Genomic DNA, 72089 nt, shown 5'->3' with positions numbered 1-72089 from the left:
ATTGTGACATGGGCTTCTGAAAAGGTACTTTCAACTGCTTCAATGGATAAAAATGAAAGTGGACCATTGACCTCAATTTGATGTAATTTTACATAAGTAAAAAGATCCTCCCATTATTGAAACAAATTCATGATAGTTAAGGCTGCTTCCTTGTGAGGTGCAGACTCTGTTTTATTAATATAACATTATAGATAGGTGTTACAATATTAGAAGACTGGAACACAGGTAATAAAGCAGATGCTGTGGTGGCTTTTTTGACACCCAAGAAAACATATCTGATTTATGTGTCATTCATTATCTCTCTTCCCTCTCTTTTTCCAAAATTTTAAATCAGAATAATTATGTCCATCTCATGGTAGGTGAGTCATTGACAGTCCTACAGAAAATTAAACATGATAGATATTATTGTAGTATTATTTGGTTGTAAATAGTGTGTTTTTACTTGCTAATAACTAAGTTACTGAAACATCATGATACATGAGGTTATCAATCTGATCTTTTTTCCTGTTGATTTGAAATTACATTTAAAAAATAATTTACTTTTCTCAATTTTTTTCTTTTACTAATTATCAAACTTCATGCGATCATTAAATATCAATTGCTTCATAAATACTCAGAATTTTACCTAAATTATTTTACAATACAATTGTCCATCCAAATTTGAAATAACTGAAGTTCATTTAAAAGTTTTGGCTTTACATTAAGGTAAAGATATATATAGTGAAATTTTTCAACCATTTTTAAGTGCATAATTTTGTCCTATTAAGAGCATTCACATTGATGTATGACCATCCCTGCCATGCATCTTCAGAGGTTTTTAATCTGTCCAAAGTAAAACTCATGAAACACTCTCTCCCCTTCCCTTAGTCCCAGGCAACTTTCACTCCAATTCCTGTCGCTAGTTCATGATTGGCTTCTGTCATGAAGTATAATCTCTTCAATGTTCATTGTTATTGTGGCCTATGTCTCTGTGTACATTTTTGTCTCCACAGTTTATCATTGTGTATATCTATCACATTTTGTCATTCACCTCAGAATGGATGTGGCACACAGATAGCTGTTTTACCTTTATTTATTTATTATTACTATTTGTGTGTGTGTGTATGTGTGTACGCACCCCACTGGTGAAAATACTGGATTATTTATTAAGTCAAGGATTATTGTTTTGAGGAATCACTGTACTGCTTAACACATTGGCATCACTATTTCAAATTTCCAAAAAACCCAGCAAAGTTTCAAGTTCTACACACATTTTGTCATTTATTTTTGAATAAATTTTTTTCTTGTGGATGTGAAATGGTTTCTCATTGTGAATTTGATCCTCATTTCACTGATGAGTACAGGTGCAGGACATGTTTTAATGTGTTTATTATCCATTTGGATATCCTCTTTGGAGAAATTTAGTCTTCAAGTTCTTTGTTCATTTTCTAGTTGGTCTTTCTCCTTCATATGTGCACACATAATCCCACTTGTGTGGATCTTAATGTTTCATGATGTGAGCTTTCCTCAAGTCTAGGGAACTTTGGCTTTAATATAATATATAAGCCTAAAAAGCACAGAATTATTGGTGGTACTTCTCAAAATTGTCCAATGATGAGCTTCATCAAGACTGGAATCTTCTATACTCTTGTGATCTGCATATTGTCAGGATGACAGCTCCTCCTTCCACTTTCACAAGATCCAAATGACAGACGTTGTGTTCAAATTCATTTTTGAAGAGTTCATAAAGCTATGAGTTTGGTGCATAAGCATCCCAGAAGCACAGAGACATACCACAAATGCTATTTGTGAAGAGCTTCAGCACAGCTGGGAAGCTGCAGTGAACATAGGCATAGATGTCAGATATGGAAATGACATTTTACTGAACTCTGAAGATTGGATGAAAACCAAAAAGAGACTGGGTGGAAGTGAACAGTGAAAATTCAGAGTATGAATTTCTGTGACTTCGTATGTGAGGTCTTGGCAATAAGAATTCACTGTGAATTTTAGAACAGAGAAAAAATGATGTTTCCTGACTTAAGATATGCCACACCTGGGAATGTTGTACAAAGAATATTAAAGAAGATAAAAACATTTTCTTACATTACATAATAAAACAAAGAAATTTTTGAAGTAAGCCTTAAAAATAAATAAAGAAGAAAGAAATGATGTTGTGATGATTTTAAAACATTTTGTAATATGGACCTCTATTGGATGAATTTAAATGAAGTTTGTATGCCTATATCCTGGAAAAATAATTCCTTATACTAATTTGTAAATGCATTAGTGGATACAAGACATTCATATCCTACTGAAGTTGTAACAAATGTTATGGTTCACTAAATTTCCAAGTTTCTTAGAAAACATTTTGGTCATAATTAGTCTCAGAAAATATTAATTTTTAAAGAAGAACATGAGATTTCTTTTTGACAAATACAAAAAAAGCCCTGGTATTTAATTTAAGATGCACATATTTAATGAATAACATACATCCTGATTGCAGAAAGAAATTTTCCAAATTGACTTAATAATCATTACTCAACACACTGATTCTTGTTTCTCATACCAAGGTGAACCCTAACAAAGCTCTGTGGCAAATTATGATGAAGTGTCCATTGATTTTATCTTGTTGGAATTGTTTCCATCATAGAGAGTTAGTCTTGTTGGGCACAGTGTCACACACTTAGAACTCCAGTGGACCAGGAGGCTGAGGGAGGAGGATGACAAAGTTTTGCTCATCACCTTAGTGAGGCCTTAAACAACATAGCAGGACCCAGTGTCAAAATAAAAATTAAAAGGTCTGCCAATATTGCTCAGTGGTTTTGCACCCCCGGACTTAATCCCCAGTACCAAATAATAAAAATATAAAAATGGATTTAGTCTTTCCTCTTCATTTGCATTGCTCTCATCTTCCTAATGGCTCTAATTGACAACCTATGCATGATCCTTCTCACCCTCCTGGATGTCCTCCTCCACACGTTCCTCTATTCCCTGCTTAGTTGGCTGTCCATCATTGATGTAAGTTACATTTCCACACATGTCCCTAAGATGGCGTTTGCTTTCCTAGTTCAGTGAATGTGAAATTCAGAGTTTCTCCTTTCTTTGTTTAATAAGTAGAGATACACTATCCCTTATATCTGTGTTATTTGTTCATTTGTTTGTTTTGGTACTGGGGATTGAATTCAGGGGCACTTGTCCACTGAGCCATATCCCCAGCCCAATTTTATATTTTAGTGAGAGACAGAGTCTCACTGAGTTTCTAAGTGCCTCACTTTTGCCAAGGCTGGCTGTGAACTTGTGATACTGCTGTCTCAGCCTCTTTAGGGATTACCGGCATGTACCATGGTGCCCTGTGATAATAGTTCTTTAAAAAGGGCTTTATCCACTCCTGTGCTCCCATCACATATACACTCCATATCTATCTTTTAGTGCTGATTTAGGGCCATCAATCATTTTTTTCTGCTATGTCTCCAGCATTTTGGCCCTTGTTTGTATGAACATCTGGGTCCAGGAGATCACAGTGTTTGTGAGCATCACCTTTACCTTATGTTTGCATTAACTGGAATCATTTCTTGTGGTCAAGTCTTTGTTGCTCTGTGTTGTATGCCCTCAGGGTCGAGCAAAAGGCCTACTCCACCTGCAGCACCCCAATTCACTAGGCACCCTTTGCTTACACTTACCCACAGCCAAGATCCCTCTGGTCTTCAGCAGAGGACAAGGTTCTTGCTGTCTTTTCTACCACCTCAACCCAATGCTCAACTCCATCTTCTACAACCTTAGGAACAAAGAGAGGTTGGGGCCCTGAGCAGATGGACCAAGAGGGTTTGGTGTGTGTAATGTAGATAAACTTTCTGCCCCTTTCCCCGGGACTTAGCTACAAGTCCATTCAACAATGCAGAGTAACTGAAAATATTACTTCACACCAAGAATGTAGAGACAAAAACAATCTAGAATATAAATACACTTTTCAGGTCTGTACAAAATTGTCTGATAAACATGTGTAATTTGAAATAAGACTTTAATTGTGTATTGTCCACTACATATAAATGTGTGTATTTTCTGCTAATGTACTATGATAGAGGAGATTTTTTTTGTTGCTCTTGCTGAAACAAGATTGGAAATTGTCTACCTGGATTGGCATTCAGCATAACAATTTCAATATAATCAATTTGTCTTCTAATATTGTTAATTTATTATTTATGTACATCCAAAACACGAAAAGAAACTTAGTTGAGTAATGGATCTAATCAATAGCAGTAAGTTTTGTGTTTTCTTCCCCACATTGTATAATTTAACCATTATCAATTATCTTTCTTTCAATTTAGAGAAATCATTACAGAATTCAGCAGAGAACTCATTAGAAATATTGAACTCTTCATTTTTGATGTCACATTTCAAACTAATGCTTTTTTGTGAAGGCTGAATGCTAAGTGAATGAACATCAAGGAGGACTCAGAGTTGCCAGCAGAGGTCAAGGGTGAGGGCAGGTATGATATAATACGGACAGGCCAGGGTTCAGTCTGATGAGCCACATTAGATACACGGAGGGCCTACTACCATCCTTCCCATGCTCAGCACACAATCCAGTAAGATTCCGCATAGCCACTGCTCCTTGTGTATCCACACTGTATGTCAAATGATGCTTTACATTCTACATGCCACTTCCCATATTTTTACTGAAATGAGTGAGGGAAAGTGAACACTTATACACTAAGATTTTCAGTCACACTTAGCACACATTACAAGATGATCTTAAAAATATTTAATTTGAGAAAAAATAGATTATTTTACCAAGGTTTTCTAGAATATTTCTAACTGGAAAAGGTTTGGTATAAATTTCTGATGAATCATTGAAAAATAAAAATTTTATTATGCAAAATTCACAATTCTCCAAAAGTAATTCATGTTCTAATAACATGTAATTCTTACTATAAATGAAATTTATATCTTCCAGGTTTTTAAACTTCAAAAAGAAGCAACACGCACACACATATTGATATTTGGCAGTATTGAGTATCCAAACCACAGATGTGCACCTAAGAGGCAAATTTTTCACCTCTAAGTTATACTCTTGGATGTAAATTTAAATACAAACTCATAAACAGCATTCAAAGATCCTCACAGAGAAGTGTTCAGGAACAAGAGAGAAAACCAGCTTCTCACAAGTCTGTTCTCACCTCTTGCACTGTTTTACACCCAAGAGAAGACCTTCCCAAATAAAACCAGACAATGGCTCACATTTACCAGTAAGACCTTTAAGGATTTCTGTGCAGAGTGGAATATTAAACATACCACTAGTATTCCTTACAGCCCTCAGCAGCAAGGAATAGTGAAAAGAGTCCACAAAGAGCTGAAGGTTGCCATTTGAAAACAAAAGGAGGGAGACAGCACCTCCTCACCGTCTCCCCATGGTATTCTTAAGACTATCCTCTTTACTCTGAATTTATTAACAGTGCCTAAAGGTGATGAATGCACACCTAGCTTCAAACATTGGCCCCTTGATTGGGCTTTCTCATTAACACTTAGTACAATATAAAGACTCCTTTACCAATCAGTGGTAGGAGCCTTCACCACTCCTCATGAAGTTAGATATGGGGTTTTCTTGTGTCTTCTCAGAAAAAAATCCACAGCAAATCTGGGCCCCAGCCTGGCATGTCTGACCCTAGATGCCTACCAACATGATGGCCTGCTGCACAATATAAGAAGAGAGGAAGCAAAAATGCAAAAGGGCATGAGGACCCCAGAAAGAGAACTGTCACAGGATCACATGGGCGGATATAAAAGGACTAATTCACCAGGCCAAAAATATTGGAGAAAGCTGGGGTCGTGGTTCTAATTCTCCTGGGCAAGTCTTTTTTCTACTTTTATGCAGAGCTCTAACCTTCGAGAGTGCCATGGCCCAGGTAAATTGGGCCCTGCTCAGTAGACCACCCCTTTTTGCTGTGGCTAATTGGGAAGGGGCTTTACCTAAGCTCTTTTTCTAAAAACTCCAACCTCATTGACTCTGAGTTATCCATCCAGGAGGTGACTGTCACCTGGAATACCAGCATTTCCAAACGTACTCTGCCCATTTGTATCTCTGTAGTAGACAAAGAAACCTATAATCCAAACAGAAGGGCTAAATCATCACAGTGAGGAAATATTCAAAAACACAAACTACAATCAGAAAAAAAGTGAAAATAGAAGAAAAATTGATAAAGATGATTGAACACTGAACAATAATATTAGTAGAAAACAGAGGAAATAAAGTATTAATGGAATCAGTTCAAAGTGTTTACCATGTTTAATCAGGCATGACAACATTAAAGGAGTTCTGAGACCATGGCAAGGTTGTCAAGATATTTTACTATTCATAATATGCAAGGAAAGACAATTTTTTCATGAGATTGTTGAGAGGCAAAAGGACCAGAGGTACTGTGGATTTCAGGTTCTCACCAATATACTGGAAGGATCAGGGAATTTTCAAAATAGAATATGGAAGCTAACTAGAATGTCATTTACACAGAGCCTAAAATAAATATTTTTAAAGCCTCCATGTTTAAGTTCCCAGCACATTTTAAAAAATTATTTATTCATTCTGCTTTGTTATATATCACAGCAGAATGTATTTCAGTTCCTAGTACACATAGAGTACAATTTTTTATGACTCTGGTTGTACATAAATTAGTGTCACACCATTTGTATCTTTATACATGTCCTTAGGGTAATGATGCCCATCTCATTTCACCATCTTTCATACCCCCATACCCCATTCCTTTCCATGTATCCCCTTTGCCCTATCTAATGTTCTGCCATTCCTCCCATGCTCTCCACCAGGAATCCCCATTGTGCATCAGCATCCTTATATAATAAAAAAAAAATCTGACTTTTGTTTTTTTGGGAAATTGGCTTACTTCATTTAGCCTAATATTCTCCATCTGCACCCATCTATCTGCAAATGTCCTAATTTTATTCTCTTTTTATCCTGAATAATATTCCATTGTGTATATATACCACAGTTTCTTAATCCACTCATCTATTGAAGAGCATCTAACCTGGTTTCACAAATTAGCTCTTATAAATTTTGCTGCTATAAACATTGATAGGGCTGTGTCACTCTAATATAATGCTTTAAAATCTCTTGTGTATAAACCCAGGAGTGGGTTTAGCTGGGTCAAATGGTGGCTCCATTCCCAGTTTGACAAGGAATCTCCATAGAGTTATCCATATTGGTTGCACCAACCTGCTCTCCCTCCAGCAATATATGAGTGTCTGATTTTCCCCAGATCCTTGCCAGCACATAATGTGTTTTGTGTTTTTAAAAGTTGCCATTTTGACTGGAGTGAAAGAAAATTTTAAACTAATTTTGATCTCAAGAATCTTTATAAAATAAGCTGTGTTTCTCTAGAAAGAGAATAGTGAAGGAAGAAGATGTGAGCTAAAGGGACTCGGGGTCGACCAGGAGCCAGACAGGGCTGGGATCTGATTGGCTGTGCCTTTTATGTGGAGGGGCTCCAGGGCAGAGCAGGCTTCTCAGACAGACATCATTCCAGGCTAGGGTCCATCCTGATGGGTGGCTTTTCCTTTCTGAGGTGTAGATCATCAGGCAGTAGCTGCTCTCTGGATGTCACACTCTCAGGTCTCATTGTAGTGAAATGTGTCTCTGTGGGATCTAATTGGAGGCCACATTCTCTCTGCTCTGTAGAAGAACACCCACACATGGGCCACCGCCCCTAGTTCTGTTCACTTCCTGATGACAGGTGGCTGACTCCCGCTGTTGTCCTAAGTCATCCCTCTATGATCCTTATCTCTCCTGTGGAACATGCATTTCCTGACCCTGATCTTTGAGCCAGAGGGCGCCTGAGCCTGCCAAGGGGGAGGGGTCTGCTGTGGTTTGAGGTCCAGTGGTCCAGCTTGACCCGCATTTGCTCTTTTTTTTTTTAAAGGGAGAGAAACAGAGAGAGAGAGAGAGAGAGAGAGAGAGAGAGAGAGAGAGAGAGAGAATCTTTTAAATATTTATTTTTCAGTTATCAGCGGACACAACATCTTTGTTTGTATGTGGTGCTGAGGATGGATCCTGGCCGCACGCATGCCAGGCGAGCACGTTACGGCTTGAGCCACATCCCCAACCCCCGCCTTTGCTGTTTGTTGTCTGAAGAGTCCCCTGGGAGACCCTCATACTTACAACCAATTCAGAGCCCTGGTTCCACAAGGTGATGGGCAGAGGTCAGTAGGCCATGGAGGAGCATCAGTGGTTGCTGAGCCCCTTCCCCAGTAGCTGGGCATCCTGCAGAACCTGTGGCAGACATGGCTGCAGCCTTGCCATGGCCCTTTTACCCTGTGCTGGTGGGACACAGAAGACCAAGGGCAGTGACCAACTGTGTGGAAAGAGCTGGAGCTTGGTCCAAACAGCTCCTTACTCTGTCCTCAGGCATTCTTTGCATGATGACCAGTGATTCCCCACATCAGCACTTAAAGTCACAATGCACAAACCACACTGAATAAAATGCACCCTCAGGGGCCACTCTGAACACCCAGCAAAGAGACCAGAACTTCCTGCAATTAGAGGCTGAGACAGAAGACTCTGATCAAGCTTGGAGGAGACCACTCTGCAAACAGATGGTGCTTCCAAATTGCACAGACTTGAAGGTGTAGAAGAGGAAAGCCCAACAGCACAAATCTGATTCTAATAAGACATGGCATGTGACAAGGCATTGAATCTCTCTTTATGGCTTTCAGAAACAACAAAGGCTCCACCCTCAGGACCCCATCCCCTCCCCAAAGCCCTTAATTCTTAACACCATCACCTTTGGGGTAAAGATTTCCATATAAGAATTTTGGGGGGACTCCCATACTCAGGTCATTGCAGTGGTCAGAGGGCTGGTGTGTCACTGTATTAGTCTTCCTAGACTGCTGTAACTAAACAGCCAGGCCGGGGTTTGTAGACCACAGAACCTGACTGCTTATCGATGACCTCACGTCAGTCACCACCTGTAGCCACCTCCACCTTTGCCTGATGGCCAAATCCAACTTCAATTCAGTGAATCTTGGGATAAGAAGAGAAATGGCTGCTGGTCAACCCTAGGAGCCCTACTTCCTTACCAACTCCCATGCTTTGTGGAACAGAAAGCCAGCATATTGGGCCAGCTCTTTTCCCTGCACCAGCCTACCTCATCACCTCTGAGATCTTCAGCATCCTCTGGGCTGGGTAATCCCCTCCAGGCCCAACCACACACTTGACACTGTTGGCTTTTTAGCCCAAGTCCCCACAGAGGCTCCAAGTTCTTACCCCATAAGGGTCAAGCTATCAATTCTGCAAATGTCTCAACAAAATTATATATTTTATTATTATTATTATTATTATTATTATTATTATTATTATTATTAACAGAGGTAGTAGTACCAGGGATTGAACCAAGGGTGCTTTAGCATTGAGCTGCATACCCATTTTTAGATTTTAGTTTGAGACAGACTCTAAGTTGTTTAGGGCCTTGCTAAGTTGCTGAGCCTGACTCCCAAGTTGCAATCCACTTTCCTCAGCCTCCTGAGTCATTAGAATTATCGGTGTGCACCACTACAGCTGACTTCAACATGATTATTGACATTGTGCATTAAAATAGGCTGGAAATCATAATGTAGAGCTTATGTTTTATTGCATTATGATTTAACTGTTATTAGATAACAATGTTCTCTGTTATGTGCTGTTTTGAAATTTCTCACCTTCTCCTATCTAAGCAAAGTCCCTTAAATACCTCTCCACAGGGAAGCAGCTCCCTCTGACTCTAGAGCATTTGTAACCCAGGATCATGCTCAGAACATTTGATAGTCTACCTAGCAGCACCCAACATACTTATTTTCTGAGGTTCTATGACATCTCTGCTCAGAGGACCCAAGATCTCCTTAGTAAACATAGTCTTATCTGCTGCAGTGGTGTAGGTCTATAATCCGAACTGCTTGGGAGGCTGTGACAGGCAGATTGCAATTTGGAGGCCAGTCTCAGCAATTTAGTGAGGCTCTGAGCAACTCAGCAAAACCTTGTCTCTATGTACAATATTGAAAAGGCTGGGCATGTTACTCAGTGGTTTAGCACACTGAGTTGAATCTCTAGTACCAAAAAAACACAAATAAATTTTAAAAAATTAAATAAAAATGAAGTGGAAACAACCCATACAATGCACTGGGCTGTTAATCTAGGATATTCCCAGGTGAGATTTGTGAAATGCATTCTGAAAGAACAGTATTTGGGATTTCTGGATGTAACCCCATCTGTAAGTGCAGAGCCTATGGAAACATGAATATTCAAATTTCCAAATTAAAACAAAGACCTTTTCTCCACCTCCAGCACCCTCTGGTGATTCCAACTCTGACTTGAGGGGGGTGAGGCTCCTGCATGCATTTTCAATCAATACTCACTCCCCAAGGATTTAGGGGAGAACTGATTTGGAATAGTGAAAACAGATTATCTGTCGCAGCAGAAGAACCAGGGTCATGCCGAGAGCACCATCACACAGGTCCCCAGTAAGAAGACACTTGGCCTCAGGTTTCTTTGGCTTAGCATGCAGATACCCCAGGCCCTGAGTGCATCCATGCAGCCTGGAGTCCAGCACCCTACAGATTCCAAAGGCGGAGCCTGGTGGAGCTGAACACTCACTGATTCTCTGGGGCGGGTTATGCTATCCCAAGACTCTTGGTGGTGAGAAAGTGATGTGACTCCATTTTTAAAAAAATAGCCTCTACCTCATAGCAGGAAGTGTCCAAGGGAGGGGTGACACTTGATCTTGGAAAATCCACAGAGCATCCCTAGGCAGGGAGCGAGCTATGTGCTGAGTTGTTTGTCTATAAAAACAGGAGAGATCTGCAGTGCCAGGTGTCTCTGACTCAGCAACGCTGCTTCCTGGAAAGTCCAAACCATGTTTGTGGCCTACACCTTGACCCTGAAACCCATAGCAACCCACTAGCAACCACCAATCAGCAAAAGACAGGGAAAATAACTGGAATGCCAGGTGACCTCCCTCCCCCAGGAGTCTCAGTGATCCATAACATGTAAGGAAACCATGTAGTTTGGTGCTGCACACTCTTGCAACTCCTCTTGGCCCCATGTCTTGAACTCACCAATCCCCCCTACCCAACTTGTTCCCACCAGGGAATGTGGTAATCAATGTTAAGAGTTGTTGTTTGATTTTCCCATGGTGTGAAATTCTCTGTGTGTGATGTTGTGACATGTAGAGTATCTCCCCCCAAACCCATAAAATCTCACTGAACAAAAAACCAGGACTCACTCCCTGGGACGGCTGTCTTGGAAATGGTTGTGAGTCCAGGCTGGAGCTTGTAGTAAAGACTCCTGTGTGATTGCATCAGATTCGGTTCCTGGAGGTGTATGGGGTCCCAGGAATCTGGTATAACAGTGGGAATAAAAAATGGACATCCCCCCACTGTACTCAAGCCCCACCCAGTTAAAAAGCTCCAGAAGCCGCAAACTCGCTGGGCAGCCAGAAAGGAGAACCTGTCCCCAAGGGCACCGCCCAGGCCAGAGTTTGCAGGTTAATTGGATTTAGCCGGCAGGGCGGGCGGGACCAGGGCGGGGATCCCAGCCGAGGTTGGGGTGGATTGTGGACCCTGGTTCGGGGACAAGATCCTGCAGCAGCGCCAAACACAGCCTTGGGATCCCCAGAGCAGAGGGGCGCTCGGCAACTCAGACCCCACTCAGGCCCGGGAAGGGGTCTAGCTATGCTCCCTGGGGATGAAGCGGTGGTGTCCTGAGACCCAGAATCACCTAAAACCAGCCTGGGCGCCTTCTCTGCATGGCCTGGAGCGCAGGGCTGGGGTGTGGCGCAGATGGAGGTGGGGGGCCAAGCAGGAGGAGGGGGCTCAGCCCGAGCAGAAGGGGGAACTGGGTCGACCTGGGGAAACTGCGCCTGCGACGCCGGCAGCGGTGCTGCTCCCTGGTTGAGCGGGGTGACACGCCCCACCCCGGGGCCTCGGATACTTGCCTTCCCAAGCTGAGACCCTGGGTCAGCTTCTGGGGGTATGTTGCTTTCTAGGGCTTGTGGCTTTGCTTGAAAATGTTGGTGCATCTGAAAACCTTGACATGGAAAGAATACACTGGAGGGGGACTTCCTCCTGAGAGATAAAATGAGGTCAGTCTGTGCAGTAGAGGGACATGTGTCAATGGGGCAAGTGAGTGTGAGCTCACAGACATGAGACCCACAGATGCCTGAAGCCTAAATCCTACAGATAATACTGAATCCTACATACACTTTTCCCTTTCTTTACATGCCTATAATTATCCTTCTATAAAACCTCAAAGTCCTTGTCAGCACCCGAAGACAGCATAAGGGCAAGTTTTCCTTGTCTTCCTGGTGTAGCTGCACTGGTCAAAGTTTCTTTCCTGCTTTGCATCATGACCTTTTCTGTTTGATTTTGGGGCAAACACCTGACCAAACCTGTGGGATCCCCAGAGTCAGGTCTCTGCATAAGACTTCCTAACAGTCAAAGTAGAACATCTACACTAAGCACAAGGCACCCATTTTATTTCCACTGCACATTGCTGCCCTAGAGGATTGCCTTCCTTCCTCCCTGAGGACCCTCTCTGCTGGGGATGGAATGCTGAGCATCAGAGCCCACCCCAATTGCTTCCTTTCATAGCTCAGGCTGCCTCCTCAAAGCAACAGAGGCCAGGAGGTGATGAGAATTACTAAAATAGTTTTCAAATTGTTCTCATTTTTAGATATTGTGTATGGGTCATACATATAATATCTTTAAATAGTGTTTCAAAAATTTGGAGACTGTGTCTTTCTAAGTTGCTTGAGGTCGCATCACCTGAAAAAAAAATATGTTATATAGTTCTTTCTTTTTCTTTGAGGTACTGGGGAATAAACCCAGTGGGGCTTGACCTGGACCTCTGAGCTACATCCCACGGTTTTCATTTTATTTTAAGAGAAGGTCTCACTGACCTTGGGCTCCTCCAGCCTCAGCCTCCCCGAGAAGCTGTGCTTTGTTTTTGTGTTGAGGTTAAACCCAGGGCCTCGCCATGCTCAGAAAGCACTCTATGGCTGTTGCACACATATACCAGAGCCACATGGCACCTCCATACCAGAGGCTAAGCCAAGGCTTCCCACCTGGATTAGTTCCCAGCACAGTGGGGGAAGCTCCACCTGAGAAGGGCTGGGGCCAAGAATCTGTCACTAACCCAATTTCAGCCAGCGATTGGATGATGTTAGCTGTCAGTCACGATGCAGAGGCGGGCCTGGAGGCCACCCATCAAGGACGATGGGAGGAACTGTCCAATCAGCGCGCAGAGGAAGGGGAAGGGCGGGCTTCCGCAATCGCGGGCTTTTCTTCCTCAGCGACTGGGCTGCTCCTTCTCTGGGCCTGAGTTCTCTCCTCAGGGAAACACGTGACTCTCGCTCCCTGTGAACCCCGCGATCTCGGTTCACTCTAGGTTCCTCAGAGGACCCCGGTTCACCACGGAAGCCAAAAATGGTGAGTTTGCGACCAGGGCTGAAGGTGCGGGGTGAGCACCTGCCTTGGGGCCCGGCGCTCGGGTGAGCTGCGGAGGGCCCTAGACCCTGTCCCCTGGTTCCCTGGGTTTGGAAGGGTGGCTCAGGGCCCTGGTGGCCCACACCCACTCTTCCCAACGTGGAGGAAGCAGGGCCACAAATGCACCTTCCTTCTCCCAGGGGAGCTCCTCCGGAGGCTGCTGTAGGTACCCCAAATTGCAGGCGCCTCCTGCCTTCTAAAACCCTCCTTCCCTCCACCTCACTGCTCGGCCTGACGTTCGTTCTTCCCACTCGGTTCAAATGGACACCGTCCGCTAATTTTCATTATCACTTAGTGAAATATTGGAAAGAATCTTCCTTCCTTCCTTCCTCCCTCCCTCCGTCCTTTCCTCCCTCCCTCCCCAGCCTTAACTTGTGATCGTCTTGCTTCAGCCTCCCACATATCTGGAATGACAGGCCTGTGCCACTGTCCTGGAAAAAAGGACACTTTTGAAGGCATTTGTTTTTATTTGTGAATATTATACTTGAGGGGAAAGAATAATCACTTAACACTTCCTTGTGTTTGGTCAAAATAACTGCTTTAAAGGGAATAAGGAGGTTGTTTATTGATCCCAGGGATATGGAATCCTGGGCTTCATCAATAGAGTATAACTGCTCCCTTTTCTGATAGTCCATGATGTAGAGTCACCCCAGTCCTGTAGTCATGTAAACACACAGGGTAATACTGATGTAGGGACAAAGGAGGCAAGGCACTGAAGATAGCCAGAAACAGTTTTATCTGGCTGCAGCCAGTCTCAGAGGGCACAGCTTTTGCTGTAATCAATCAATCAATCCCCTGAACCCTGAGTTTAGGTGGTTTTAGGATTTTATACTCATCATGTAAGAGGAGGGGCTCAGAAGTTCACATTGTAATACGGAGACTCTCAAATAACTCTCAGACCACACAGTCTCATTCAAATTAAGCCTTTATTGCTGGCTCTTGGCAGACACTCTGCTCTCAAAAGAATGAGATGATCAGAGTGGTGCCCCTGCCTTCAGTTGGCTCCATATTTAAGCACAAAAACCACAAAAGGGACATTTGGGGTTCAGGCAATGCAAACAAGGCTGAAAGTTGCAGTCAGTTATTCTCCAGTTGGCACCATAGATCATTCTGTGTTCTTGGGGAATTTTCATGAATAAAAGAATACAAACTGCCCCAGTCGTGACTTATTTGTGTGTCCTGGCTAAGTTCACAAAATGGAGTCGCCATAGACAAGTTGTCACATCATACACATAAAAGCAGCTTTTTCTTTCTCTGTTCTGATCAAGATAACCCTTCAAGGACAACACCTGAGAAGGGGAGAGCTTCTTCTCCCCTTTCTTTCCTCCCCCACCAGCTGTTTCCATGAAGCCTAGTTGGTAAGTTCTCTGTGAAGCCCAGCTCAAAGCCAGACACCTTGTTTGCACATTACTACAAACTACTATACTGGATACAAGTGTGTAAAAAAGTAGTAAGGGGAGTTCGAGTCCAGTACTTGAAGTGCTAATTTCTTTCAGAGTAGTGGCCCAGTAAAATAGGTCAACACAAAAATAGGACGTTTGTCTACACTGAACTTTTTTGTGGACACTGTTTTGTTGACAGTCCTAAAATTAGCCATGGTGAAGATTTCTGGAGAAACCCAGTTAAAATTTTCTGTGAAAAAAGGGGATGCCACTACAATAATGTCTGATTCATTTACTGTCCTTCATCCCCAGCTCTTTTCAATATGATTTTCTGAAAGGATCTGGGTATTTTTCCCAACCTGGCCTGAAAGTTGTGATCCTCCTGCCTCGGCTTCCAAAGCAGATGAGATTAAAGGCACTGACAACCCCAGCTACAGAAAATAGTTCATTTTAACCCAAATATTAATGACTATACTAAGGTACATGGATTCAAATTACCCTGAATGATGTGTGTGTCCCTCCCTGGAAGAGATTACATAATTACATCAATTCCTTCTTTCTTTCTTTTCTTTTCTTTTGTTTTCTTTTCTAATACACCAGGGATTGAACGCAGGGACACTTAAACACTGAGCTACATCCCCAGCCCTTTTTATATTGTATTTTCACATATGATCTCACTAAGTTCCTTATGGTCTCACTAAGTTGCTGAGGCTGCATTTGAATTTAGCAATCATCCTACTTTAGCCTCTCAAGCTGCTGGGATTACAGTTGTGTGCCACTGTGTCCGGCCTACATGAACTTTTATAAAAGAAACTGTGTATTACTCCATTAACCGATTGCATTGATAGGAACATCAGATTATTGGGGTACAGAAAAAATAAAGAAAATTTCTTCTGTATGTCTGTTATTGCTTTCTGAGCCTTGGTAGATTTTGGAGATGTCTGGTAAGGTTAGTGATATACTCTGAGAAATTTTGAGATTGTGGTCTGATACAGAAATTAAGATGATTGGCTATTGAAGGGCTTAAGATAGCCCATGATAATTTTTGTTCTCCATACCGAACCCTGCCTTTCTACCCTCATGGTGGTCTAGTTAGCTAAAATCAAGTACTCTGAAGGTTCTTTGATGTAGATGTGACTGTATAGAGAACTTGAGTTCACAGCTGTAAAAATCTTGTGCCTCTCCTTTTACCTTCCTTAGGTGTAGACACCATGTCAGATTTCTTGGGCAGAGTTTCCCTTTGGACACTTCACAGGGTCCCATGTCCTCATTCACTATCCACAGGAGCTGCCACAAAGTGCCCACAGCTGCCCTGGTCCCTGCAGGTTGAACAGAACTTCAGGCCCTGGGCCAGCTCCTCCTAGGGGACAGCCTGAGATGTAGGGTGCAGCCTCTCGGGGAAGCTGCTGGGGGCTCTGATCTGAGGAATCTCCTGGAACAGGCCTCATCTAGAGTGCTACTTCGGTCCCTGGGACAGTGATCCTGGATGCTTTCAGGGAGCAAGACCAGGAAGGAGTATGTTCCTGCTGTCAGGGACCTTCCCTGCCCCTGGAGCCTGACACATGTGTGCTCCCTCAGCCACAAAGCTTTCTGTGCATCACTTTGAAATGATGTGCTCACTTATCTGAAGCCCAAGTTTATTTATTCAGAGCCAAATGGGATGGACTATTATTAAATAGGCAAGAGAGAAGTGCATTTTAAAAAGTCTAGTTACATTTCCATTGTTACAAATCCCAACTTACAGCCAGGTACAGTGGTGCTCACCTGTGATCCCTCTTGCTCCAGAGGTTGAGACAGGAGTGTTGCAAATTTGAGGACAGCCTTAGCAACTTATCCAGGCCTTATGCAACCTAGTTAGACTGCATCTCAAAATAAAATATACAAATGACTGGATGACTGTTGATGTGGCTCAATAGTAAAATGTCTCTGGGTTTAATCTTGGGGTACCACCCCCCCAAAAAAAAGAATGAAAAAAAAAGAAAAAGAAAAGTCCTAATTAACTAATTTACCTTTTGCTACCCCTGAGTATGTATAGAAATTCTGTAAGATTCAATCTTGTCTTTTCAGTGATTTCAAATTGAAATCCAACCCTAGATTCCAAAATGACATGTAAGATACAGAGAAACTCTGTCTGGCATATTGCTGCAGAATTTGAGTCCAATTCTATAAAATTAGTGGTGGATGAATTTATGAATGTGATTTCATGAAAACTAGTATGTGTCTTTCACAAGGTGATGAATTTGACAAAGGATGACAGTTTTTCACTGTTGTTTTCTGGACTTGGCAGGTTCATGTTAACTGTGTGGTTTTTTGGTATCAGGAATAGAGCCCAGAGGTGCTGAACCACCAGCCCCTTTTAGATTCTTTGTTTTGAGACAGAGTCCTACTACATTGCCTCAGCACTCAGACACCTGAACCGCTGGGTTACAGGTGTGCACCATCACTCCTGTCTTCATTGTAAATTTTAAGAACAATTTTGGCAATACCTGAAATACCCAATTATGATCATTTAATCACTGAATATCAGTGAAATAGTAAATGACACTTGTTTTCTGGAAAAGAGCCATATGTCTGTCTAAATACGGGTGCTGATTCCTTCAAGAGCACTCCCACTATGTCACCTGATTCCTGTTCCCTCCTAAGTGCCTCCTCCTAGGGCCACCCCTTTGGGAGCTGACCTTTTAGCTTATGAAATTTGGGTGCAACATAAATGCTCTCTATACTCTGTCCTGTACAATATTTTGGCTCATCTTCGATATAGTGTACTATTTCCAATTTTTTGAAAAGTATTTTTTTGTTGTTGCTGTAGTTGGACAAAATACCTATTTATTTATTTTTATGTGGTGCTGAGGATCAAACCCAGGCCCTCTCATGTGCTAGGCAAGTACTCTACTGCTGAGCTGGAAGCCCAACCCTACTATTTCCTTTTTTAGATGTAGTTTTTCTTAAGTTTACCCCCAAAATACAGTAAACCATGCCCTAAATTTCACAGAATTTCCTGAAATTCTCAGTGCTTTCTCAGAGAGTTTCGATCATGAGAACATTCAATCTCCTTTGTGAGAAAGTGTGTTGTCTTTCCATTGATTTTGTTGTATTTTATGCCTCTAATTGTGTACCTTTTATATTATAATAATTTTTATCTCTCATTATATGTATTTTTTTTGTGTGTGTGTTGGTGTGTGTGTGTGTGTGTGTGTGTGTGTGTGTGTGTGTGTGTGGAGGACTGCTGGAGATTGATCTGAGGGAAGGCAAAATACATACTTGGCAAGTTTTCTATTACCGAGCTTCTCTCCAGTCCAAGAGAATTAGTATTGTAGACTGTTGTTTATTTATTTGCTTACATTTGAGTGGTGGGGATTGATGCCATGGACTTGTTCATGCTTAGTTATCCTCCAGAAATGAATTTCAGTTTGTGAGCAGCGTTCTGGAGGTGGGCAGGTGTTTTACTGGGGAGTAAACCTACAGGCACTTGACCACTGAGCACATTCTCAGCCCTTCTTCTTATGTATTTATTATTTATTTTTATTTTTTAAATATTTTGTATAGTTGTAGATGGACAGAATACATTTATTTCATTTGTTTATTTTTCTGTGTTGCTGAAATCATATCCAGTACCTGAAACCTGCTAGCAAGTGCTCTACCCCTGAACTACAATCCCAGACCCCCTTTTAATTTTTGATGAAGACCAGTCTCTCTAAATTTCTGAGTATCTTGCAAAGTTGCTGAGACTGGCCTCCAACTTGCCATTTGCCTGCCTTGACCTCTCTTGACCTCCCTAGTGGCTAAATTACAGGTGCACACCACCACCCCAGCAGTCGGAATGACTTTTAAAAAAAAAATACTTATTTTTAATTTGTAGTTGGACACAATACCTTTATTTTAGTTATTCATTTGTATGTGTTGCTGAGGATTGAACCCAGGGTATTGCATGTGCGATTCGAGTGCTCTACCACTGAGCCACAACCCCAGCCCCTGGGGTATGTTTTCAGTTTTTGAGTGTAGTTCTGTGTCAGTGGCAGGGACATTTTCTTTTTGCCTGTTCCATCACTGTGAAGACATCATAGCATGCTTACAGATGTGAATGGTGGCCTGTTTCACACCCAGACTGTGTGGGATAGTTCAGGAATCTGGGCTACAAACTTGTTGCTTTACCACACTCTGGAAGAGCTTCTGCCTTAGGTTTGTTTGCAACACCATTGCTACAGGCACGATGAATCTCTTTCACACCAGACAACCATTGTATATGTGGCCCAACGTTGATCAAAATGTCCTTGAGCAGAACATTGGTATGTGTCTGATGACTATACATTATGGTAGTGAACTGGCTGCTGTTAAGAAGAGTTTGACAGTCATTGGACATTCATTGTTCTCATGAGACTTAGAAAAGTCGTGCCTGCTGGTTATTAAGAAGATTGTTTTGTATAGCCAAACTTTGTATGGCTATTGTTTGGACAAGGTAATATTTTTGGGTCATTGAGTTATTTCTAAGGCATGTGCTATCTTTCACTTACCCCATTCTGCTTTGACAGTAACCACAGGAAATTATAAAATTGTTGCGTTTATTAATAAATAAAATAAATTAATCAAATAGAGGACTCATGTTTGTTTTGGTCATTTAATAGTAAGCTAGTTGACTAAATTTGTTCTGGATTGAAGCACCTGCGAACTTCTAGGTGTTCTCAGTGTAATCACACAGGATGAGCTCAATCTCCAGGTAATGCATTGTGACAACCTGCGTGAAAGGTTGTCTAAATGTTGTCTGTGAGGGAATCTCCTTAGTGACCCCATGCCCAGAGGTGTGAGTGGGGGCTGATTCTAGGCATTTCTTCAAGTTTGGAACAATAGACTTTCAGAGGAAACAAGACATTAGTAAATACCATGTTGTCTATATTAACCTTGTAGGTACAGGGAGCCACTGTAGTTGTCAGAATCTCTCTCAAATGCTTAGTTTCATGATTCCTCCAATTTCCTACTCATCACCTTTCTTTTCTAAAGATAAGCACTATCAGAATTGCTTATATTAGCTCTGTACCACTCAGGACGTTTCTAAGACATGTAATAGAGGTGCAACCAATAAAGAACTTAGGAGCAATCTGGGAGCCTGTCTTACTTCCTGTGAAATCACCAAAGAAAGGGTATAAATCACTATGATGTTTTCCTTCTGAGTAGGCAATTTCTAGTGTTGGAATGGCTGGAAGAAGTTGAGTGCAGTAAAGATTTGATGGACCAAATCGTGGAATTAATCGAGAGGCCAGGGAATCATGTGAACATCATGCATATTGAGTATAGATTTCTCATGCTGTCAATCTCTCCTGGCCTCCACTATACATTTGGTGGGATATTTTAGATCTCAGTGACCTTTGAGGATGTGGCTGTGAACTTCACCCAGGAGGAGTGGGCTTTGCTGGATCCTTCCCAGAAGAATATTTACAGAGATGTGATGCAGGAAGTCTTCAGAAACCTGTCTTCTATAGGTAATAATGATGTTTTTAAAATTAATCAAATAGAGAACTCATGTCTATTTTGGTCATTTATGTAGAAGGTGAAAAGGGAATCAGTTGGTGAATTATTGCAGCATTAATAGCATGTATCATTTGGCAAAGCATTGTTAGCTCCTAAATATTCATAAAGATTGTTCTGTTATCTCATTTTAGGAAACAAGTGGGAAGACAAGACCACTGAAGTTCAGATTGAAAATTCTGGGAGCAATGTAAGGTAACTGTACTCACAAGAGGAGACTATGACAGGGTCTGAGAACTGTCATGTAATGTTTAAAGCAAACCAACGAAAGAAGTATGCATAATTTGAGAAGTATTTATTCTTATAGTGCTTTTTACCAGAAATATATACTTAGCTGTAACAGATATTCAGTCTTTTCAAAGTATTTGACATGCAAAAAGTACTATGAAATTGCATATGTGAATATCACTATTTGGATAATAGCCATAGAGAAGCTGTGTTGAAAAGGATTGTTTGCTTTCAATCTCCTTATTTTTAGGCAAGTTGAACAAGTCAGAAAAGTTAGCCTTTACCTGATATTGGTAGTAATGTAAAGATCTATCAATAAATAGAAAATTGTGAATGAATCAAGCATTGATTATGTGCTGGTCACCTCTTCAAAGAAGTCATGGTAAACTTCCAAGGCACAGAAGGGTTTGGGGAAACCTTCAAATCAATTCCAATTCTTAATTGAACAAAGAAAAATTTTAATAGAGTAAATCCATGTGACTTCATTATGTGTGCAAAAGACTTCATATATCCTTCATTCCTTCATAGGCAGATCACATCTCACTCTGGACACAAATACTACAAGCATGAGGAATGTGAAGAGAAGCCATGTGAACTTAAACAATATAAGAGATCTCTGGTTTCTCTCAGAAGTGTTTACACACAAATGTTAATACAAACTGGAGATGGACCTTATGGATGTACAGTACGTGGGAAAGTCATCAGTCATTCCAGTGACATTCAAAGGCATGAAGATACTCATACTGGGTGGCAGCCCTATGAATATCAGCAATGTGGTGAAGCCTCGTCTTCTCCCACAGGTGTTCCAAGACACATGAGAACACACAGTGAACATAAACGTTTTCAATGTGAGGTATGTGGGAAAGCCTTTTGTTTCTCCTCTTTATTAAGAAGACATGAAAGAACTCATGCTGGAGAGAAAGTGTATGAATGTAAACGAGGTGGTCAGACCTGTATTTCATACACAAGTCTTCAAAGGCACAGGATCACACACATGGGGAATGAACGTTTCAAATGTAAGGTATGTGGGAAAGACTTTGCTTATCCCAGTGTACTTAGAATACATCAGAGAATGCATACTGGAGAGAAGCCCTATGAATGTAAGCAGTGTGGAAAAGCCTTCACTCAGTCTTCTAACCTTCACTCACATGAAAAAATTCATACTGGAGAGAAGCCCTATGAATGTAAGCAGTGTGGCAAAGCCTTTGCTACATCTCATCAGCTTCATATACATGGAAGAATACATACCAGAGAAAAGCCCTATGAATGTCAACAGTGTGGAAAAGCCTTTACTACTGCCTCTGGCCTTCAGATACATGAACGAACTCATACTGGAGAGAAGCCATATGAATGTAAGCAGTGTGGGAAAGCCTTCACTCAGTCCTCTAACCTTCACTCACATGAAAAAACTCATACTGGAGAGAAGCCCTATGCATGTAAGCAGTGTGGCAAAGCATTTGCTACATCCACTAAGCTTCACAGACATGGAAGAACACATATTGGAGAGAAGCCCTATGAATGTAAGCAGTGTAGCAAAGCCTTTTCTACATCCAGTTCTCTTCAGATTCATGGAAGAATGCATACTGGAGAAAAGCCCTATGAATGTAAGCAGTGTGGCAAAGCCTTTGCAACATTCAGTTACCTTCAGTCACATGAAAAAACTCATACTGGGGAGAAGCCCTATAAATGTGAGCAGTGTGGAAAAGCCTTTTCTACATCTAGTAACCTTCAGATTCATGGAAGAAGACATACTAGAGAGAAATGCTCTGAATGTCAACAATGTGGAAAATTCTTCACTACTGCCTCTGGCCTTCAGATACATGAACGAACTCATACTGGAAAGAAGCCATATGAGTGTAAGCAGTGTGGGAAAGCCTTCACTCAGTCCTCTAACCTTCACTCACATGAAAAAACTCATACTGGAGCGAAGCCCTATGAATGTAAGCAATGTGGCAAAGCCTTTACTACATCCAGTTCCCTTCGGATTCATGGAAGAATGCACACTGGAGAGAAGCCCTATGCGTGTAAGCAGTGTGGCAAAGCCTTTGCGAGATCCAGTCACCTTCACTCACATGAGAAAACTCATACTGGACAGAAGCCTTATGATTGTAAGCAGTGTGGCAAAGCCTTTTCTAGATCCAGTTACCTTCAGATTCATGGAAGAATGCACACTGGAGAGAAGCCCTATGAATGTAAGCAGTGTGGCAAAGCCTTTGCTACATCCCCTACGCTTCACAGACATGGAAGAATACATACCAGAGAAAAGCGCTATGAATAACAACAATGTGGAAAAGCTTTTGCCACATCCTGTCTGCTTCACACATGTGAAAGAACAGATACTGCAGAGAAATCGTATGCATGTAAACAATTGGTAAACTTTTCTGTTATTACTGTTTCACTCATATACATGTAGGAAGTTATTGGAGAAAAATCCTTTGAATGTAAAACCTGGTAAATCAATATTTCATGTCATCCTCAAAGACAAGGAAGGACTCACACTGCTGAAAATGTGTGTGTGTGTGTGTGTGTGTGTGTGTGTGTGAGAGAGAGAGAGAGAGAGACAGACAGACAGACAGACACTGGGGATTTATTCTGGTTGTGCTCTACCACTTAGCTACATTCCACTTACTTTTTATTTTGAGACAGGGACTTGTTGCATTTCTTAGGGTCTTCCAAAGGTGCTGAGGCTAGCCTCCAACATTGATCCTTCAGAATTAGCCTCTCAAGTCTCAGGAATTAAAGGCATACACCATCACTTCCAACTGAGTAACTCTTTAAATGTATAAAATTATCACAAATCATTCCATTTTTCCCTATTGCCTTCAAAGGCATTTCATTCCCATTGAAAAACAAACCCTCTGAATGTAAGCAGTGTGGCAACACCTTTGCTACATCCCATCAGCTTCATAAACATGGAAGACTACATACCAGAGAAAAGCCCTGGAATACATACCAGAATACAAACCAGAGAAAAGCTACATCCTGTCAGCTTCCCATCCAGCCCTTTTTCTTCTCATATATGAAAACACAGAGAGAAGCCCTGTGAGTGTGAGAAATGTGGGAAATCTAGTTTTCTCAGTCTTTTACTAAGGGCTCAGAAGCCTCTTTTGGAATAAAAAGAATAAATCCTATGCAAAAGGAAATATAAGTAGTTCAGCTGTTCCAGTTTTGTTCAGTTTTATGAAAGGACTCATACTGTAGAAAATGCTGAGGATAAGCCATGTGAGATAGTATTCAGCTTTCAGAGTTTTCTTCAAAGACATAAAGAATTCACATCTGGGAAGATCCTTTTTCTCTCTTTCAAAATTGTAGTAAGACTTTCAACTTTCCAGGTCCCTTCGAACAGCATTTAAGAAATCACACTGGAGAAAAGCCCTGTATGTAGAAATGTGGTAGGACCTTTGCTTGTTTCAGATCCATTTGAACTTGTTCAGACTTGAGGATATTTTTATTTTATTTCATTTTATTTATTTATTTTGAGAAAAAAACTGTAGGTGTGTGAAAAGGTTTGTGCCTTCATTTCTTTTTTTATCTATTCAGAGGTAACAAAAATGCCCCCTGGGTTGGAGAGGAGCATTTCATCCGCATGAAGATTTTAAAACAACATGTTTTTCTCCTTTAAATCTCTTTTATTGTTAGATTCCATTTTCCTGTATTTTAAGTCTTTTGTGTCTAATGTTTCATTACATATTCTGTATGTTAGTTTAGGCCTCTCCACTCCAGCCTTTGGTACAGATTGGTGAAATGTCTCTTCTGAACGTCTTTTCTCTCTGTCTTTGTTCACATTTCACCCAGGAGTGCTCCACCACTGAGTTTCTCCACAGTCCTTTTAATTGTTGTTTTTTGAGATGGAGAGAGGCTGGCAGCTGGGACCATAGGGATGTGTCTGTGTAACCTGAAGCTGGCCTCTTTCTTTTCCTTGATTGCTTATTGAGCTGTTGATGACTCTGGGACCCCACTCTTGTCACTTGTGCTTGTTCTAAGTCTCATGTATCATGCTGTATGTAAGCACATTAAAGAGCATTATAACATAATGTCACTTGTGTATATTACTTGTAGAGGCACTTTCTCAAAATATGTTTTGCCCTATGCTTGAATTGTTTTCTCTTTTATTTCCCCATTTCTGAGGACCCAATCCTGCTTTGTGGGTGCTAGGCAGGCATTCTTGCACCGAGCAGTCCCTTAGCTCAGGTGATGAGTTTGCTGGTGCTGTGTGTGTGGACCCCACTGATGACCACATCAGCAGATGCAGCTCTGCAGGTGTTTCCTCCACAATTGCAGATGGTCTCTTCCTTCTTAAAGGTCTTTTATACCAGTGAATTTTTTAAAAACTACATCCAAATTAGCTTTTCTCCCCATGAATAATACTTAGGTGGAATATTCTAGAAAACCCAGGCTTGATTTCTCTCTGTGTTTAGAGTAGCTCAGTAGCCCTGGGAAAATTGTGTGATGGTTTAAGGTTTAATGTTAAGAAACCCTACTTAATACACCCTACATGACCAAAGGCTTGGTAAGGAGTGTCCCAGTCTGATGTGCTAATATAGTGGCACTCCTTTCTCCACCCAAGAATCTTAAATTAGCTTCTCGAGAGACCTTCACCATAATTTTCTCTCAACAGAATGTCAGGAAAAGATTTTGCAAATATCTCAGTGTGGGTTATAACACAGACTTCTGCTTTTGTGGTAAAGCTTGGAAGTCCTCTGACCAATCTTACAATTGGTACACAAAGTACTTTCTGTGAACTAAAAAAAGAAAAATTCTTCACGTATACACCTACAGAAGATATAAACTTCTATCCCTGTCCCACTGGGTGTAAATGAAGATCAATGAAATTCCAAACAGTGATCCAAAAAATTTTAGGTGATACACCTCAGAACCCTGCAGCTAATAAATCTAATCCTGGAACATCCTTGGGTGTCTAGCCTCATGTGCCCTACATCATTGATGCAGCTACAGCCTCCCATCAGGTGACATTCTGCAGTACATGCTGTGGAGAGGGCTGTTTCTGCTCAGGCTAAAGGATTAAAGTGAGTTTACAGAACGACTCCAAAGCTGTAGATACACATTTTCTATCATGTCCAACTACAGCATCAACTAGTTATGAAAATTAAATATTTCCATGGCTCATGAGAAAGAGGATCTGGGAAAGGACTGTCATGGATGAGGGATGGGGACATGTGCTCTTTTCATAACCTTCCATTGATCCCAGGGAGAGCGTCCCAGTTTTCCTATCTCATCAGAGCTGGAGAAACTCATTGGAGCTCCTTAGGCCCCAGATTCACCTACTGCTGAGGAAGAGGGTGAACCTGACCTTGTGTGAGGAGCTTTTTCCACTGACCAGGTTTGACCTGCAGGCCACGGGACTGCAAGGGAGGCTGGGTGTTCAAAGGGCCATCCTCAGCATCATCCGCGAGTCTCCTCACCCCCATGCCTCATTGTGCTCCAGCTGTCATCATTCAACAGTGACCACGTGTCCCTGTCATGTGGAAAAAGGTCCCAAGCATCACCAACATGCAAGTGAAAGTGGCCATAAATCATTTAACTTGGGAAACCAGGAGGCCTGAGACTGAAGCCATCCAAGCCTCTCTGACCAAGCCCAAGGTAGGAGACAACCCTGGGCAGAGCATAGTTTTGGTGTCCTCAGCCAGAGCAGCATATCAACACATGTGTGGCCACCTCCTCCTCAGAACCCCTTCACTAGAAGGAAACCAAGCCTCTGGTGAGACACACCTATCACAGGGACCAGGGATAGAGCCTGGACCCCTGTCCTGCTGTATGACTCCTGGAACCCACGTGTAGCCTGAGCTTCCCCAAAACAAGGCAGAACTCCTACACCCAGTATCTTTAATTTTCACTTTAAAACTAGAAAAAAGGGGGCTGAGAGGATTCATCGGGGTGCTTTTCTGGCCAGGCATCTAGTATGGATGGGCTGGCACTGGGGTGGGCAGCAGAGTCTCAGTCCTCACCCCCACTCCAAATCCCCCTCCAGGGAAACCCTTGTGTCTCCGCTGCTGTGCTGCCCTGCTGCCAGAGGACAGCCACACCTCAACCCCCAAGCCCTCTGTGGCTTTCCTGACCATGGGAAAGCTGGTCATCCCTCAGGGCTGTTTGACACATCTCTGGGTCTCATGTTCCTACTGGATTCTTTGAATTGCCCAGAGCTCAAGGCTGTATCCCACGTAGCCAGAACTGAGATCTGGGGCAGAGTTGGGTCCAATTCTCACCATATTTCTTGTTCTGGGTCCCAAAAGCTGATGAAACATGGCGATGAGTGACTTACACAAGACTGGGATTGTCACTGTCCTGGAAATGGGACTTTGAGAGGTCTGTGCAGAACCCCAGGTCACATCTGCAACCCACGTGGCCTGGGACCTGATCCCCACTTTAAGATCTGCCCTTCACAGGAGCAGCCTCCAGAACTCAGCCTTCACATGAGAGGAAAATGTCATGTCTGTCATTCTGTCATTGCTTCCCCACTCATTGTCCTCGTGGCACATGACTCTTCTGTTACACATGAGGTCCTCTTTCAGGTGCCAAATTCGTCTTGGATTTTCAGCTGACCCTGAAATAGTTCATATTGTTAAGAACATGAAAGGAGCTGGCAGGTTGCCTTTATGTCCCAGGGAAGCCACAAGGTTGGATCACCTAACATTGTATGGACTCTACAGGCTTTTATGTCTCCTGGAATGTGCTTTGGGTTTCTGCTATAGCAAATCCAAACAAACACAGAATAACCAAATTGTAAACTCTAATTGACATCAAACTAAGGACTTTCCATCTCATTAATGAAATATTTTGCTTTGTGCCAGGTGTGGTGGTGATGCCTCAATCCCAGCCTCTAGGGAGGCTGAGTCAGGAGGATCAAGAGTGTACAGCCAGCCCCAGCAAAGTCGAGCTGCTAAGCAACTCAGAGAGACCCTGGCTCTAAATAAAATACAAAATGAGGCTGGGGATGTGGCTCACTGATTGAGTGCACCTGGTTCAATCCCTGGCACCCCCATCTCCCTCCCCCCCAAAAAAGCCAACTGTTTCTTCTGATTGGCAGAATCCCGGTCTCTGGACAGTAGTCATTGTGCTGCTCCTTTGCTAGCCAACCATTTTGTTTTCCTGTAATCTCACAGCTGTGTCCTTATTATTGGATTGGCATTGGGAAAGAGGATGGAGCATTCAGGAACACCTTAAGGTCATGTGTCCATGTCTCACAGCTGTTCTGTCTCAATTAATTGTGGCTTTGAAACATTTTGCCGGATTTTGAAAAGGTACTACAGGAGAGCTGACTCATGGTGTCTGTTTTCATGGTGTAGGACTCACATCCTCTTATTTTCAAACTCTTTATCCCATTTGTATCCCAGCAGTGACCCCCACACATAGCACAGAGTTGGACCTTGTTTTTATTCTGTCTGCTGATCTCTACCTTAGGATAGGATTGTTCAGTCAATTGCCATATAATGTCACTGTTGATGTAGTTCGATTGATGTCTGCCCTTTTACACTCTTCTATTTTCTTATGTCTTTTCCCCCTTTATTCCTCTTCAGGATGTTATTGTTTTTAAACTGGCCATTAAACCCAGGGTTGCTGCAACACTGAGCTACATGCCCTGCCCCTTTTAAGTTGTATTTTGAGAGAGAGTGAGGCTACATTTCAGAGGTTGGGCTAGAATTTTTGACCCTCATTGCATGGTTTGCACCTCTATCCCAGGATACTGATCAAGTTTTGTCATTGTTATTGTTGTTTTCTAAGAATGAATTTATTCAATGATTTTTTTTTTCAGTTTTTTAATGTATTGGCTTAAAGATGTGTCATCATGTGTAAAAAATGTGCTCCCTTGGCCAAAACCAAAGATGGCCTTGTTAGAGACCTGGCACTGTTAAACCACAACACAAGGAAAAGAACACAGACTCCAATTTTGAATCAAACTAAATCAAAATTTTATTTATGTACCCAGGAGCTGGCCATGTCTGTCTCTCCTCAATCCCCAGGCTAAAGATACTCTAGCTCTCTCAGAACACATTTGTTTTAAATCAAACAACAACTCTTTTTTTAGAGAGAGGGAGAGAGAGTGAGAGAGAGGGAGAGAGAGAGAGAGAGAGAGAGAGAGAGAGAGAGAGAGAGAGAGAATTTTTTAATATTTATTTTTTATTTTCGGCAGACACAACATTTTTGTTTGTATGTGGTGCTGATCATCTTACCCATGCCTCAGGCACGCCAGGCGAGTGAGCTACTGTATGAGCCACATCCCCAGTGTAAGGGACCGGCAAAAGATGGAGGAAGAGACCACCAAGAGACCGACTCATGCAACCGCAAAAGGGGGTTTATTGAAGATCCAGCGCGCTGGGGCTCCATGCTCACTCAAGAAGGGAGAGCAGCCCAGCGCCCCAAGCAGGGGTTAAGCAGTGCTTAAGTACACTTTCTGGGGAGGGCGGGGGCTTTGCATACCTCAGAGCAAATCATCATGAGGCTCGGGAAAATCAAACAACAACTCTCAAACATGATTAGTACATTCATTGGCAAGAACAGGTCTGGGGGAGGTGATAGGTCAGTCCTAAAGCGGGGTACACATTCAAACTGATTGGTTTAGGCCCCGGAGTGCCTACGTGCTGAGCTGCTCTGGGTCTGGGTTGTTAAGCAACTAGGTAGTCAAGGGGGGAATCTGACACACATCTAATGGGAGTTCCGGGAATTGTCTTAACTGCCACAGGAATTTCAGGCTTTGAGTGTAGCTTAGAAACTTTACAATACCTGGTCCTTTACATTTTAACTCAGGCTTTGCAGCTTAGAAGCAGCTTTACAATGCCTGGTCCCTTTCAGCTTCTTTTATCCTTTCACCCATCCCTTGGAACACATTTTTATAGCACAAAAGTTTGCAAAGAGGGGTGTCTTGAGAACTTACAGATACCAGGATTTGGACATGCATAATACAAAGGCAGGTAGTAAGTTCATGAACTACATGGCTTAACATTTCAAGGTAGAGAATAAATTCAGATCCCAACATCAGAATTTATGAGTAACCACTGAGGTTTCAGAGACAGTTGTTATCTGGTTAGGGGGAGCCAAGTATGGGTGACTTCAAGGCATGGGCAGGCATTCCAAGCAAGTTTAAAGATTGCAGTAATTTATACTAAAACAAAAATTAGTTTTCACGAGTTTTGGATGAGATGGCTCCCAAACTTAAGACGGAATTAGGCTGGGTTTCAGAGTTATATTCTCAAACCCACTATATTTACGCTCCCACCCACTTCTTTGTACCACAATAGAAAAATCGGGGGATGGAGCTCAGGGATTCTGTACCCCTGCCATGGATTCAATGCCCAGCATGGGGGAGGGGAGCATCTAGAGTTGAGTTCTCATCCCTAGAAGGGTATGTGGCCACTATTCCACACTTGAAGGAATATGACTGTTTATATATAAGCCCCCCTCCCCATGGTCTTTGGGAATGTTGGTAGGTAGACCGAATTTGGGCCAGTGCACAAGATGTGAAAGACTTCACCAATTCAAGTTACGAGTAAAAATAAAGTTGTATTCACTTTCTGGGAAGGGGCAGATACTGAAGCCAGAAATAGACATGCAGTCAGTACAGACAGGTAAATGGAGTCATGTCTGACAAGGAGGAAAATTTTGAGAGTCTGGCAAGTTGCAGACTGTCCCCCTGAGGGATAGAAATGTTAATTCCTTCAGAGCCCTTGCTCCACCCTCATCAAGGACCTGATCTGGCTCCTTCCTGTTGCTGAGGTAGCCTGTCCCAGGAATTGCCCCTCCCTACAGGCAGCTTTTAGGGTGTTAATGTGTCCTTAGCTGCTGCATCCTGCCCTTCCCTCTTCATCCCCCTTGTTTGTCACCTTTGTGCCATCTCACCAAGCATTCCTGGGCCTAGTCACCAAGGCAGGAAGGAGAAAGATAAGGGGGAAAGGGATGGAGAAAAAAGAAGCCTAGGACTTATAGAAAGGCTGAACACCTTGCTTCTGGGAATACCAGGATACCACCTATGGCCCCCTTCTCCCTCCTGGGGGGAAGTCTATGTTACTCCTTTAAAAACAAACCCTGCTTTGTGTGCTTGCCTGGGCTTGCTTCTCTAATGTTCAAACTTCAACATGTGAGGGGGCAGTACTCTTCACCTGTAACCAGTGATATCAACACTACAGGCCATATGTGCCCCAAGTGGGGTTTCATATGCAGGCTTTATGGGCCGAGATGAGCAGGGTTATTGTTTCTTTATGGTTTAACTATCAGTTGAAACCCAGGAAGCTGAGAGCCCTGGGTCAGCATCTAGGGATATGGTGTTTACCAGGCAGGAGCAGGTGGGCTGGTGGCTTCTCTTGAAAATGTTGGTGCCTCTGAACCACTGACATAGAAGGAACACAGGGAAGGGGGGCCCTTCCTGAGAGGTCAATTCAGGTCAGCCTGTGCAATGGGGTGAAGTGTGTCAAGGGGGCACTTGACTATGAGTCCACAGACATTTTATGACACAAACAGATGCCTGAAGCCACAGATGACACCAAGCCTACATACAGTTTTCCCTCTACACACATTCCTATGACTGATTACCCTTTCTATAAAACCTGAGAGTCCTAGACAGCCCCTGAAGAGAGGCCTAAGGACATGGTGCCCTTGTCTTCCTGGTGTAGCTTCACTGATCAAAGTTCCTTTCCTGCTTTTCATCATGACTTTTCTGTTTGGATTTGGGGTAAACAGGTGACCTGATGTGTGGGATCACCCGAGTCAGGTCGCTTCCAACAACTCCCTAATAGTGGAATGTAGAACATGGACATTTTATTTCAACCCCACATTGCTGCCTTAGGGAATTGCCTCCCACACCTCCTTTCCCTCCATTCTGCTGGGGAGAGAACACTGAGCCAAATCACCAACACCAATTGTTTCCTTTCTTAGCTCTATCTAATTCCTCAAAACATAAGTATTCCCGAGGTGATGAGAATTACTGAAATAATTGTCAAACTCTATTTATTTTCACATATCAAATATGTATGACACAAATGATATTTTTAAATATTGTTTCAAAAATGTTGAGACTATATCTTACTAAGTTGCCTGAGGTCACACCAGCTGATACTATATATGGATATAGGTATCTTTTTATTTGAGGTTCTGTGGAATAATCCCTGTGGGGTTCGACCTCTGAGCTAGATCCTCAACCCTTTTAATTTATTTTAAGCTAGGCTCTCCCTGTTTGTAAAGCCAGATTGAAATTTAGTAGTTTCTGTAGCTAGGTAAATGGGGTCTAATATCAGGTCCAATAAAAATTACAATCTGATCCTACCTGGGAAACCAAAAAAACACCTGAGAAGTGAACTGTTTGTGTCCCCATGGCCCTGGGCATGTCCTTAATAAGGGTTAAAAAAATAGCTCCCAGTAAAATAGGGAGATGCTAATCAAACCACCCTAGCATGTTTCTGCCCAGGTTTCTGCTGCCCACCCCATCATTCCACCCATTTCTCTCCCTTTGGCTTTCCACCCTCAGGCCCAATTACCTGCACAATAAAGGAAAATAAAGGACAGGAATGTGGTCGGACAAAAGATGACCTTAGGTATAAAAGGGAGAAGTCCTCCTCCTTACAGGGATTCTGCCTTTTGGGTCCCCTTCTTCCTGGGGTGGGGGAGTCTTTTGTGCTTTCTCTTATTAAAGCCTTCCACTTTCCACTCTCCACCTGCTTCTCTGGTGTTATACTGCAGGATTCGGGGGAACAAGGATTCCTCACAGTAAACAGTATTAACATTTGTCCATGCTCACCTGACCTTGGGCTCCTCAGGCCTCAGAGTCTTTAAGTAACTTTTTTTTTGTTTTATTTTTAATTGTTGTTTGTTTCTGTGGTGAGGTTAAAACCCAGGGCATGACCCGTGCTGGGAAGCAGTCTGCCTCAGCCAGAGCTCAATCCCAGATGTTACCATTTGTACCAAGTTCCAGCAAAGGCTTCCCACCTGGATAATTTCCAGCCCAGGAAACAAGCTCCACCTGAAAAGGGCTAGGGCCTAGGACCTGTCACTCTAGGCAATTTTGGTTAGTGATTGGATAACCTTAGCTGTCAGTCACAATGCAGAGGCCTGACTAGAGGCGGCCCATTAGGGATGCTGGGGTGCAACTGTCCAATCAGATCTGGACAAGAGGGGAAGGGCGGCTTTCCGCAATGTCGCGGGCTTTTCTTCCTCACCAACTTTTCTCCTCCCTTTCCGGGCCCCACGTGCTCTGCCAAAAGGCCTAGGTGATTCTGAGCAGCCTGTGCCTCCCTCTATCACTGGTGCCTTGAGGTCCTCGAGAGAACACCTGGTCTCTAGAAAGACAAAAATGGTGAGTATGTGACGAGGGCTGACAGAGTCAGCACCTGCCTTGGAGCCCCCGCAAACGGGTGAGCTGCAGAGCCTGGCGGAGTCACCTCTGGAGGTTGCCCTGGGTCTCTGTCCCCTGGTCCTGGGGGTTGGGCTGGATGGTAGAATCTTGTAGTCACCTCGCTGGCGGCTGACCCTAAGCATCTGCCACTGGTCCCGCGGGGTGAGCTGGGTGTTGGGTTCCCAAGGTTGGTGCAGTGGGTGCAGCCTAGTCCTCCATGGCGGATGGCCCTGGGCTTCTGCTCTCTGGCCCCTAGGATTGGGCTGGGTATCCAGTCCCTGAGGTCAGCTGTGGAGCCTGAGGCCCAGTCCCGCTGGCAGGTGGCCCTGGGCCCTGTCCCTTGGTTTCCATTTTTGAATGGGCAGCTCAGGTCCCCAGCTTCCCCTCCCCTCCCTGCTGGTGGCCTGCACCCATTCTTCCCAACGTGGAGGAAGCAGGGCCACAAATGCACCCTCCTTCTCCCAGTGGAGCTCCTCCGGAGGCTGCTGTAGGTCCTCCAAATTGCAGGCGCCTCCTGCCTTCTAAAACCCACCTTCCCTCCAGCTCACAGCTCGGCCAGACGTTTGTTCTTCCCATTCGGTTCAAATGGACACCTTCTGCTAATTTTCATTATCACTTAGTAAAATATTGGAAAGAATCTTCCTTCCTTCCTCCCGCCATTCCTCCCTCCCTCCCCAGCCTTAACTTGTGATTCTCCTGCTTCAGCCTCCCACGTATCTGGAATGACAGGCCTGTGCCACTGTCCCTGGCAAGAAGGACACTTTTGAAAGCATTTGTTTTCTTTTTCTTTTTTTTTTTTTCTTAAAGAGTGAGATGAGAGAGAGAGAGACAGAATTTTTATTTATTTTTTTGTTTTTGGCCGACACAGCATCTTTGTTTGTATGTGGTGCTGAGGATCAAACCCCGGACGCACGTGAGAAAGGCCAGCGCACTACCGCTTGAGCCACATCCCCAGCCACAGCATTTGTTTTCTATTTGTGAATATTATACTTGAGGGGAAAGAATAATCACTTAACACTTCCTTGTGTTTGGTCAAAATAACTGCTTTAAAGGGAATAAGGAGGTTGTTTATAGATCCCAGGGATATGGAATCCTGGGCTTCATCAATAGAGTATAACTGCTCCCTTTTCTGATAGTCCATGATGTAGAGTCACACAAGTCGTGTAGTCATGTAAGCACACAGGGTAATACTGATGTACGGACAAAGGAGGCAAGGCACTGAAGATAGCCAGAAACAGTTTTATCTGGCTTCAGCCAGTCTCAGAGGGCACAGCTTTTGCTGTAATCAATCAATCCATCCCCTGAACCCTGAGTTCAGGTGGTTTTAGGATTTTATACTCATCATGTAAGAGGAGGGGCTCAGAAGTTCACATTGTAATACTGAGACTCTCAAATAACTCTCAGACCACACAGTCTCATTCCAGTTAACCCTTTATTGCTGGCTCTTGGCACACACTCTACTCTCAAAAGAGTGAGATGGTCAGAGTGCTGCCCCTGCCTTCAGTTGGCTCCATATTTAAGCACAAAAACCACAAAAGGGACATTTGGGGTTCAGGCAATGCAAACAAGGCTGAAAGTTGCAGTCAGTCAGTCTCCAGTTGGCACCATAGATCATTCTGTGTTTTGGGGGGATTTTCATGAATACAAACTGCCCCAGTCATGACCCTTTTGTGTGTCCTGGCTAAGTTCACAAAATGGAGTCGCCATAGTCAAGTTGTCACATCACACCCATAAAAATAGCTTTTTCTGTCTCTGTTCTGACCAAGTTAAGCCTTCAAGGACAGCACCTGAGAAGGGGAGAGCTTCTTCTCCCCTTTCTTTCCTCCCCGCCCAGCTGTTTCCATGAAGCCTAGTTGGTAAGTTCTCTGTGAAGCCCAGCTCAAGGCCAGAGGCCTTGTTTGCACATTTCTACAAACTACTATACTGGATGCAAGTGTGTAAAAAACTAGTAAGGGGAGTTCGAGTCCAGCACTTGGAGTGCTAATTTCTTTCAGACTAGTGGCCCACAAAATAGGGCAACACAAAAATAGGAAGTTTGTCTACACTGAACTTTTTTGTGGACACTGTTTTGTTGACAGTCCTAAAATTAGCCATGGTGAAGATTTCTGTAGAAACCCAGTTAAAATTTTCTATGAAAAAAGGGGATGCCACTACAATAATGTCTGATTCATTTACTGTCCTTCATCCCCAGCTCTTTCACATAGGATCTGGGTATTTTTCCCAGCCTGGCCTGAAAGTTGTGATCCTCCTGCCTCAGCTTCCAAAGCTGTTGAGATTAAAGGCACTGACCACCCCAGCTACAGAAAATAGTTCATTTTAACCCAAATATTAATGACTATACTAAGGTACATGGATTCAAGTTACCCTGAATGATGTGTGTGTCCCTCCCTGGAAGAGATTACATAATTACATCATTTCTTTCTTTCTTTCTTCTTTATTTTCTTCTTTCTTTCTTTCTTTCTTTTTTTTTCTAACATACCAGGGATAGAATGCAGGGACACTTAAACACTGAGCTACATCCCCAGCCCTTTTTATATTGTATTTTCACATATGATCTCACTAAGTTCCTTATGGTCTCACTAAGTTGCTGAGGCAGCCTTTGAATTTAGCAATCCTCCTACCTTAGCCTCTCAAGCTGCTGGGATTACAGTTGTGTGCGACTGTGTCTGGCCTATATGAACTTTTATAAAAAAAAACTGTGTATCACTGCATTAACCAATTGCATTGGTAGGAACATCAGATTATTAGGGTACAGAAAAAAATAAAGAAAATTTCTTCTGTATGTCTGTTATTGCATTCTATGCTTTGGTAGATTTTGGAGATGTCTGGTAAGGTTAGTGATATATTCTGAGAATATTTGAGATTGTGGTCTGATACAGAAATTCAGATGATTGGCTATTGAAGGGCTTAAGATAGCACAAGATAATTTTTGTTCTCCATACAGAACCCTGCCTTTCTACCCTCATGGTGGTCTAGTTAGCTAAAATCAAGTACTCTGAAGGTTCTTTGATGTAGATGTGGCTGTATAGAGAACTTGAGTTCACAGCTGTAAAAATCTTGTGCTTTTCCTTTTACCTTCCTTAGGTGTAGACACCATGTCAGATTTCTTGGGCAGAGTTTCCCTTTGGACACTTCACAGGGTCCCATGTCCTCAGCCACTATCCTCTCCTGGAGCTGCCACAAAGTGCCCACAGCTGCCCTGTGCCCTGCAGGGTGAACAGAACTTCAGGCCCTGGGCCAGCTCCTCCTAGGGGACAGCCTGAGATGTAGGGTGCAGCCTCTCAGGGAAGCTGCTGGGGGCTCTGAGCTGAGGAATCTCCTAGAACAGGCCTCATCTAGACAGCTACTTTGGTTCCTGGGACAGTGATCCTGGATGCTTTCAGGGAGCAAGACCAGGAGGGAGTATGTTCCTGCTGTCAGGGACCTTCCCTGCCCCTTGAGCCTGACACATGTGCTCCCTCAGCACCAAAGCTTTCTGTGCATCACTTTGAAATGATGAACTCACTTATCTGAGGCCCAGGTTTATTTATTCAGAGCCAAATGGGATGGACTGTTATTAAATACGCAAGAGAGAAGTGGATTTTAAAAAGTCTAGTTACATTTCCATTGTTACAAATCCCAACTTACAGCCAGGTACAGTGGTGCTCACCTGTGATCCCTCTTGCTCCAGAGGTTGAGACAGGAGTGTTGCAAATTTGAGGACAGCCTTAGCAACTTATCCAGGCCTTATGCAACCTAGTTAGACTGCATCTCAAAATAAAATATACAAATGACTGGATGACTGGGGATGTGGCTCAATAGTAAAATGTGTCTGGGTTTAATCTTGGGGTACCACCCCCCAAAAAAAAGAATGAATAAAAATAAAAAGAAAAGTCCTAATTAGCTAATTTACCTTTGCTACCCCTGAGTATGTATAGAAAATCTGTATGATTCAATCTTGTCTTTTCCATGATTTCAAATTGAAATCCCACCCTAGATTCCAAAATGCCATGTGAGATACAGAGAAACTCTGTCTGGCATTATTGCTGCAGAATTTGAGACCAAGTCTATAAAAATAGCGGTGGATAAATTTATGAATGTGATTTCATGAAAACTAGTATGTGTCCTTCAGAAGGTGATGAATTTGACAAAGGATGACAGTTTTTCACTGTTGTTGTCTGGACTTGGCAGGTTCATGTTAACTTGTGGTTTTTTGGTATCAGGAATAGAGCCCAGAGGTGCTTAACCACCAGCCCCTTTTAGATTCTTTGTTTCGAGACAGAGTGTTGCTACATTGCCTCGGCACTCAGACTCCTGAACCACTGGGTTACAGGTGTGCACCATCACTCCTGTCTTCATTGTAAATTTTAAGGACAATTTTAGCAATACCTGAAATACCCAATTATGATCATTTAATCCCTGAATATCAGTGAAATAGTAAATGACACTTGTTTTTTGGAAAGGAGCCATATGTCTCTCTAAATAAGGGTGCTGATCCCTTCAAGAGCACTCCCACTATGACACCTGATTCCTGTTCCCTCCTAAGTGCCTCCTCCTAGGGCTACCCCTTTGGGAGCTGGCCTTTTAGCTTATGAAATTTGGGTGGAACATAAATGCTCTCTCTACTCTGTCCTGTACAATATTTTGTCTGATCTTCGATATAGTGTACTATTTCCAATTTTTTGAAAAGTAATTTTTGTTGTTGCTGTAGTTGGACAAAATACCTATTTATTTATTTTTATGTGGTGCTGAATATCAAACCTAGAGCCTCTCATGTGCTAGGCAAGCACTCTACTGCTGAGCCGGAATCCCAACCCTAGTATTTCCTTTTTTAGATGTAGTTTTTTTTTAAGTTTACCCCAAAATACAGTAAACCATGCCCTAAATTTCACACAATTTCCTGAAATTCTCAGTGCTTTCTCAGAGAGTGTCGATCATGGGAACTTTCAATCTCCTTTGTGAGAAAGTGTGTTGTCTTTCCATTAATTTTGTTGTATTTTATGCCTCTAATTGTGTACCTTTTATATTATAATATTTTTTATCTCTCATGACATGTATTTTTTTTTGGTGTGTGTGTGTGTGTGTGTGTGTGTATGTGGAGGACTGCTGGAGATTGATCCGAGCGAAGGCCAAATACATGCTTGGCAAGTTTTCTACTACCGAGGTACTCTCCAGTCCAAGATAATTAGTATTGTAGACTGTGGTTTATTTATTTGCTTACTTTTGAGTGGTGGGGATTGACGCTGTGGACTTGTTCATGCTTAGTTATCCTCCAGAAATGAATTTCAATTTGTGAGCAGCATTCTAAAGGTGGGCAGGTTTTTTACTGGGGAATAAACCTACAGGCACTTGACCAATGAGCACATTCTCAGCCCTTCTTCTTATGTATTTATTATTTCTTTTTCTTTTCCTTTTTTTATATTTGTATAGTTGTAGATGGACAGAATACATTTATTTCATTTGTTTATTTTTCTGTGTTGCTGAAATCATATCCGTACCTCAAACATGCTAACAAGTGCTCTGCCACTCAAGTACAATCCCAGACCCCCTTTTTAATTTTGATGAAGACCAGTCTCTCTAAATTTCTGAGTATCTTGCTAAGTTGCTGAGACTGGCCTCCAACTTGCCATTTGCCTGCCTCGATCTCTCTTGACCTCCCTAGTGGCTAAATTACAGGTGCACACCACCACACCAGCAGTCGGAATGACTTTAAAAAAAAATACTTATTTTCAATTTGTAGTTGGACACAATACCTTTATTTTAGTTATTCATTTTTATGTGGTGCTGAGGATTGAACCCAGGGTATTGCATGTGCAAGACGAGTGCTCTACTGCTGAGCCACAACCCCAGCCCCTGGGGTATGTTTTCAGTTTTTGAGTGTAGTTATGTGTCAGTGGCAGGGACATTTTCTTTTTGCCTGTTCCATCACTGTGAAGACATCATAGCATGCTTACAGATGTGTATGGTGGCCTGTTTCACACCCAGACTGTGTGGGATAGTTGAGGAATTTGGGCTACAAACTTGATGCTTTACCACACTCTGGAAGTGCTTCTGCCTTAGGTTTGTTTGCATCACCATTGTTACAGGCATGATGAATCTCTTTCACAACAGACAACCATTGTATATGTGGCCCAACGTTGATCAAAATGTCCTTGAGCAGAACATTGGTATGTGTCTCATGACTATACATTATGGTAGTGAACTGGCTGCTGTTAAGAAGAGTTTGACAGTCATTGGACATTCATTGTTCCCATGAGACTTAGAAAAGTCGTGCCTGCTGGTTATTAAGAAGATTGTTTTGAGAGTTATAAAATTTTGTAAGGCTGTTGTTTGGACAAGGTGATATTTTTGGGTCATTGAGTTATTTCTAAGACATGTGCCATCTTTCACTTACCCCATTCTGATTTGACAATAACCAGAGGAAATTATAAAATTGTTGTGTTTATTAATAAATAAATTAATCAGATAGAGAACTCATGTTTGTTTTGGTCATTTAATAGTAAGCTAATTTACTACATTTGTTCTGGAGTAAAGCACCTGCGAACTTCTAGTTGTTCTCAGTGTAATCACACAGGATGAGCTCAATCTCCAGCTAATGCATTGTGACAACCTGTGTGAAAGGTTGTCTAAATGTTGTCTGTGAAGGAATCTCCTTAGTGACTCCATACCCAGAGGTTGTGGATGGGGGTTGGTTCTAGACATTTCTTTAAGTATGGAACAATAGACATTCAGAGGAAACAAGACATCAGTAAATACCCTGTTGCGTATATTACAGGGAGCCATTGTAGTTGTCAGAATCTCTCTCAAATGCTTAGTTTCATGATTCCTGCAATTTCCTGCTAATCACCTTTCTTTTCTAAAGATAAGCACTATCAGAATTGCTTATATTAACTCTGTTCCACACAGGATGTTTCTAGGACATGTAATAGAGGTGGAACCAATAAATAAGTAAGGAGTAATCTGGGAGCCTGTCTTACTTCCTGTGAACTCACAAAGAAAGGGTATAAGTCACTATGATATTTTCCTTCTTTTAAAAAAATTTTTTTTTGAGAGAGAGAGAGAGAGAATTTTTTTAATATTTATTTTTTAATTCTCAGCGGACACAATATCTTTGTTTGTATGTGGTGCTAAGGATCGAACCCGGGCCACACGCATGCCAAGCGAGCACACTACCGCTTGAGCCACATCCACAGCCCAAGATATTTGCCTTCTGAGTAGCCAATTTCTAGTGTTGGTATGGCTGTAAGAAGTTGAGTGCAGTAAATATTTGATGGACCAAATCGTAGATTTAATCGAGAGGCCAGGGAATCATGTGAACATCATGCATGTTGAGGATAGATTTCTCATGCTGTCAATCTCTCCTGGCCTCCACTATACATTTGGTGGGATATTTTAGATCTCAGTGACCTTTGAGGATGTGGCTGTGAACTTCACCCAGGAGGAGTGGGCTTTGCTGGATCCTTCCCAGAAGAATATTTACAGAGATGTGATGCTGGAAGTCCTCAGAAACCTGGCTTCTATAGGTAATAATGATGTTTCTAAAATTAACAAATTGAGAACTCATGTTTATTTTGGTCATTTATATAGAAGGTGAAAAGGGAATCAATTGGTGAATTATTGCAGCATAAATGTCACCTAGGATTTGGCAAAGCATTTCTAGTTCCTAAATACTCATAAAGATTGTTCTGTTCCCATTTTAGGAAACAAATGGGAAGACAAGATCACTGAAGTTCAGATTGAAAACTCTGGGATCAATGTAAGGTAACTGTACTCACAAGAGGAGTCCATGAGGGGGTCTGAGAACTGTCATTTAATTTTTAAAGTAAACCAACCAACAAAGTATGCATAATTTGAGAAGTATTTATTCTTATAGTGTTTTTTACTAGAAATATATTCTTAGCTGTAACAGAGATTCAGGCTTTTCAAAGATTTGACATGCAAAAAGTACTATGAAATTGCATATGTGAATATCACTATTTGGATAATAGCCATAGAGAATATGTGATGTAAAGGATTTTTTCCTTTCAATCTTTTTATTTATAGGCAAGTTGAACAAGTCAGAAAACCTAGCATTTACCTGATGTTGGTAGTAATGTAAAGATCTATAAATAAATAGAAAATTGTGAATGAATCAATCATTGATTATGTGCTGGTCACTTCTTCTTCAAAGAAGTCATATGGTAAACTTCACAGGCACAAAATAGTGTGGAGAAACCTTCAATTCGATTCCAATTCTTAACTGAAGAAAGAAAATTTTTAATATAGTAAATCCATGTGAGTTCATTATGTGTGCAAAAGACTTCATATGTCCTTCGTTCCTTCATAGGCAGATCACATCTCACTCTGGACACAAATACTACAAGCATGAGAAATATGAAGAGAAGCCATGTGAATTGAAACAATATAGGAAATCTCTGGTTTCTCTCAAAAGTGTTCACACACAAATGTTAATACAAACTGGAGATGGACCTTATGAAAGTACAGTATGTGGGAAAGTCATCAGTTGTTCCAATGACATTGAAAGACATGAAGAAACTCATACTGCGGGGCGACCCGGTGAATGTCAACAATGTGGTGAAGCCTCTTCTTATCCCTCCAGTGTTCAAAAACACATGATAACACACAGTGGAGATAAACATTTTCAATGGGACATATGTGGGAAAGCCATTCATTTCTCCTCTTTATTTAGAAGACATGAAGGAACTAATTCTGGAGAGAAACTCCATGAATGTAAACAAGGTGTTCGGACCTGTATTTCACACACAAGTCTTCAAAGGCACAGGATCACACACACAGGGAATGCACATTTCAAATGTAAGTTATGTGGGAAAGACTTTGATTATTCCAGTTTACTTAGAATACATCAGAGAATGCATACTGGGGAGAAGCCCTATGTATGTAAACAGTGTGGCAAAGCCTTTTCTAGATCCAGTTACCTTCACTCACATGAAAAAACTCATACTAGAGTGAAGTCCCATGAATGTAAGCAGTGTGGGAAAGCCTTTTCCCGATCCAGTTACGTTCAGATTCATGGAAGAATGCATACTGGTGAGAAGCCCTATGAATGTAAGCAGTGTGGGAAAGCCTTCACTCAGTCCTCTAACCTTTACTCACATGAAAAAACTCATACGGGTGAGAAGCCCTATGATTGTAAGCAGTGTGGCAAAGCCTTTGCTACATCCAGTTACCTTCGCAGACATGGAAGAACACACACTGGAGAGAAGCCCTATGAATGTAAGCAGTGTGGCAAAGCCTTTGCTAGATCCAGTTCCCTTCAGTCACATAAAAAAACTCATACTGAGGAGAAGCCCTATAAATGTAAGCACTGTGGCAAAGCCTTTGCTAGGTCTGGTGACCTTTACAAACATGGAATAATACATACTGGAGAGAAGCCCTATGCATGTAAGCAGTGTGGCAAAGCCTTTTCTAGATCCAGTTACCTTCACTCACATGAAAAAACTCATACTGGAGAGAAGTCTTATGAATGGAAGCAGTGTGGCAAAGCCTTTGCTACATCCCATCAGCTTCATAAGTATGAAATAATACATACCAGAGAAAAGCCCTATCAATGTCAACAATGTGGAAAAGCCTTTACTACTGCCTCCTACCTTCAGATACATGAACGAACTCATACTGGAGAAAAGCCATATGAATGTCAGCAGTGTGGGAAAGCCTTCACTCAGTCCTCTCACCTTCACTCACATGAAAAAACTCATACTGGAGAGAAGCCCTATGAATGTAAGCAGTGTGGCAAAGCCTTTCCTAGGTCCAATAGCCTTCGCAGGCATGAAAAAACACATACTGGGGAGAAGCCCTATGAATGTAAGCAGTGTGGCAAAGCCTTTACTAGATCCAGTGAGCTTCAGTCACATGAAAAAACTCATACTGGAGAAAAGCCCTATGAATGTAAGCAGTGTGGCAAAGCCTTTGTTAGATCCCATTTCCTTCAGATTCATGGAAGAACGCATACTGGAGAGAAGCCCTATGAGTGTAAGCAGTGTGGAAAAGCCTTCACTCATTTCTCCGGCCTTCACTCACATAAAACAATTCATACTGGGGTGAAGCCTTATGCATGTAAGCAGTGTGGCAAAGCCTTCACTTGTTCCTCTGACCTTCACTTACATAAAAGAATTCATACTGGAGAGAGGCCTTATGCATGTAAGCAGTGTGGCAAAGCCTTTGCTACATCCAGTAACCTTCACAGACATAAAAGAACACATACATGGGGAGAAGCCCTGTGAATGTAAGCAGTGTGGCAATTTCTTTGCTAGTTCCAGTTACCTTCCCAAACTTGAAAAAACTCATACTGAAGGAAAGCCCTATGAGTGTGAGCAATGTGGCAAAGCCTTTGCTAGTTCCAGTGTCCTTCAAAGACATGGAAGAACACATATTGGAGAGAAGCTCTATGGTTGTAAACAATGTGGAAAAGCCTTTGTTACATCTGCTCAGCCTCACTTACATGAAGGAACCCATAGTGCAAAGAAATCGTACTCAGGAAAACAATTGGCAAAGTCTTCCATTAATAATGTTTCACTCTTTAACATGTAGTAAGTTTTCTGTAGAAAAATTCTTCGAATGTGATATGTGGTAAATCAATATTTCTTGTCAAATTCAAACAGAAGAAAGTGCTCACATGTCCAAATGTATCTATCTATCTATCTACCTACCTACCTACCTGCCTGCCTACCTACTTACCTACCTACCTACCTATAAATAGTACTGGGGAGTTAGTTTGGGGGGTCATTTATCACTGAGCCACAACGTTTTTCCTTTTTATTTTGAGATAGGGACTTGCAGAGTTCCTTAAGGCCTTGCTTAGGTACTGAGTTTGCCTTCACATTTCTGATCCTTCTGCCTCCGAAACCGAGTCTCTGGAATTAAAGGCAAACACTACTAGATCCAACTGAATAAAGCATTAAATGTGAAGAATTTGGAAAATCATTCCATTTTTCCTGTTGCCTTCAAAGTCATTTCACTCACACTGGAAAACAAACCCTCAGAATGAGGAAGATTGGGTACATTCTGTCAGCTTCCCATCCCAGCCCTGCTATCCTTCTCATATGTGACAATACAGAGAGAAGCCCTGAGAATGTGATTAATGTGGGAAGTCTTCTAATTTTCCCAGTTTTTTATAAGGTCTGGGAAGACTCTTCTTGAAAGATTCATGCCAAAATGAATAAATCAGTGCAGGTAAGTGTTCAAGTGTTTCCGTTTTGTTCACTTGTATGAAAGGACTCATACTTTAGAAAATCCTGTGGAAAAGCCATGTGGGGCAGTATGCAGCTTTCATGGTTTCCTTCAAAGACATAAAGGGATTCACATCAGGGAAAACCCTTCTGTTCTTTAAACAATGTGATGACACTTTCACTTTTCCATGTTCTTTTTGAATATCATGGAAGAACTCACTCTGGAGAAAAGCCTTGTATATAAAAATGTGGTGAGACTTTCAGATGTTTCAGATCCATTTAGACTTACATAGACTGGAGAAATTTTATTTTAATTTCTTTTACTTTTTTTTTTTTTTTTTTTTTTTTTGGTACCAGGGATTCAACCCAGAGACACTTAACCACTGAGCCATATCCTAGTTCTTTTTATTTTTTTTTCAAATATTTAGACATGGTCTCACTGAATTGCTTAGGTCCTCACTATGTTGCTGAGGTTGACTTTGAACTTGTGATCCCCTTCCTCAGCCTGCTTTTTCAGTGGAATTACAGTCATGGAACCCCTTCAGCAAGAATCCTCTTTTTCTGAGAAAACCAGTGTAGGCGTGAAAAAAGGGTGTGTGCCTTCATTTCTTTCTATTCAGAGGTAAGGAGAATGCACCCTGAAGTGGATGTAGGAATTGTGTCAGCATGAAGATGTGAAAGCAACATGTTTCTCCCAGTTAAATATGTCTTCTTGTTAGATTTAATTTTCTCTCTATTTGTTGACCTGTAGTCAACTCTCCCATATGATGACATAATCTTATATTTACTGTGTGTGTGTGTGTGTGCGCACGCAAAATCTAGTGTGTAGTATGATTTTGTACATAGAAGTATGTTATAGAATAGTACACAACATTTGTAGTTAAAATGTATTAACCTGTATTTGCAGTTTTTAAAATTTTTTTTTTTTTAGAGTTTTCATCTCTCTTCTTCCCTTGAGTCCAATTTCTCTCATATTGCCCATTTTTTTCCACTAAAGAACTTAGCAAACAAATGATATTTTATGACTCTGGTCTCATAATTAAAAATAACTTTTTCCAGGTTTATGAATAATATGATATTTTCTGTCTCCTCATATATCTTCTGACTCTTATATATGTTGTGAAAAAATTAAAAAATGTGAGAAGTTTTAAATATAATTACCAGGGTCATAGAATTGAGGGCAAAAGAAAATAAACATTACTATTATAATTATCATCATCATTATCACCACCACCATCATATCTGAAATGCATAAGCCCTGATCCCATCTCTACCTCTTTTTATTTCTTTCTTTCTTTTTTAAAAAAAATTTTGATTGAAGTATTTTTAAAATTCTTTCCAAGGGCCTCAGTATGTTGGTGAGGCTGGCTTTGAACTTGTGATTCTCATTCTATAGCCACTGGGATTACAGATGCGCTATCATGCCTGGCTCCTGGATGTTTCTTGAAACTTTGATGTAAATCAGTATATGCCTGGTTTTTGCAGAGTTTCCAAGTCTTAATTGATTCAGAGGCAGGAATTCCTTTTTACTGTGTTTATGTACACTAATGCCCTTAAAGCTCTAAGATTCTAGAATGATTCTGAGCATCAGAAAGACATTAATTCACAGCTTATACCCCAAATTTTTATATTTCCAGATGGACTAAACTGAAGTCCATTTTGAAAAATTTTATTTTAGATAATTTTTGTTGATAAGAGGGTGGGAGAATTGTTTTAATATTTCAGGGAAAAAACTATTCGTTTGTATTAAGATCTTATGATAAAATGAAATGTAAGTAATCAATATAAGTATTACATAATTTTTTTAACAAACATTTTTTTGTACCCTCTGTGCACCAGACACCAGATAATCAACTTTGCAGAGTCACAGAGACTATGGAATGTGCCCTGGTGCTCATGTGAGTGTTATCTAGAGCACCAAGTGAAACTACAAAAACAAACACCTGAGAGGGCTGAATTGTGCCACCCACACATGCACCCTCATACCCACGTGCACACGCATGTACAGGATCAAGTCAACCTTTTCTCTACATATTCTCCCTAGTGCAGTTCTTTCATCCTCTCTGTGTAATGCAACCATTGATTTCTTTGACTTTTCTCACAACATTGCTGCCCACTATTTTTTTTCTCAAAAATCAATTATTACGTCATGACTTCTCAACTTATTCTTTTGTGTCTTTCTAAAGTTTGCTTACACATTGTGTATGTGAGTTGAGGCCTGTGCACTCCAGCATTCTGTGCAGATTGGCTAAATGTCTCTTTTTTCCTCCTTTGCTCCCTTCTTTCCTTCAGATTTCACCCAAGAGTTCTCCACCACTGAGCTTCCCCCTAGCTCTTTTATTGTTATTTTTTGAGATGGGGTGACGCTGGCCTCAAACTTGTGGTCACCCTGCCTCAGCCTCCTAGCAGCTGGGACCATAGAGATATTCCCTTTTGTGCCCTGCTACTGGCCTCTTCCTTTTCCTTGGTGCCTTATTGTCCTGTTGATGACTCTGGGACCACCACTCTGTCACTCGTATTTCTTCTAAGCCTCATGTGTTGTGTTGTATGTAGGCACATTAAAGGGCATTATAAAAGTTGTAATTTGTATGTATTGTTTGGAGAGGCATCTTCTCAAAATATACTTTGCCCTGTACTTAATTGAGTTGCTTTCTATTTCTTCTCATTCCCTGGTGCCAGGGACCCAATCTTGCCTTGTGCCTGCTAGACAGGTGCTCTATCAGTGAGCACTCCCCTAGCTCAGGTGGTGAGTTTGCTGCTGCTGTGTGTGTGGACCCCACTGATGACCACGTCAGTAGATGCAGTGCTGCAGGTTTTCCTCCATGTTTTCATCTGGTCTCTTTCTTCTTAAACATCTTTAACAGCAGGGAATTTTAACCACTGACATCCAATTTAGCTTTTATCACCATGATTAATACTTAGGTGGAATATGCCGGAAAACCCAGGCTGGACTTCTCTCTGTGTTCAGGGAACCTCAGTAGCCCTGTAACCATCGTGTGATGATTTTCTTCATACACAGCATGTGATCAAAACTAGGTAAAGAGGGCCCCAGTTGAATGTCCTAATGTATTGGTGCCCCCTTCTGCACCTAAGAATCTTAAGTAAGCTTCTCCAGAGACCCTCACCATCATTTTCTTTAAAACAAATATCAGAAAAAAGTTTTGCAAAGAACTCAATACGCGTTAGAATGAAGATGTAATGATGTTACTTCTTCTCTTCTAGTAAAGCTTGAAAGACACGTGAATAATCTCAAAAATGATTAAAAATTCACTTTTTTGAACAACCAACAAAAAATTTTATGTAGACTCCTACAAACAAAATAAAAATAAATAAATAAACCTCCACCCCCCTCCCTGGGTGTAAAGATGATGAAATTCCAACATCAAGGTACAGAAAATTTTAGGTGATACCCTTCTGAGCCCTGCTGTCAATGAGTCTGCTCCCTGAATCTTCCCCAGGCATCCAGCCTCATCTGGCCCTCATCACTAATAGAGCCTCAACTGGCAAAAAATTTCACATGGTAGCCAGGAATTTTTCTTTTAATATTAACAGCAGGGTCTCTGATGGGATTCAGGAGCACTAGTTTCAAGGCTCCCAGACACTTTAGAGCTTTCTTACCATCAGTCATGACCCATTTGAAGTCCACAGTGGGTGTAGCACCCTGGAGGTGGTCAGCCTTCATGAAGGCAATACCCCTCTTGACCCTACAGCCAGTAAATTTCCAGGATCCAGCTTTCCAGTGCTTGCCCTGTACTGCAAGGGGTTTGCATGTTTATATAAACTTCTGGGTGTTCTTGCTGTGCTCTGCTGGGGTCATTGTGCCCAAGAGGCCTGGACACTGCTGGTCCTGGGGTCTATTAATGACTGTGGAGCAGGAGGCACTTGCATGGATGCCCATTTACTCCTGGGTCTGATGAACATCCTGGGCCATGACCACCCAGTCGTGCCTGGATCTGCTCTTCACTGTCGCCTTCTTCCCTGCACTGCCTGAGCTCAGAGTCCCCTCAGTTCTCCACACTCACATTCCTCTTTCCTGATGGCCTTGGTGGGCACCAGGAAACATACCCCCTCTTAGCCTCATGGGCTCCTTCCAGACCCCTCTCTGCACAGGTCAGCATGGTGTATGCCACAGGTTTGGCATCTCCTCCTGCTGTGCAGTCTTGGTCCAGTGGGCCCCAGGGTCAACCTGGTCTGTGCCACAGGGTGAACAATTCCTCCTGTCCTGTGGAAACCTGGTATACTCTGCCTGTACCCTGGGTATCCTGCCAGGGGGAGAGACGGCCTCCAGCAGAATACCTGGGTTCTGATCTGCTGTGATATTGTGATTTAAGGACCTCCATTGACCTGTCCTGTTCCCACCCTAGGGAAGACTCTGCAGGGCACCATGGATGTATTATGCTCCCTGGAACATGCCCCCAGGGAGAACTGTTTGTGTCATTTGTGACTGGCTGTGATTTCTAATTTGTTTTTACTTGTAGTCTGAGGTAAACACAAATTCATTCAGCCAAAAGTGAGTTGACCACATGGGAAAAGGGGTTGGGACAGAATTTTTTTTTTTCTGGGAGAGCATATTTCTTGATATTGTAAGTGCTGCTGGGATTGAGACGGCATGATTTGGAGGGAGTATAAGAAAAGTAAAGCAAGTGAAAACATTGTGACATGGGCTTCTGAAAAGGTACTTTCAACTGCTTCAATGGATAAAAATGAAAGTGGACCATTGATCTCAATTTGATGTAATTTTACATAAGTAAAAAGATCCTCCCATTATTGAAACAAATTCATGATAGTTAAGGCTGCTTCCTTGTGAGGTGCAGACTCTGTTTTATTAATATAACATTACAGATAGGTGTTACAATATTAGAAGACTGGAACACAGGTAATAAAGCAGATGCTGTGGTGGCTTTTTTGACACCCAAGAAAACATATCTGATTTATGTGTCATTCATTATCTCTCTTCCCTCTCTTTTTCCAAAATTTTAAATCAGAATAATTATGTCCATCTCATGGTAGGTGAGTCATTGACAGTCCTACAGAAAATTAAACATGATAGATATTATTGTAGTATTATTTGGTTGTAAATGGTGTGTTTTTACTTGCTAATAACTAAGTTACTGAAACATCATGATACATGAGGTTATCAATCTGATCTTTTTTCCTGTTGATTTGAAATTACATTTAAAAAATAAATTATTTTTCTCAATTTTTTTCTTTTACTAATTATCAAACTTCATGCGATCATTAAATATCAATTGCTTCATAAATACTCAGAATTTTACCTAAATTATTTTACAATACAATTGTCCATCCAAATTTGAAATAACTGAAGTTCATTTAAAAGTTTTGGCTTTACATTAAGGTAAAGATATATATAGTGAAATTCTTCAACCATTTTTAAGTGCATAATTTTGTCCTATTAAGAGCATTCACATTGATGTTTGACCATCCCTGCCATGCATCTTCAGAGGTTTTTAATCTGTCCAAAGTAAAACTCATGAAACACTCTCTCCCCTTCCCTTAGTCCCAGGCAACTTTCACTCCAATTCCTGTCGCTAGTTCATGATTGGCTTCTGTCATGAAGTATAATCTCTTCAATGTTCATTGTTATTGTGGCCTATGTCTCTGTGTACATTTTTGTCTCCACAGTTTATCATTGTGTATATCTATCACATTTTGTCATTCACCTCAGAATGGATGTGGCACACAGATAGCTGTTTTACCTTTATTTATTTATTATTACTATTTGTGTGTGTGTGTGTGTGTGTGTGTATGTGTGTACGCACCCCACTGGTGAAAATACTGGATTATTTATTAAGTCAAGGATTATTGTTTTGAGGAATCACTGTACTGCTTAACACATTGGCATCACTATTTCAAATTTCCAAAAAAACCCAGCAAAGTTTCAAGTTCTACACACATTTTGTCATTTATTTTTGAATAATTTTTTTCTTGTGGATGTGAAATGGTTTCTCATTGTGAATTTGATCCTCATTTCACTGATGAGTACAGGTGCAGGACATGTTTTAATGTGTTTATTATCCATTTGGATATCCTCTTTGGAGAAATTTAGTCTTCAAGTTCTTTGTTCATTTTCTAGTTGGTCTTTCTCCTTCATATGTGCACACATAATCCCACTTGTGTGGATCTTAATGTTTCATGATGTGAGCTTTCCTCAAGTCTAGGGAACTTTGGCTTTAATATAATATATAAGCCTAAAAAGCACAGAATTATTGGTGGTACTTCTCAAAATTGTCCAATGATGAACTTCATCAAGACTGGAATCTTCTATACTCTTGTGATCTGCATATTGTCAGGATGACAGCTCCTCCTTCCACTTTCACAAGATCCAAATGACAGACGTTGTGTTCAAATTCATTTTTGAAGAGTTCATAAAGCTATGAGTTTGGTGCATAAGCATCCCAGAAACACAGAGACATACCACAAATTCTATTTGTGAAGAGCTTCAGCACAGCTGGGAAGCTGCAGTGAACATAGGCATAGATGTCAGATATGGAAATGACATTTTACTGAACTCTGGAGATTGGATGAAAACCAAAAAGAGACTGGGTGGAAGTGAACAGTGAAAATTCAGAGTATGAATTTCTGTGACTTCGTATGTGAGGTCTTGGCAATAAGAATTCACTGTGAATTTTAGAACAGAGAAAAAATGATGTTTCCTGACTTAAGATATGCCACACCTGGGAATGTTGTACAAAGAATATTAAAGAAGATAAAAACATTTTCTTACATTACATAATAAAACAAAGAAATTTTTGAAGTAAGCCTTAAAAATAAATAAAGAAGAAAGAAATGATGTTGTGATGATTTTAAAACATTTTGTAATATGGACCTCTATTGGATGAATTTAAATGAATTTTCTATGCCTATATCCTGGAAAAATAATTCCTTATACTAATTTGTAAATGCATTAGTGGATACAAGACATTCATATCCTACTGAAGTTGTAACAAATGTTATGGTTCACTAAATTTCCAAGTTTCTTAGAAAACATTTTGGTCATAATTAGTCTCAGAAAATATTAATTTTTAAAGAAGAACATGAGATTTGTTTTTGACAAATACAAAAAAAGCCCTGGTATTTAATTTAAGATGCACATATTTAATGAATAACATACATCCTGATTGCAGAAAGAAATTTTCCAAATTGAATTAATAATCATTACTCAACACACTGATTCTTGTTTCTCATACCAAGGTGAACCCTAATAAAGCTCTGTGGCAAATTATGATGAAGTGTCCATTGATTTTATCTTGTTGGAATTGTTTCCATCATAGAGAGTTAGTCTTGTTGGGCACAGTGTCACACACTTAGAACTCCAGTGGACCAGGAGGCTGAGGGAGGAGGATTACAAAGTTTTGCTCATCACCTTAGTGAGGCCTTAAACAACATAGCAGGACCCAGTGTCAAAATAAAAATTAAAAGGTCTGCCAATATTGCTCAGTGGTTTTGCACCCCCGGACTTAATCCCCAGTACCAAATAATAAAAATATAAAAATGGGTTTAGTCTTTCCTCTTCATTTGCATTGCTCTCATCTTCCTAATGGCTCTAATTGACAACCTATGCATGATCCTTCTCACCCTCCTGGATGTCCTCCTCCACACGTTCCTCTATTCCCTGCTTAGTTGGCTGTCCATCATTGATGTAAGTTACATTTCCACACATGTCCCTAAGATGGCATTTGCTTTCCTAGTTCAGTGAATGTGAAATTCAGAGTTTCTCCTTTCTTTGTTTAATAAGTAGAGATACACTATCCCTTATATCTGTGTTATTTGTTCATTTGTTTGTTTTGGTACTGGGGATTGAATTCAGGGGCACTTGTCCACTGAGCCATATCCCCAGCCCAATTTTATATTTTAGTGAGAGACAGAGTCTCACTGAGTTTCTAAGTGCCTCACTTTTGCCAAGGCTGGCTGTGAACTTGTGATACTGCTGTCTCAGCCTCTTTAGGCATTACAGGGATTACAGGCATGTGCCATGGTGCCCTGTGATAATAGTTCTTTAAAAAGGGCTTTATCCACTCCTGTGCTCCCATCACATATACACTCCATATCTATCTTTTAGTGCTGATTTAGGGCCATCAATCATTTTTTTCTGCTATGTCTCCAGCATTTTGGCCCTTGTTTGTATGAACATCTGGGTCCAGGAGATCACAGTGTTTGTGAGCATCACCTTTACCTTATGTTTGCATTAACTGGAATCATTTCTTGTGGTCAAGTCTTTCTTGCTCTGTGTTGTATGCCCTCAGGGTCGAACAAAAGGCCTACTCCACCTGCAGCACCCCACTTCACTAGGCACCCTTTGCTTACACTTACCCATAGCCAAGATCCCTCTGGTATTCAGCAGAGGACAAGGTTCTTGCTGTCATTTCTACCACCTCACCCCAATGCTCAACTCCATCTTCGACAACCTTAGGAACAAAGAGGGGTTGGGGCCCTGAGCAGATGGACCAAGAGGGTTTGGTGTGTGTAATGTAGATAAACTTTCTGCCCCTTTCCCCGGGACTTAGCTACAAGTCCATTCAACAATGCATAGTAACTGAAAATATTACTTCACACCAAGAATGTAGAGACAAAAACAATCTAGAATATAAATACACTTTTCAGGTCTGTACAAAATTGTCTGATAAACATGTGTAATTTGAAATAAGACTTTAATTGTGTATTGTCCACTACATATAAATGTGTGTATTTTCTGCTAATGTACTATGATAGAGGAGATTTTTTTTGTTGCTCTTGCTGAAACAAGATTGGAAATTGTCTACCTGGATTGGCATTCAGCATAACAATTTCAATATAATCAATTTGTCTTCTAATATTGTTAATTTATTATTTATGTACATCCAAAACACGAAAAGAAATTTAGTTGAGTAATGGATCTAATCAATAGCAGTAAGTTTTGTGTTTTCTTCCCCACATTGTATAATTTAACCATTATCAATTATCTTTCTTTCAATTTAGAGAAATCATTACAGAATTCAGCAGAGAACTCATTAGAAATATTGAACTCTTCATTTTTGATGTCACATTTCAAACTAATGCTTTTTTGTGAAGGCTGAATGCTAAGTGAATGAACATCAATGAGGACTCAGAGTTGCCAGCAGAGGTCAAGGGTGAGGGCAGGTATGATATAATACGGACAGGCCAGGGTTCAGTCTGATGAGCCACATTAGATACACGGAGGGCCTACTACCATCCTTCCCATGCTCAGCACACAATCCAGTAAGATTCCGCATAGCCACTGCTCCTTGCGTATCCACACTGTATGTCAAATGATGCTTTACATTCTACATGCCACTTCCCATACTTTTACTGAAATGAGTGAGGGAAAGTGAACACTTATACACTAAGATTTTCAGTCACACTTAGCACATATTACAAGATGATCTTAAAAATATTTAATTTGAGAAAAAATAGATTATTTTACCAAGGTTTTCTAGAATATTTCTAACTGGAAAAGGTTTGGTATAAATTTCTGATGAATCATTGAAAAATAAAAATTTTATTATGCAAAATTCACAATTCTCCAAAAGTAATTCATGTTCTAATAACATGTAATTCTTACTATAGATGAAATTTATATCTTCCAGGTTTTTAAACTTCAAAAAGAAGCAACACGCACACACATATTGATATTTGGCAGTATTGAGTATCCAAACCACAGATGTGCACCTATGAGGCAAATTTTTCACCTCTAAGTTATACTCTTGGATGTAAATTTAAATACAAACTCATAAACAGCATTCAAAGATCCTCACAGAGAAGTGTTCAGGAACAAGAGAGAAAACCAGCTTCTCACAAGTCTGTTCTCACCTCTTGCACTGTTTTACACCCAAGAGAAGACCTTCCCAAATAAAACCAGACAATGGCTCGCATTTACCAGTAAGACCTTTAAGGATTTCTGTGCAGAGTGGAATATTAAACATACCACTAGTATTCCTTACAGCCCTCAGCAGCAAGGAATAGTGAAAAGAGTCCACAAAGAGCTGAAGGTTGCCGTTTGAAAACAAAAGGAGGGAGACAGCACCTCCTCACAGTCTCCCCATGGTATTCTTAAGACTATCCTCTTTACTCTGAATTTATTAACAGTGCCTAAAGGTGATGAATGCACACCTAGCTTCAAACATTGGCCCCTTGATTGGGCTTTCTCATTAACACTTAGTACAATATAAAGACTCCTTTACCAATCAGTGGTAGGAGCCTTCACCACTCCTCATGAAGTTAGATATGGGGTTTTCTTGTGTCTTCTCAGAAAAAAATCCACAGCAAATCTGGGCCCCAGCCTGGCATGTCTGACCCTAGATGCCTACCAACATGATGGCCTGCTGCACAATATAAGAAGAGAGGAAGCAAAAATGCAAAAGGGCATGAGGACCCCAGAAAGAGAACTGTCACAGGATCACATGGGCGGATATAAAAGGACTAATTCACCAGGCCAAAAATATTGGAGAAAGCTGGGGTCGTGGTTCTAATTCTCCTGGGCAAGTCTTTTTTCTACTTTTATGCAGAGCTCTAACCTTCGAGAGTGCCATGGCCCAGGTAAATTGGGCCCTGCTCAGTAGACCACCCATTTTTGCTGTGGCTAATTGGGAAGGGGCTTTACCTAAGCTCTTTTTCTAAAAACTCCAACCTCATTGACTCTGAGTTATCCATCCAGGAGGTGACTGTCACCTGGAATACCAGCATTTCCAAACGTACTCTGCCCATTTGTATCTCTGTAGTAGACAAAGAAACCTATAATCCAAACAGAAGGGCTAAATCATCACAGTGAGGAAATATTCAAAAACACAAACTACAATCAGAAAAAAAGTGAAAATAGAAGAAAAATTGATAAGGATGATTGAACACTGAACAATAATATTAGTAGAAAACAGAGGAAATAAAGTATTAATGGAATCAGTTCAAAGTGTTTACCATGTTTAATCAGGCATGACAACATTAAAGGAGTTCTGAGACCATGGCAAGGTTGTCAAGATATTTTACTATTCATAATATGCAAGGAAAGACAATTTTTTCATGAGATTGTTGAGAGGCAAAAGGACCAGAGGTACTGTGGATTTCAGGTTCTCACCAATATACTGGAAGGATCAGGGAATTTTCAAAATAGAATATGGAAGCTAACTAGAATGTCATTTACACAGAGCCTAAAATAAATATTTTCAAAGCCTCCAAGTTTAAGTTCCCAGCACATTTTAAAAAATTATTTATTCATTCTGCTTTGTTATATATCACAGCAGAATGTATTTCAGTTCCTAGTACACATAGAGTACAATTTTTTATGACTCTGGTTGTACATAAAGTAGTGTCACACCATTTGTGTCTTTATACATGTCCTTAGGGTAATGATGCCCATCTCATTTCACCATCTTTCATACCCCCATACCCCTCCCTTTCCATGTATCCTCTTTGCCCTATCTAATATTCTGCCATTCCTCCCATGCTCTCCACCAGGAATCCCCATTGTGCATCAGCATCCTTATATAATAAAAAAAAAAATCTGACTTTTGTTTTTTTGGGAAATTGGCTTACTTCATTTAGCCTAATATTCTCCATCTGCACCCATCTATCTGCAAATGTCCTAATTTTATTCTCTTTTTATCCTGAATAATATTCCATTGTGTATATATACCACAGTTTCTTAATCCACTCATCTATTGAAGAGCATCTAACCTGGTTTCACAAATTAGCTCTTATAAATTTTGCTGCTATAAACATTGATAGGGCTGTGTCACTCTAATATAATGCTTTAAAATCTCTTGTGTATAAACCCAGGAGTGGGTTTAGCTGGGTCAAATGGTGGCTCCATTCCCAGTTTGACAAGGAATCTCCATAGAGTTATCCATATTGGTTGCACCAACCTGCTCTCCCTCCAGCAATATATGAGTGTCTCATTTTCCCCAGATCCTTGCCAGCACATAATGTGTTTTGTGTTTTTAAAAGTTGCCATTTTGACTGGAGTGAAAGAAAATTTTAAACTAATTTTGATCTCTAAGAATCTTTATAAAATAAGCTGTGTTTCTCTAGAAAGAGAATAGTGAAGGAAGAAGATGTGAGCTAAAGGGACTCGGGGTCAACCAGGAGCCAGACAGGGCTGGGATCTGATTGGCTGTGCCTTTTATGTGGAGGGGCTCCAGGGCAGAGCAGGCTTCTCAGACAGACATCATTCCAGGCTAGGGTCCATCCTGATGGGTGGCTTTTCCTTTCTGAGGTGTAGATCATCAGGCAGTAGCTGCTCTCTGGATGTCACACTCTCAGGTCTCATTGTAGTGAAATGTGTCTCTGTGGGATCTAATTGGAGGCCACATTCTCTCTGCTCTGTAGAAGAACACCCACACATGGGCCACCGCCCCTAGTTCTGTTCACTTCCTGATGACAGGTGGCTGACTCCCGCTGTTGTCCTAAGTCATCCCTCTATGATCCTTATCTCTCCTGTGGAACATGCATTTCCTGACCCTGATCTTTGAGCCAGAGGGCGCCTGAGCCTGCCAAGGGGGAGGGGTTTGCTGTGGTTTGAGGTCCAGTGGTCCAGCTTGACCCGCATTTGCTCTTTTTTTTTTTAAAGGGAGAGAAACAGAGAGAGAGAGAGAGAGAGAGAGAGAGAGAGAGAGAGAATTTTTTAAATATTTATTTTTCAGTTATCAGCGGACACAACATCTTTGTTTATATGTGGTGCTGAGGATGGATCCTGGCCGCACGCATGCCAGGCGAGCACCTTACCACTTGAGCCACATCCCCAACCCCCGCCTTTGCTGTTTGTTGTCTGAAGAGTCCCCTGGGAGACCCTCATACTTACAACCAATTCAGAGCCCTGGTTCCACAAGGTGATGGGCAGAGGACAGTAGGCCATGGAGGAGCATCAGTGGTTGCTGAGCTCCTTCCCCAGTAGCTGGGCATCCTGCAGAACCTGTGGCAGACATGGCTGCAGCCTTGCCATGGCCCTTTTACCCTGTGCTGGTGGGACACAGAAGACCAAGGGCAGTGACCAACTGTGTGGAAAGAGCTGGAGCTTGGTCCAAACAGCTCCTTACTCTGTCCTCAGGCATTCTTTGCATGATGACCAGTGATTCCCCACATCAGCACTTAAAGTCACAATGCACAAACCACACTGAATAAAATGCACCCTCAGGGGCCACTCTGAACACCCAGCAAAGAGACCAGAACTTCCTGCAATTAGAGGCTGAGACAGAAGACTCTGATCAAGCTTGGAGGAGACCACTCTGCAAACAGAAGGTGCTTCCAAATTGCACAGAGTTGAAGGTGTAGAAGAGGAAAGCCTGCTAAGAGCCAAGTATATGATGCATGGCATTTTTGGTCGAAAGGTGACGCCAGCTAGCCATTGAGATGATATGATTATGTTAAGATTTGCATTCATATGGATATTGGACTCCTGCTGTTCACCTAGGCCAGCTACGGGACTCCTGGAGAGTTCCCATTGGTTGGAGAAGTACAGTAGGAGGGAGTTCCGGGGGAGGAGCTCTCTCTGCGGGTCCGGGAGGAGGCCGCGTGGGTGGAAAAAATCTTCCCAGGTGGTACCGGACATTGGCGGCAGTTTCAAAAAATAAACTTTGTTCCTGCTTGAGTGGCTTGTGATTTTGTGCCCAGCCAGACTGCGGCAACTGGTGGCCCGCACGGGGAACGCCTGAAGTTTGGAGGTGAGTAAAATTGCTCGCCCCTGAGGGAAGGCAACAAAATGGGTGACCATTTCAAAAAACAATGTGTTCTCGTTTTGATTTATCTTGTTTTTGTTTCAAGCTGCCTATCCCTAGAATTTTCTCAGGCAAACTGGGAAAATTGGTTGGCTCAAGGTTTGAAGTTGTTCGGCCCTGAGAAAGAGAAAATTGATACAACTATTCTTTGTTCGGTTTTTGTTTCATTCTGTTTCGGTTTTGTTTTATGCTATCTTATTGGGTTGCGTTACCTTTATAGTAGATTAGAAACTAGTAAAAAACAAACCGAAAGACTGTTAAGTAAATTGTTAGAGGTTCAGACTATGGTAGAAAACATGTTAGGTCAAGCGAAAGAGAAGGTCTCTCAAGCTAGTCAGACAGAGGAAGATTTGAAGAAAGAAAGCTTAGAGGAAAAACAACCATCAGGCGGGAAATTACAACAGGAGGCTGCTACTAACCCCGTTCTATCACCAGAGGGCGTAATTCAACCAACAGCTCCATCTACAGCTGAGCGGCCCTCAACTCCCGTAGTTGATGGACGGAATCCTGAGGCAGGACCCCAAAGATTAGCATGCCCTGTACTTGAGCAGGCAGGAGGGCAACGAATTCACCGTGCTTTAGATTTCAAAACAGTGAAGCAATTAAAGGAGGCTGTAACAACCTAAGGGCTGCAAGCACCCTTCACTGTGAGCATGGTCGAATCCATTACCAACTTAGACATGACGCCAGCAGATTGGGCTAACATGTGTCGATCTGTGCTAAATGGAGGACAATATTTGTTATGGAAGGTTGCCAATGAGGAATTTTGCATGGAGACAGCTAGGCGAAATGCAACAGCCGGTTACCCTCAAAGAAATCTAGAGATGTTATTAGGAAAAGGACCTTATGAGGGTCAACGGCAACAAATTGAATATGATCCTGGCGTATACGCACAAATTGCTGCAGACGCAGTTAGGGCATGGAAAACTTTACAGGGGCATGGAGATTTACAAGGACAATTATCTAAGGTAATACAAGGAGCTAATGAACCTTACGCTGAATTTGTAGATAGGCTTATTCAGACAGCATCTAGAGTATTTGGAGATACAGAACAGGCAATGCCATTTATAAAACAACTGGCTTATGACCAAGCAAATCGTTGCTGCAGAGAGGTCATCAGACCATGGAAACATGAAGATTTAAACACATATATTAAATTATGTAGAGACATTAATGAACAAGGGCAAGTCTTAGCAGCAGTACAACAGGCTTTAGATGCCAGGCCAAAAACATGCTATCATTGTGATCAAACAGGACATTTTAAAAGGAGTTGCCCCATAGGAGGAGGGTTTAACAAGGCTAGGTATCAAAGGAATAGAATACTGGGTATTTGCCCACGATGCCGTAGAGGGAAACATTGGGCTAATGAATGCCGTTCTCAAACCACCATAGAAGGTATTCCGTTATCAAAAAACAGACAAGGACCAAGTGTTTACCCACGATATCGTGGAGAAAGACATCAGGCTCCATTGCCAAAAAACGGACTGGAGGGCCCAATGCTCCGGGGCCCAAAACCACAAATATACGGGGCAGTGGAGGAACCCAGCAACACCATCAAGGTAGTGCCCAGGACGCATTATCCATTAAATCCCTCATCAGACAAACTAGAGGGAGCGCAGGGTTGGACATCTGCACCTCTGCCAGAGCAGTACTAACTCCAGAGATGGGAGTTCAAATCATTCCCACAGGAGTAAAAGGACCTCTTCCCCAAGGAACAGTAGGCTTATTATTGGGACGCAGTTCTTCAACACTAAAAGGACTTATGATAAGTCCTGGGGTAATTGATCCCGATTATGAAGGTGAAATAAAAATTATAGCTAGTTCTCCAAGAGGTATATCAGTAATTTCACCAGGAGATAGAATAGCACAGTTATTAATAATACCCAGCCTACATGATAAATTTTCCAGTCGTACTGTAGAAAGAGGTTCCAGGGGATTAGGCTCCACAGGTGTAGATTGGGCTATGCTGTCTTTAAATCTAGATTCTCGCCCAATGCTAAAACTAAATATTCAAGGACATGACTTTAATGGGCTACTTGATACAGGTGCAGACCTTAGCATAATATCTCGTCAAGAATGGCCAAAACACTGGCCATTACAACAAGCCACTCAAACGCTTCGAGGCCTAGGAGTGGCAACTAATCCCCATAGAAGTGCAATGGTATTAGATTGGAAGGATCCTGAAGGATGTGAAGGAACTATACAGCCCTATGTATTGGATCATCTTCCTATAAATTTATGGGGACGAGATGTCCTAGATCAATTAGGTTTGACATTAACAAATAACATCAATCCTAATGCGCCCACTACTAGGGCTAGACAAGGCTTTAGGAAAGAAGAAAGATTAAGAGAACAAGAACAAGGTATGACAGCACCAATTCAAATAGATCAAAAAACAAATAGACATGGATTGGGTTTTCAGAAAGGGCCACTGAGACAATCAAAATTACTTGGAAATCAGAAAGACCAGTGTGGGTTCCTCAGTGGCCCCTGACTAAAGAAAAGATACAAATAGCCCATGACCTGGTCAAACAACAATTAGCGGAGGGACATATACAACCTTCCGTATCTCCCCATAATACTCCCATTTTTGTCATTAAAAAGAAATCTGGTAAATGGAGATTATTACAAGATTTAAGAGCCATTAATAATGAGATGGTTATTATGGGACCTGCTCAATCAGGGATTCCCCAATTGTCTGCTTTACCAAAAACCTGGTATGTTTTAGCTATAGATATTAAAGATTGTTTTTTTTCAATTCCAATTCATCCCGAGGATAGTCCACATTTTGCATTTACTATCCCTGCACTAAATCATGAAGGTCCTGATCAGAGATATGAATGGAAAGTACTCCCTCAAGGGATGGCTAATAGTCCAACTATGTGTCAAATTTATGTTAACAAAGCAATCCAGCCACTTAGAAATCAAAATCCTGAACTACAAATATTTCACTATATGGATGATGTGTTATTGGCACATAAAGATAAAAACACATTGCTAGAATGTTATGCCACACTTACAAATTTATTGAAAAATTATAATCTAGAGGTAGCAATAGATAAAGTACAATTAAATCTTCCAATTAATTATTTAGGGGTTTTATTATCCTCAACCATGGTCCGTCCACCCAAAATTCAAATACGAGTAGATCAACTCAAATCACTTAACGACTTTCAAAAGTTATTAGGAGACATAAATTGGATAAGGCCTTATCTAGGCATACCAACAGGAGAGTTGGGACATTTATTTGATATTCTAAAAGGTCCATCAGATCCAAATTCACCCCGCATGTTGACGCCTGAAGCAAGAAAGGCATTAAAAATCATTGAAACATATATGGAAAATATGCATTTGGATAGAATTGATATAAGTTTGCCTTTATTATTTATTGTACTGCCAACAAAAAATATACCTACAGGAGTATTCTGGCAAGAAGGTCCATTATTGTGGATACATTTATCTTATTCTCCTAATACTATTCTTACTAGGTATCCTGAGGCTGTAGGACAATTAATACTCAAAGGAATAAAAGCAGCCAAGGGAGTGTTTGGGATTTCTCCCAATAAAATTATTACTCCATATACTATAGATCAAATTGATGAGTTAGCTAATGAGTTAAATACTTGGGCAATAATCATGTGTAAATCTAATGTTTCATTTGATAATCACTTACCGTCTAATCCTTTGTTGTCTTTTTGGTCTAAACATCCTGTAGTTTTTCCAAAGATGACCAAAAAAACCCCTATCATGAATGCTCCAAATATATTCACTGATGGGTCAAATAATGGTACAGCAGCAGTAGTTACCCCTGATCAAACTTTTACATTTTTAGTACCCAAACAATCAGCTCAAAAGGTAGAGCTTAATGCAGTATTACGAGCTTTTATGATGTTTAAAAATTCTGTATTTAATTTATTTTCTGATAGTCAGTATGTAGTTAATGCTATAGTATCCCTTGAAGATGCTGGTAGGATTTCCCCTTCTTCTACTGTTTTCTCTTTGTTTTCTACTATACAAAGTCTAATCTGGGACAGAAAAGATCCATTCTTTATAGGACATATCAGGGCACATACAGGATTGCCTGGAGCCCTTAGTTTGGGCAATGAGTTAGCAGATAAAACTACACATGACATACATATTTTCTCCACAATAGAAGAAGCTATAAATTTTCATAAAAGGTTCCATGTCAATGCTAATACTTTACAAAAGCGTTTTAAAATAACTAAAGAACAAGCCCGACATATAATAAAACAATGTCAAAATTGTGTGACATTTTTACCACAAGTTAATCTTGGAGTCAATCCTAGAGGACTGATACCTAACCATATTTGGCAGATGGACGTCACACACTTGCCAGAATTTGGAAAATTAAAATATTTACATGTTACAGTTGATACTTCTTCCGGATTTCTGATGGGCTCCCTTCATGCTGGAGAAAAAACTAAAGATGTTATAGCTCATTGCTTACAAAATTTTGCCACTGTGGGCGTTCCAAAACAGTTAAAAACCGATAATGGTCCTGGTTATACGTCCACCTCTTTTAAACAATTTTGCTCATCATTTGGCATTACTCACATAACAGGAATTCAATACAATCCACAAGGACAAGGCATAGTTGAAAGAGCTCATCAAACTATTAAAATGTACTTATTAAAACAAAAGGAGGGAATTGGAAAGGGGTATATATCCCCCAAAGATAAACTTAAAATAACCCTTTTTACTCTAAACTTTTTAAATTTGGATTCATCAGGGCTTAGTGCTGCGGAAAGACATTTGTATCCAAAAAATGTACATAAGCCTAAGGTACTTTGGAAAGATATTCTAACAGGACAATGGAAAGGTCCTGACCCAGTGATAGTCTGGAGTCGGGGCTCTGTTTGTGTTTTTCCACAGGAAGAACAGCAGCCGATTTGGATTCCAGAGAGACTAACTAAAACAGCTCCTACAGAACAAAAGAAAGATGATTCCACTCAAATCCATAACAGCTGATATCCAGATCTCCAGCTTGGCTATTCTTACATCTGTGACAGTGATTAACCAGGATGTTTTTTTCAATATCTATTTTATTATTGCTTTTTCCCACATCATAAAGTTCTATTTTATTTTTGAGCTCATACAGACCTAGGTTAATGTTTTTTCTGATCAGTTTTTTTGACTGTGGAGTTTTTGAACATTGCAATGGAGATTTCACCTAGGTAAAGCTACAAGGCCTTTACTATTGTCTTATGTGTTATATGTTACGTGTGCACACTTCTGTTTTGTGTTGTATGTCTGTATGTGCGTATGTCCATATTTCACATATGAGGGGCGCTCATGCACATGGATCCAAAAAAAATCTTTTTTTTTTATTATTCACGTGATTTTAATAGTTTAATTTAATTTGGGTAAACAGCTGTTGAGGATTGTTTTAATATATGAACAAATAGAAGGTTAACAGATCTGTTTGTTTACTTTCACCTTTCCTTTTCATTATATTTAATAATTCTGTTCAGGATAATGTAAATTGTTCTAAATATTGTTTTCTTAGTACCTGTTGAAATGTTACATATTTTTTTTTAGCATCATTGTCAAAATTCCTATTTTCATCCCAGTGCCGGTGAAGACAAAGATAAAACCAAACTACAACTTCTTCGAGAGTTATCACAACAAACCGTGTAAGCTGATACATCAATGATTTATAACTCAACAAGTAATGCTCAATCAATGAGTCGATTTATTTTGGAAGGATATGGACATATTGATAGATTCCTCTGCTTTGAACTGCTTACAGAACTTGCCTGGACTATGTATCACTTGTATGCTTTGTGATCTATTTGTTGATGCAGCGAATTATGGTAGTGCTAGCGTATCTTTGCTGATGTGTCACCAGTGATGTAATTTTTCCTAGGAGCCGTTAATTGACTTGGTGTCATGACATTTCTGTATCCTCCTCCCTTCTACTAGTGATGGTCTAATTTTGGGGGCCAACAGAGGTGAGGTAAAGAACCTCACCCCCCCACCAGCACCAAGGCCAATTTTGGGGGCCAACAGAGGTGAGGCAAAGAACCTCACCCCCCCACTGGTACATAGGCCTATCCACAAGTATGGCTATATGCTGGACCGGTAGTCAGTGACGGGTATGATCCAATTGCAGTGGTATCAACCTAAGACAGGAGGCTGACGCCTAAAAGTCAGTTTTCCGATGACGGGTAAGAACCATATGTTGAATTGGACAAACCTAACAGGCACGGTCCCTAGCCAGATTGCTTGTTACTTAAACAGAAAGGGGGAGATGCTAAGAGCCAAGTATATGATGCATGGCATTTTTGGTCGAAAGGTGACGCCAGCTAGCCATTGAGATGATATGATTATGTTAAGATTTGCATTCATATGGATATTGGACTCCTGCTGTTCACCTAGGCCGGCTACGGGACTCCTGGAGAGTTCCCATTGGTTAGGGAAGTACAGTAGGAGGGAGTTCCGGGGGAGGAGCTCTCTCTGCGGGTCCGGGAGGAGGCCGCGTGGGTGGAAAAAATCTTCCCGGGTGGTACCGGACATTGGCGGCAGTTTCAAAAAATAAACTTTGTTCCTGCTTGAGTGGCTCGTGATTTTGTGCCCAGCCAGACTGCGGCAAAAGCCCAACAGGACAAATCTGATTCTAATAAGACATGGCATGTGACAAGGCATTAAATCTCTCTTTATGGCTTTCAGAAACAACAAAGGCTCCACCCTCAGGACCCCATCCCCTCCCCAAAGCCCTTAATTCTTAACACCATCACCTTTGGGGTAAAGATTTCCATATAAGAATTTTGGGTGGACTCCCATACTCAGGTCATTGCAGTGGTCAGAGGGCTGGTGTGTCACTGTATTAGTCTTCCTAGACTGCTGTAACTAAACAGCCAGGCCGGGGTTTGTAGACCACAGAACCTGACTGCTTATCGATGACCTCACGTCAGTCACCACCTGTAGCCACCTCCACCTTTGCCTGATGGCCAAATCCAACTTCAATTCAGTGAATCTTGGGATAAGAAGAGAAATGGCTGCTGGTCAACCCTAGGAGCCCTACTTCCTTACCAACTCCCATGCTTTGTGGAACAGAAAGCCAGCATATTGGGCCAGCTCTTTTCCCTGCACCAGCCCACCTCATCACCTCTGAGATCTTCAGCATCCTCTGGGCTGGGTAATCCCCTCCAGGCCCAACCACACACTTGACACTGTTGGCTTTTTAGCCCAAGTCCCCACAGAGGCTCCAAGTTCTTACCCCATAAGGGTCAAGCTATCAATTCTGCAAATGTCTCAACAAAATTATATATTTTTATTATTATTATTATTATTATTATTATTATTATTATTATTATTAATAGAGGTAGTAGTACCAGGGATTGAACCAAGGGTGCTTTAGCATTGAGCTGCATACCCATTTTTAGATTTTAGTTTGAGACAGACTCTAAGTTGTTTAGGGCCTTGCTAAGTTGCTGAGCCTGACTCCCAAGTTGCAATCCACTTTCCTCAGCCTCCTGAGTCATTAGAATTATCGGTGTGCACCACTACAGCTGACTTCAACATGATTATTGACATTGTGCATTAAAATAGGCTGGAAGTCATAATGTAGAGCTTATGTTTTATTGCATTATGATTTAACTGTTATTAGATAACAATGTTCTCTGTTATGTGCTGTTTTGAAATTTCTCACCTTCTCCTATCTAAGCAAAGTCCCTTAAATACCTCTCCACAGGGAAGCAGCTCCCTCTGACCCTAGAGCATTTGTAACCCAGGATCATGCTCAGTACATTTGATAGTCTACCTAGCAGCACCCAACATACTTATTTTCTGAGGTTCTATGACATCTCTGCTCAGAGGACCCAAGGTCTCCTTAATAAACATAGTCTTGTCTGCTGCAGTGGTGTAGGCCTATAATCCGAACTGCTTGGGAGGCTGTGACAGGCAGATTGCAATTTGGAGGCCAGTCTCAGCAATTTAGTGAGGCTCTGAGCAACTCAGCAAAACCTTGTCTCTATGTACAATATTGAAAAGGCTGGGCATGTTACTCAGTGGTTTAGCACACTGAGTTGAATCTCTAGTACCAAAAAAACACAAATAAATTTAAAAAAATTAAATAAAAATGAAGTGGAAACAACCCATACAATGCACTGGGCTGTTAATCTAGGATGTTCCCAGGTGAGATTTGTGAAATGCATTCTGAAAGAACCGTATTTGGGATTTCTGGATGTAACCCCATCTGTAAGTGCAGAGCCTATGGAAACATGAATATTCAAATTTCCAAATTAAAACAAAGACCTTTTCTCCACCTCCAGCACCCTCTGGTGATTCCAACTCTGACTTGAGGGGGGTGAGGCTCCTGCATGCATTTTCAATCGATACTCACTCCCCAAGGATTTAGGGGAGAACTGATTTGGAATAGTGAAAACAGATTATCTGTCACAGCAGAAGAACCAGGGTCATGCCGAGAGCACCATCACACAGGTCCCCAGTAAGAAGACACTTGGCCTCAGGTTTCTTTGGCTTAGCATGCAGATACCCCAGGCCCTGAGTGCATCCATGCAGCCTGGAGTCCAGCACCCTACAGATTCCAAAGGCGGAGCCTGGTGGAGCTGAACACTCACTGATTCTCTGGGGCGGGTTATGCTATCCCAAGACTCTTGGTGGTGAGAAAGTGATGTGACTCCATTTTTAAAAAAATAGCCTCTACCTCAGAGCAGGAAGTGTCCAAGGGAGGGGTGACACTTGATCTTGGAAAATCCACAGAGCATCCCTAGGCAGGGAGCGAGCTATGTGCTGAGTTGTTTGTCTATAAAAACAGGAGAGATCTGCAGTGCCAGGTGTCTCTGACTCAGCAACGCTGCTTCCTGGAAAGTCCAAACCATGTTTGTGGCCTACACCTTGACCCTGAAACCCATAGCAACCCACTAGCAACCACCAATCAGCAAAAGACAGGGAAAATAACTGGAATGCCAGGTGACCTCCCTCCCCCAGGAGTCTCAGTGATCCATAACATGTAAGGAAACCATGTAGTTTGGCGCTGCACACTCTTGCAACTCCTCTTGGCCCCATGTCTTGAACTCACCAATCCCCCCTACCCAACTTGTTCCCACCAGGGAATGTGGTAATCAATGTTAAGAGTTGTTGTTTGATTTTCCCATGGTGTGAAATTCTCTGTGTGTGATGTTGTGACATGTAGAGTATCTCCCCCCAAACCCATAAAATCTCACTGAACAAAAAACCAGGACTCACTCCCTGGGACGGCTGTCTTGGAAATGGTTGTGAGTCCAGGCTCGAGCTTGTAGTAAAGACTCCTGTGTGATTGCATCAGATTCGGTTCCTGGAGGTGTATGGGGTCCCAGGAATCTGGTATAACAGTGGGAATAAAAAATGGACATCCCCCCACTGTACTCAAGCCCCACCCAGTTAAAAAGCTCCAGAAGCCGCAAACTCGCTGGGCAGCCAGAAAGGAGAACCTGTCCCCAAGGGCACCGCCCAGGCCAGAGTTTGCAGGTTAATTGGATTTAGCCAGCAGGGCGGGCGGGACCAGGGCGGGGATCCCAGCCGAGGTTGGGGTGGATTGTGGACCCTGGTTCGGGGACAAGATCCTGCAGCAATGCCAACCACAGCCTTGGGATCCCCAGAGCAGAGGGGCGCTCGGCAACTCAGACCCCACTCAGGCCCGGGGAGGGGTCTAGCTATGCTCCCTGGGGATGAAGCGGTGGTGTCCTGAGACCCAGAATCACCTAAAACCAGCCTGGGTGCCTTCTCTGCATGGCCTGGAGCGCAGGGCTGGGGTGTGGCGCAGATGGAGGTGGGGGGCCAAGCAGGAGGAGGGGGCTCAGCCCGAGCAGAAGGGGGAACTGGGTCGACCTGGGGAAACTGCGCCTGCGACGCCGGCAGCGGTGCTGCTCCCTGGTTGAGCGGGGTGACACGCCCCACCCCGGGGCCTCGGATACTTGCCTTCCCAAGCTGAGACCCTGGGTCAGCTTCTGGGGGTATGTTGCTTTCTAGGGCTTGTGGCTTTGCTTGAAAATGTTGGTGCATCTGAAAACCTTGACATGGAAAGAATACACTGGAGGGGGACTTCCTCCTGAGAGATAAAATGAGGTCAGTCTGTGCAGTAGAGGGACATGTGTCAATGGGGCAAGTGAGTGTGAGCTCACAGACATGAGACCCACAGATGCCTGAAGCCTAAATCCTACAGATAATACTGAATCCTACATACACTTTTCCCTTTCTTTACATGCCTATAATTATCCTTCTATAAAACCTCAAAGTCCTTGTCAGCACCCGAAGACAGCATAAGGGCAAGTTTTCCTTGTCTTCCTGGTGTAGCTGCACTGGTCAAAGTTTCTTTCCTGCTTTGCATCATGACCTTTTCTGTTTGATTTTGGGGCAAACACCTGACCAAACCTGTGGGATCCCCAGAGTCAGGTCTCTGCATAAGACTTCCTAACAGTCAAAGTAGAACATCTACACTAAGCACAAGGCACCCATTTTATTTCCACTGCACATTGCTGCCCTAGAGGATTGCCTTCCTTCCTCCCTGAGGACCCTCTCTGCTGGGGATGGAATGCTGAGCATCAGAGCCCACCCCAATTGCTTCCTTTCATAGCTCAGGCTGCCTCCTCAAAGCAACAGAGGCCAGGAGGTGATGAGAATTACTAAAATAGTTTTCAAATTGTTCTCATTTTTAGATATTGTGTATGGGTCATACATATGATATCTTTAAATAGTGTTTCAAAAATTTGGAGACTGTGTCTTTCTAAGTTGCTTGAGGTCGCATCACCTGAAAAAAAAATATGTTATATAGTTCTTTCTTTTTCTTTGAGGTACTGGGGAATAAACCCAGTGGGGCTTGACCTGGACCTCTGAGCTACATCCCACGGTTTTCATTTTATTTTAAGAGAAGGTCTCACTGACCTTGGGCTCCTCCAGCCTCAGCCTCCCCGAGAAGCTGTGCTTTGTTTTTGTGTTGAGGTTAAACCCAGGGCCTCGCCATGCTCAGAAAGCACTCTATGGCTGTTGCACACATATACCAGAGCCACATGGCACCTCCATACCAGAGGCTAAGCCAAGGCTTCCCACCTGGATTAGTTCCCAGCACAGTGGGGGAAGCTCCACCTGAGAAGGGCTGGGGCCAAGAATCTGTCACTAACCCAATTTCAGCCAGCGATTGGATGATGTTAGCTGTCAGTCACGATGCAGAGGCGGGCCTGGAGGCCACCCATCAAGGACGATGGGAGGAACTGTCCAATCAGCGCGCAGAGGAAGGGGAAGGGCGGGCTTCCGCAATCGCGGGCTTTTCTTCCTCAGCGACTGGGCTGCTCCTTCTCTGGGCCTGAGTTCTCTCCTCAGGGAAACACGTGACTCTCGCTCCCTGTGAACCCCGCGATCTCGGTTCACTCTAGGTTCCTCAGAGGACCCCGGTTCACCACGGAAGCCAAAAATGGTGAGTTTGCGACCAGGGCTGAAGGTGCGGGGTGAGCACCTGCCTTGGGGCCCGGCGCTCGGGTGAGCTGCGGAGGGCCCTAGACCCTGTCCCCTGGTTCCCTGGGTTTGGAAGGGTGGCTCAGGGCCCTGGTGGCCCACACCCACTCTTGCCAACGTGGAGGAAGCAGGGCCACAAATGCACCCTCCTTCTCCCAGGGGAGCTCCTCCGGAGGCTGCTGTAGGTTCCCCAAATTGCAGGCGCCTCCTGCCTTCTAAAACCCTCCTTCCCTCCACCTCACTGCTCGGCCTGACGTTCGTTCTTCCCACTCGGTTCAAATGGACACCGTCCGCTAATTGTCATTATCACTTAGTGAAATATTGGAAAGAATCTTCCTTCCTTCCTTCCTCACTCCCTCCGTCCTTTCCTCCCTCCCTCCGACCTTTCCTCCCTCCCTCCCCAGCCTTAACTTGTGATCCTCCTGCTTCAGCCTCCCACATATCTGGAATGACAGGCCTGTGCCACTGTCCTGGCAAAAAGGACACTTTTGAAGGCATTTGTTTTTATTTGTGAATATTATACTTGAGGGGAAAGAATAATCACTTAACACTTCCTTGTGTTTGGACAAAATAACTGCTTTAAAGGGAATAAGGAGGTTGTTTATAGATCCCAGGGATATGGAATCCTGGGCTTCATCAATAGAGTATAACTGCTCCCTTTTCTGATAGTCCATGATGTAGAGTCACCCCAGTCGTGTAGTCACGTAAGCACACAGGGTAATACTGATGTAGGGACAAAGGAGGCAAGGCACTGAAGATAGCCAGAAACAGTTTTATCTGGCTGCAGCCAGTCTCAGAGGGCACAGCTTTTGCTGTAATCAATCAATCAATCAATCCCCTAAACCCTGAGTTTAGGTGGTTTTAGGATTTTATACTCATCATGTAAGAGGAGGGGCTCAGAAGTTCACATTGTAATATGGAGACTCTCAAATAACTCTCACAGCACACAGTCTCATTCAAATTAAGCCTTTATTGCTGGCTCTTGGCAGACACTCTGCTCTCAAAAGAATGAGATGATCAAAGTGGTGCCCCTGCCTTCAGTTGGCTCCATATTTAAGCACAAAAACCACAAAAGGGACATTTGGGGTTCAGGCAATGCAAACAAGGCTGAAAGTTGCAGTCAGTTATTCTCCAGTTGGCACCATAGATCATTCTGTGTTCTTGGGGAATTTTCATGAATAAAAGAATACAAACTGCCCCAGTCGTGACTTATTTGTGTGTCCTGGCTAAGTTCACAAAATGGAGTCGCCATAGTCAAGTTGTCACATCATACACATAAAAGCAGCTTTTTCTTTCTCTGTTCTGACCAAGATAACCCTTCAAGGACAGCACCTGAGAAGGGGAGAGCTTCTTCTCCCCTTTCTTTCCTCCCCCACCAGCTGTTTCCATGAAGCCTAGTTGGTAAGTTCTCTGTGAAGCCCAGCTCAAAGCCAGACACCTTGTTTGCACATTACTACAAACTACTATACTGGATACAAGTGTGTAAAAAAGTAGTAAGGGGAGTTCGAGTCCAGTACTTCAAGTGCTAATTTCTTTCAGAGTAGTGGCCCAGTAAAATAGGTCAACACAAAAATAGGAAGTTTGTCTACACTGAACTTTTTTTGTGGACACTGTTTTGTTGACAGTCCTAAAATTAGCCATGGTGAAGATTTCTGGAGAAACCCAGTTAAAATTTTCTGTGAAAAAAGGGGATGCCACTACAATAATGTCTGATTCATTTACTGTCCTTCATCCCCAGCTCTTTTCAATATGATTTTCCGAAAGGATCTGGGTATTTTTCCCATCCTGGCCTGAAAGTTGTGATCCTCCTGCCTCGGCTTCCAAAGCGGATGAGATTAAAAGCACTGACAACCCCAGCTACAGAAAATAGTTCATTTTAACCCAAATATTAATGACTATACTAAGGTACATGGATTCAAATTACCCTGAATGATGTGTGTGTCCCTCCCTGGAAGAGATTACATAATTACATCAATTCCTTCTTTCTTTCTTTTCTTTTCTTTTCTAATACACCAGGGATTGAACGCAGGGACACTTAAACACTGAGCTACATCCCCAGCCCTTTTTATATTGTATTTTCACATATGATCTCACTAAGTTCCTTATGGTCTCACCAAGTTGCTGAGGCTGCATTTGAATTTAGCAATCATCCTACTTTAGCCTCTCAAGTTGCTGGGATTACAGTTGTGTGCCACTGTGTCCGGCCTACATGAACTTTTATAAAAGAAACTGTGTATTACTCCATTAACCGATTGCATTGGTAGGAACATCAGGTTATTGGGGTACAGAAAAAATAAAGAAAATTTCTTCTGTATGTCTGTTATTTCTTTCTGAGCTTTGGTAGATTTTGGAGACGTCTGGTAAGGTTAGTGATATACTCTGAGAAATTTTGAGATTGTGGTCTGATACAGAAATTAAGATGATTGGCTATTGAAGGGCTTAAGATAGCCCAAGATAATTTTTGTTCTCCATACAGAACCCTGCCTTTCTACCCTCATGGTGGTCTAGTTAGCTAAAATCAAGTACTCTGAAGGTTCTTTGATGTAGATGCGACTGTATAGAGAACTTGAGTTCATAGCTGTAAAAATCTTGTGCCTCTCCTTTTACTTTCCTTAGGAGTAGACACCATGTCAGATTTCTTGGGCAGAGTTTCCCTTTGGACACTTCACAGGGTCCCATGTCCTCATTCACTATCCACAGGAGCTGCCACAAAGTGCCCACAGCTGCCCTGTGCCCTGCAAGGTGAACAGAACTTCAGGCCCTGGGC

At 41.9% G+C, this 72089-nt stretch overlaps 3 protein-coding genes across 3 annotated transcripts in view; all 3 read left to right on the top strand.

Moving 5' to 3' along the window:
* The first annotated feature begins 13431 nt into the window (after nt 1-13431).
* On the top strand, nt 13432-22905 carry LOC139703500 (zinc finger protein 709-like). The gene is made up of 6 exons (XM_071606978.1): nt 13432-13440; nt 20227-20353; nt 20534-20594; nt 21156-22007; nt 22182-22363; nt 22448-22905. Exons 1-6 carry the CDS (start codon nt 13438-13440, stop codon nt 22903-22905), a joined length of 1683 nt encoding a protein of 560 aa, XP_071463079.1. The 5' UTR covers nt 13432-13437.
* Nucleotides 22906-40349: 17444 nt separating this feature from the next.
* Nucleotides 40350-43272, top strand: LOC139703514 (zinc finger protein 709-like). Its single transcript, XM_071607000.1, has 3 exons — nt 40350-40466; nt 40644-40704; nt 41270-43272. Exons 1-3 carry the CDS (start codon nt 40433-40435, stop codon nt 43182-43184), a joined length of 2010 nt encoding a protein of 669 aa, XP_071463101.1. The 5' UTR covers nt 40350-40432; the 3' UTR covers nt 43185-43272.
* Nucleotides 43273-69275: 26003 nt separating this feature from the next.
* The window catches only part of LOC139703499 (zinc finger protein 433-like), a 9484-nt gene continuing 6670 nt past the window's right edge, over nt 69276-72089 (top strand). The window contains exon 1 of the mRNA XM_071606977.1: nt 69276-69284. Within this exon, the coding sequence (XP_071463078.1) occupies nt 69282-69284 (3 nt within the window). The 5' untranslated portion in view covers nt 69276-69281. The remainder of the gene's footprint in view (nt 69285-72089) is intronic.

The sequence above is a fragment of the Marmota flaviventris genome, chromosome Y (assembly GCF_047511675.1).
Source record: "Marmota flaviventris isolate mMarFla1 chromosome Y, mMarFla1.hap1, whole genome shotgun sequence".
Taxonomy (NCBI): domain Eukaryota; kingdom Metazoa; phylum Chordata; class Mammalia; order Rodentia; family Sciuridae; genus Marmota; species Marmota flaviventris.
Note: the sequence above shows the minus strand (reverse complement) of the source record. Positions and strands in the feature narration are given on the sequence as shown.

Bases quoted from the DNA above. Each gene is read 5' to 3' on its own strand.
- LOC139703500 (XM_071606978.1), top strand. The intron at 20,354-20,533 runs GTAATAATGATG...ATCTCATTTTAG, and splicing joins CAGAAACCTGTCTTCTATAG to GAAACAAGTGGGAAGACAAG. The intron at 22,008-22,181 runs GTCCTCTAACCT...TTCTACATCCAG, and splicing joins TGTGGGAAAGCCTTCACTCA to TTCTCTTCAGATTCATGGAA.
- LOC139703514 (XM_071607000.1), top strand. From the start codon at position 40,433: ATGCTGGAAGTCCTCAGAAACCTGGCTTCTATAG. The intron at 40,467-40,643 runs GTAATAATGATG...TTCCCATTTTAG, and splicing joins CAGAAACCTGGCTTCTATAG to GAAACAAATGGGAAGACAAG. The intron at 40,705-41,269 runs GTAACTGTACTC...GTTCCTTCATAG, and splicing joins AACTCTGGGATCAATGTAAG to GCAGATCACATCTCACTCTG.